Source organism: Bradysia coprophila, unplaced genomic scaffold (assembly GCF_014529535.1).
Source record: "Bradysia coprophila strain Holo2 unplaced genomic scaffold, BU_Bcop_v1 contig_232, whole genome shotgun sequence".
In the NCBI taxonomy this organism is placed as follows: Eukaryota; Metazoa; Arthropoda; class Insecta; order Diptera; family Sciaridae; genus Bradysia; species Bradysia coprophila.
This window is the reverse complement of record NW_023503493.1, coordinates 11680178-11737144: the sequence shown is the minus strand read 5'-3', so window position 1 is coordinate 11737144 and position 56967 is coordinate 11680178. Positions and strand designations below refer to the sequence as shown.

Sequence of the window (56967 nt, the reverse complement as noted above, 5' to 3'; positions counted from 1 at the left end):
ACAAAAAAGTCAAAATAACCTCCGTACGAAAATAAATATTTCTTTAAAAATTTCTTTATGCTCAGAAAAAAAAATGAAAAGAAAAATAAAACAACAGCTTTACACATAACACGATATATCCATTCAAATCACTCTCTTTTAACAGTAGCCGACCTTACAATAAATAACGATTAAAACAGTTCAAATTATGTTAAAGCCCCCTTTGAGTTCGAGAGTCGCATAACAAAATAATAAAAAAAAGATCCAGCCTATACACCTAAACCACTTTGTTTTCTATATCCATCTTTGACAAGTGATAGATCTTTGAAAAGATAACATTCGGATGTCAAATCTCAAAGTATGTTTCATTTACATTTCTCTTTTATAGAATAAATTATGAAATTTTTTCATTCTCCTTCTTTCCCTCTCATCTATAAGTTACTTTTATTATACCGAAACGCTTTGAAATTCAAGAATCGAATCAATAGCCTGAAGAAACAATTTTTGTTTATTGATTATTATGCATCGATGTTCGTTTTATACAATTTTTTTTTCTTCTGTGGACGATAGTGTTGAATAAAATGTGTGTCTTCTAATCGATTCAACCCGTCAGATGACCGTGTTGTATATATTATTATCTTCGTTCTGTCCGTAGCTTCAGTAATGCGGAAGCAAATGTTCTATCGTAAATATTTGAAAAAGTAACCGGGCCATATTTGTATGACCCAATCTACTACTTCGATCAGAGATGTAAATTTCTGTTATGTTGCATAATGTTCCTTTTGGTCATTATTTAGGGCAATATATACTGAGTCGTTATTATTAATTGTTATTTTAATCAGATACTAACTCCACCTGTCGACATCAGCCCATCAGTAGCCCAAACGCTTTCGGTCATTGAAGTAGTCCTGCTTTAACTAAGGAAAAAAAAATCCTGAACCACAGTCCGAGGTGGAGAGCCAACCGGAGGACGACACAAGGTAAATTGGAATGTATTTTCAAGATTTTTAGGGACACCTAGCAGGTGACTCTATTTCGTACACTATTCGTACGGGTCCCATCCAATGATGATTGTTTTATGTGCAATTTCTGACATGTACTTTATGTAAAAAATTCAATTTTCGGAATAGAGCTACGCTGGCAATGGGATCATGATGTAATAGATTTTTGGACGCACTAGGTACACGGGTTCGTACAAGGCGTAACGTCGTAGCGTCTGCTATGTTATACACTCGCTTTATTGAAGAAATCGCAAGCGGAATATCATATAACTAATAAAATTTTTTTTTACTTCGCCTTTTATTGTGTCTGTTTGACAAAATTTTTATTTTCATTTGAAACAATCCTGAAACTCTTTTTTAATACTCCACGGATCCGAAATAAGCTTACCAGCCTGAATTGATGAAACGCACATCCGGGCTTTAGATGAACACTCGTCTACAGACTCAAATGAATGTGAGAGGTCTACGAAGCTGGCCTGATCGAATGTGGTGCTCGATAGTTTGATCGTACCTGGTTTTGGTGTTGATACACCGCCTTCGCATTTGAAGTCATACAAAACGGGTACACTGTTCTGTTCAATTTTGTACCGTTTCATCGTCCCGATGAGCAAACACGCCCCGGGACCTTGATAATTTACCGTTGTGCCAACTGTCGATGTACTGCCGGTCGATGAAGAGTTTGACCTTGTTTGGGACCATGATCTCGATCCTCCGAAACTTTGAGACAATTCCCGTGAAATTTCTGTCTTTGCGAAAATATCTATACCGAATGAGAAGCCAACTGACACTGTTGTCGACCAGTTAAGTTCGCCTCCTTCCGAAGTTTCTACACCAGTTGTTTCTTCTTCTGTAGCTGCCTGACTAATGTGAAGGCTTTGTGTTTCCATGGAACAAGTGGATCCGGTAACAAATCCTATCACCGCATAGCCATCACTACTGGCGATAATACTTTGATCGGTCACTTTAATATTCGATACTTTGCAGTTCATTGATACCGGCATGTTTCCATATTTAATTTGGATCATGTCAACCTCGACTGCATGTCGAATTCTGATTTGCACCGGGCGCCGTTGATTTGTTGTGTAACTTGAATCATCGAATGCGTAGCCTCCATTTCCTCCATGCGCATCACGTTTGGGACCACTACCAGTTTCTTCCACTCTCCGACACCGAATTCCCAATGCATCCACTCGTTCGCCACTTCTTCCGTGTATCGAACTAATGTACGAACCAGGAGGGCATTTTTCTTCACCAGCAGAGCCGCCATTTCCACCAAAAGGTCCCAACTCAGTAACCCCAATAGCTGAAGTGCATATGAATGTGATGGAATCTAGTCGAGAGCCGGAGCGGTACTTTATTCCAGTTATTACACCTTCTGCCGGACAAAAAACGGTAGTCAAATGTCCGCCAGTTCCTCCATGTGCGGGAGCCCATTCATCCTTATAATCTGTTGTAAATAATGTGATAAAATGTAACGTGTAGCGACAACAAATTAATACTTACTTGTACATCCAGGACATAATTTTCCGGATATTTGAGTGTTTCCGTACGTTACTAGAGATGTGCGGGCCGACCTATTTTCAAAACCCGACCCAGCCCGGCCCAGACTAATTTTTAATGCCCGAGCCCGACCCGACCCGAGAATTTTGTAGTGAAACCCGGCCCGGCCCGACTCGGCCCGTATATTTTTTATTGAGCGAAAAAACCTAAAATTGGCGCGCCTAACAAGTGGAAATCGTTCGGTTAGCTATCGTTATAATAATGTAGTCTCACAAATCTATCGAACACTTGAAAGGAAGCTTACTCTCGGACTGTACTACAAATTTTCTTTAATTTTTTCTTCAAGTTTTCACATTTTTTAAAAGACGAACAAAGTCGGGCCGGCCCGAATCTTTGTTTTTGAAACCCGAACCCGCCCGAGCCCGACTAATTTTTGAAACCCGGACCCAAGCCCGGTCGGGCCGGGCTGGGCCGGGTCGGGTAGGTGAATTTCGGGCGGCCCGCACATCTCTATACGTTACCTGTATCGCATCCACTTCACCAGCTGATCGCACCTTTATAGACAAAATTCTATAGCCATCCGACAGGGCAACATCGTCAAAACTGGAACCGCCATTTCCGCCAAACACACCCATCTCTTTACCTTTGCTCTTCATATCACTTTGTGGTCGGCAGCGAATGCCAAGGCGATCAACTCGAACCGCACTTCTTCCATAAAAAGAACTTATGTACTCTCCAAGTGGGCAGTGTAGACTTCCTGTATATCCGCCGTTACCACCATAGGGGCCGAATGTGGTTTTCCCTAGTGACGAAGTGCAGATGAATTCAATTTGATCTACCCGTTCTCCCGCTCTGTAGTTGACTCCAGTGATAGCCCCTCCAAAAGGACATTCAATTACACTCTCATAGCCTCCATTTCCCCCATGTTTGGGTCCTACCTCGACATCTATCGAATTTTTTGGTTTTATAATCTGCCATTTTTGACTTTCTCTCTAAAGGCTTACTTACAATTTTCAGCAGACGTTACTGATTGAACTAGAACCAAAGCGAATGTAGCGAAGATAATCATTTTTGTCAGTGTTTTGCTACGGAAGTATGCTTATAAAGAAAAGCAGAGCAAGGTGCGGGAATCCACTATACCTGACGAATAAATGAGAAATTAAATACGATTTCAGAATTTGATCAGACATCATCATATGACAAAATTTAAAAAAACGAACCACTACGAAGCGAAAATGAAACTATTTATATATCTGGAACCACTTTATAGTTCTACATTATTCCCTTGACTGAAAGTCAGGGTCTTATGAAAGAAAATACCCTTAAATGTCCGTAACGCTAAGTTCACTTTGATATTTTGAAAATGTTCTACATTGGCAAAAAACGTTAAATACAGAAAACGTCCGTACACTTGTGGACTCGATAACTCGAGTAATTCTTTATCGATTTGCAAAATTTTGGTTTTAATCGACGGAGAATGAAAATCATGAGGTTAAGTTCGTAGATGGACAATATTGGGGTTATGAGATGGGAGTAATTCTCAAGAGAATTTTATTCCTTGTTACCGCGATAACTTCACTAATTCTTATCAGATTTTCCAATTGTTTGTGTTATTCGACGTAGATTGAAATTCTTGAGGTTGAGTTTGCAGATGGATAATGTTAAAACAACAAGATGGGAGAAATTCTACACAGACGCTTTTTCTTGTGGACTCGATAACTCGAGTAATTCTTTATCGATTTTCAAAATTTTGGTTTTAATCGACGGAGAATGAAAATTATGAGGTTAAGTTCGTAGATGGGCAATATTGAAGTAATGAGATGGGAGTAATTCTCAAGAGAATTTTATTCCTTGTTACCGCGATAACTTCCCTAATTCTTATCCGATTTTCAAAGATTTTGTCTTAATCGACGTAGATTGAAACTCTTGAGGCTGAGTTTGCAGATGGATAATGTTCGAACAACGAGATGGGAGAAATTCTACACAGACGCTTTCTCTTGTTACCGCGCGATTACTTGAGTAATTTTTACCCGATTTTCAATTTTTTTGTTTTAATTGACAGAGTTATATTGGAGTAGTGAGTTTGGAGTAATTGTAAACATAACTTGTTATACGACGACATTTTTGCAACGGATTTCCAGAAAAATTTCTTATTTGACGAGTTGTGAAATTCTGGATTTCTGGTCTAACAATTAAGAAGTACTTCCCAAAAGAGTTTTTGCTTGCTTGCTTGAGAAACCGATAGCTCGAGTAATTCTCAGAGGCTTCAAAAATCAATTTCGACCAGTAGCGTAATTCATGTGGTTAAACTCGAACATTGGAATTTAATTGGACTAGTAATCTGGGATATACGACAATTTTTGCGTGAAATCCGTATTCTTAAAAAGAATTTTTTTAGAGGTAGGCAAGAAATACGCCACCTTTTCAGCGCCTTTAGTAGACTATATAGGAGACTCATATCAGGAGTTAAACGTACTTCGCTAGACCTTCCACTCATTGCGCTTTTTAGGAGACAATATTCAATCGTTGTAAGTATTGTTTGTTTGTATTCTTCTCAGTTGTATAACATACTCAAAAATGCCTCTCCTGATCACATCGTGTTATAATTTCCTATTTTCCATGCTTAGGCTTATGAATATTTGAACGAGTGTGAACTTTGCGGCCAGAGCGAAGCGAGGGCCGTAATTCACACGAGTTTAATTTATTCAAGAGGTAGGCAAGAAATATGCCATTTTAAAAGCGTTGTGATGATGTAGCAAAGAGACTAAGAGGCTTTTTCATCTGACTATAATTTTGTGTTTTTCAAAACAACAGATTTTTTAAAAATGGTAAGACAACTGGGACTGGAATTATTGAAAGTATTGATAGTCAGTCAAGGGAAATGACCCACCCAAGTGGTGGGGCCTAGTGATACCGGTGAAAATGGTCAGTATTAATAACTTGAGTGTATATTAAAAAATCAAAATAAAACAAACCAGATAATACAACCTACAATAGTTATTTATGTAACAAGTTGCGAAAGGGTTTTTTTTTAAAGAAAACTCTAATTAGGCATTAGTTGTGTTGTGGCGGTTTATATAACGAATTATTGTAGATTTGGTTCGAAATGCTCAAAATGCGACAAAATGCTCTCTCTTACTCTTACATCTGTCAAACGGGCGCCATAATTTTTGCGAGGATTTTCTGCATTTTAAATGAAACGACTGATATAAAAGGGTATGTTTAAAGTCTTACCAACGGAAGATCCGCCAATTATTCAATGTTAACGGTGATACAAATTTAGGTTGCCTTCTATTGTCATAAATCGAATGCAGAATTTAAAAAAAAATCACTCATTCACTCAATGAAAAACGATTCGTTAAGTTTCGCTTATAGGTTGAAATTAAACAATTGATCTGCTACACTTTCTGCGTATACTAAATATCTAAATATGATTAGTCTCAAATCGAATTCACTTATTTATACCCAAGTCCCCAAGCTCTTTACCCAGTAATGGGATTACTAAATTTATCAGTAGATGAATATCTAATGGGACAATTCAATCTTTTCGTATTGAAGTACTTTACACATTAAGTCATAAACGTTCGAATCAATACACTTAGTTAACAATAATGAGGGGAATGTGTGACGGTTGTTAATTGATAAAACATCGATAGCTCTTTTCCGCATTTTTTACCATTGTATTGATGTGTTAGCGACCACATTGATATGGATCGATATGGATGTGGTATCGACACATAGTAGTTATTTTAATCCTTTACGTAATTTATCCGGGGGTAAATTAGGTAGATTAGGTGACACTACTTTCTATGTTGACAAAATTTTAATCAGTCAAAAACACTCAAAAGAGTAAAAGTGACGCAAGTCCCTCCTTTTATTGTCCACTCTTTCAGGTCCTCTATTTTCCTCATTTTAACAATTTTCGTAACCGTCCTCCGCAAGATTTTGTTGGTACATTTTTGTTTTTCTAGAATTTTTTCGGTCAAATTTTTGCTTATACAATTTTTGTGTTTGGCAGAATTATTTGACTTCTATTTAATGAAACTTGAGAAGTTACAGATTCTGAAGTTACAGATTTCACATGTTCGTTCAGTGTGACAATTTTTGAAAAGTTACTAAATGCTGCGGAACAATGAATATGATTGTCAAGACTGATTTTTCGTCCTCTATCAGAATCTGGACACGGTGGGGCTGAACGAACTTTAAATAAACATGTCGACTTCCATCTCGGTTCTTTTCATAGCTGAGATAGGGGAGGCGTGTACTATCCAACGGCACATGTTGCAGGCGCAACCGCTGAGCCGTTTCTGAGAACTAGGAATATCGTCGCCTGGCTCCGCGGAAGTTGCTGGACCAGTATTTGAAACTGGAATCGGTAGGGGGATCAGTATTTGAAACTGGAATCGGTAGGGGGACAAATTCTAAGAACAACCATGTAAAAATTATTGCTCTCGGTCTTTTGATTTCAGCTCTTTTCGCATTGTCTTAAAATGTCAAACATACATATCGTAAAATACGGAAACCAACTTGCCTACAAATTTCCTATTATACACAATTCATGGGAAAGTTGGTATACCCGTATTTTTGTGAGACATTGAGGGCTTGTAGTTCTTCCAGTGTTTAAAATTACTAAAAAAAACTAACATTTACCACAAAATTATTCATTTATTTAAGTTCACAGAGCAGACACACTTTGATTAAGGGGTTTCCATAGTAGCCGGAGTCTTTGTTTCTGTATCCGGTGGGAAATAATACTCTAAAATAGTTGTAAGTATTTCCACGTCAACTGCACATGAAGTTGCAACCGCATTCAGCATTACCACTGCAGAATCTTTCATATTGGCCAATTTGGTTTTTCTTTCGTTTTCCGTTATTTTGTCGGTCATCATAATGAATCCAATTTTGAAAATATCGTCCCATGCGCCCGCTTTATCGAATTCGATCAGGACACATTCACTACCGTTGGGTACAGCTTTTTCCACTTTATATTCGACGATATTTCTCAATGCACCTTGGCCGAACTGAATGGTAAATGGGCACTGAGATGGTTTTTCACTGCTTCCGAGATCAAATTCCAATTTTCCCTTTTCTTTTAAGTAGTGGCCCATACATTCAGCAAAGGCTTTAAGTTCATTGGTAATATCTGCTGACACATTTGAAGTAAAAATTGTGATGTAAATTGCAACACTGCACAAAACAAACGAGAGAAGTAACTTCATTCTGATTTCAATTGACTTAAGTTTTTGCCTCAACTGTTACTCGAAAACTAACTGGCAATCGATTAAAAATACAAACTTCATTCATAAAATTTGCCATGGACCTTGAAACTTCTTAATTACACAGCAGTATTTCATCAACAAACTGATAATGCAACGGAAGTAGTGTGACGCAAGAAACTTACATTTAGTACAGCTCCGCTCCTTAGTATGACAAAACCGTTTTCTCGTGCACTTTAACTAAAGTTTCTTAATTTTGTAAAGGCCAAACTCCATTGATGTACAAATGATTAGAAGAGTGTTGAAGAGTAAGTATATTCGAAGGCAGCAAATTCATTATGATTCATAAACTTTCAATGATGATGACAGACGATAGATCAAATGACTTGCTTCACACTATCCCCTTACGAGCTGGTCGTCGCTTTTACTACGAACGTGGATAAGATCATGCAAAAAATGTATGTCAAGCGGAAATTAGCTGCCACACGTTAGCGATAAGCAATAGTTGATTTTGCGGTTCTGTTGAAGACTTTTTGATTAACAGCAAATGTTATCTCAAAATTGCACTTTCAATTGATGATAACGATTGGTTTTCGCGTCAGTGTTAGTTTCAACACCAAAATAGACTCAAGTTACGTCACCCGCTTGGGTAAAATACAATAAGAATGTGTTGTAGTGCAGTAAATAACGGAATTTTCAGTACAAACGTTGACGAGGATCAACTACACCCAAAAACACATCTAATTGTACAATCGCTAAACCGAACTGGTGTGCATACGTTATTTTGCACCAGCTGGTCACATACAATTCCAAATGGGCCCAGCTGTTGCAAAATAGCGTATGCACACCAGTTTGATTTAGCGATTGTATTGAAACATGCAGAGGCAGAAGAATTAAATCTGTATGTTGTACGACTGCACAAGCGCGGGAGCAATTTCACCAAGCAATATACGTGAAGAAGCCTTTTATTACAGCAAAATTTGAGTTTAAACAAATGAAGTAAAAGACTTCACTTCAATTTGTTGAAGAAGAAACAAATTAGAACAAACCAAGTAAATAGATTCGATAACTATTCGAAATTCTATAACTTCTTGCACATAATAAGCATAATATCGAACAATTCTGCGGCTGCTTGTTCGCGCTTTGTATAACAATTGTGCAGGATATTAATGTATAAGCAGCAAAAAAAAAAAAAATTACTATCAAAGGAAGGCGTTTTCCGTATACATTGTTTTCTTAATGGCCTTGTGGTTAGTGCCAGTAAACAATTATGTATTTTAAATTGCCAGCATTTGTGTAAATTATGAAACGGAACGCGATGATCTTTTACCGAAAAATTGCAAACAACGGTATTTTATGGGTGTTTAATGTATTGCCGTTTTGACCGTGCCGCATATTATAAAAAAAAAGATTTTGTGAAATGCTCCGAAGGTATGTATTTATGGAACATTTTATTGATCTCAAGAGTTCAATAAAAACGGACTCAATTTAAATCACTGTGCGCTCAATCAAATTAGCCGTAGGGGGATCGTTTAGCTGGAATACTTTCTTTCGTATATTTTATTCACAGCAATTGTAAACACAAATGGGTTTTGGTGGATAAAGAGTGAACGATGGAATACACAATTTGAGCAATTTTTTTCTTTATTTTGTGTCACGTATATGTGGGAAGATGAAAGATTCACGAATTACATTTCATTGCGCAAAACAATTATCCTAAAGTTCTTTCTGTCCTAACTAACCAAGTGTTAAGGAATCATGTGGTATGTCTTGACGAGACGAGATGTGCCATCATGTCCTTACATTTTTATTTAATTATGAATTGGTATATGCAATACCCTCTCTAGCAACCAAACTATAAAAAATAAGGTGGTAAACATTGACAGTGTGCGCTGTCACAGAAAATTTTACACTTTTAAAAATAAATTAAATGAAGTATGAGCAGCGATGACCTTTTTTGTGTTGAAAATATTACGTCTAATGTCACCGTTTTGGTGTTCGAAAGTCAATAATTTGTGATTGTGATGTCTTTTTTTGTGTGTTGCTCCGTCAGTTTGGTGTGCAAAAATGAAAGAAAGTTTAAAATTTGTCTTTTTCGTGTGACGTCGATATTGCTTAAAAAAAAGCGCGGCACGGCAACTCCATTACAAAAAAAGTCAGTGTCAAATTTGTCAAAATAAGGTGGAGTAGAAAAAATGCGAAATTCTAACAAAAGTGATATTTGTAGTTAGAGCGAAGCGAGTGCCGAATTTCGCTCGAGTTGGAATTTCCTACTTCACAACGTTTTTCAAATGTGCGAGGGGTGATTTTGTCTTTACGAAACAAAAAACATCAATTCACCATATCATTCTTGAAAACATAAACAAAGTGATGGTTCAAGTAAGAAAAGTTCTATTTTCTCCACACGGGATAGAAATTGCTGCACTTTTCTCACTAGAAATGTCATTCGACCGATCGTGGTAACAAAACGCAAATTTCTTATAGCCTTTTGAGCTTAGAGTAATTATACCTAGAGAGGAAATTTGTACGACGAAATGTGGTCCTGAATGTAACAGTCAGAGACAGTCAGACGCGTGTGGTAATAGTAAAACTGTATAAATAAGTATAAATAGTCTTGATTGTATGTGTGGATCAGCTGAAGCAAATTCATGCGGAAATTTCACTGCCTCTGACTGTATATTCATTCGAAAACTAAATCGGTCACCTCTGAATGTGAATGGAATCGAAATTCTTTCGTAAGTAAAATGAATTGTGTTGGCGCACGTACTGAGGCCATCCGAATTAAAATGTTCATTTTTATTAATTTAAGATCTTAATTTGCGTGAACTCCCCAACACATGAACGTTCAACAACATATTCTATATACATTGTATACATCCCAACGATCATCGTTTTATTAATAAATTATCTCAATTATTGCTGTCTACAACCATTACAAATTAATAAATAATAATGTTGTGTGTGATACAAAACGAGTGAACGAAGAAAACGAGCATCAGTCAATTTTGATAATAATTTTTTTCCTTGTAAATTAATTTACTAGTAGTGTGTATAATTGCATTGCCCTCTGCCCGAGCCGTCAACATAATATAAATTCATTGAACATTAAATGTACTTATAACACACAGTTGATATATAATATCGCTACGCTGGCTGCAATGTACGCGCTACTTTTTAACCAAAGCCACAACATTTATCCGATCATCTTTTATATTTATAATACTACAAGTTGAGCATTTTTTTCCTTTACTTCATTTTGTGTAGAAAACTTACGTATTATTGTTAAACGACTACCTATTTGATACGGTTGTTACTTCCTTGGTCATATTTTACAATATAATAAGATGTTTAGTTTGATGGTTATTTTGATATTAAAGACGAAGAAGAAGCAGAAGTAAAAAAAAACGTTTGATAATCTGTTCTACTCGATTCGTTATTATTGGTATTTTAAGACGCATTCTCGCGTTTATGAGATGTAACTACATGCGCTGGCAGCATTCACGTGCGCGCAAAAAACAAAAATTTGTATGCTTAACCTCGTCGTCTTAAAAACGTTGTTGCAATAAAAATAGTTAATCAGTCGGAAGATATCGCTTAATAAGACATATAAGCAGCCGCACGTGGATCATAAACGGCCAAGAATGGTTTTGAAAGTAGTTGGGTATATAAGCAAGAGGATTTTATTAGTTTAAGAATAGACCATTTAAGTTCGAAAAAAAACTAGATGGTCTGGAGCAAGGCATTCCAATAACAGGCACAAGAACAGATTTTCTTAGGCCTCTTATTTTGTATGGAACGTCAGTAACGCAGTGGCATATATCAACATGAAAAACTGAATTTATATACAATTTTTTACTATTGCGTCGTGGAGGCCTTTTATTTCAATTCTGTTCTTGTGCCTGTTCTTGGAGTGCGTTGTCTGGAGGTATGAATTGACAGCTGACATCTGTAATCAGTTCGCTTTTGATCGCTTTAGTTCACTTTTTATTATTAGAGTCTTTTACATTTCAAATGTCTCACTATCAAATTTTTCTGAGAATTTCATTTTGTCATTGCGAATTCACAATGACATTCTTTGAAAAAAATGACATTGAGACATTTGAAATGTTAAAGCCTGTAAAAGCTAACCGATTACAACCGTCAGCTGTCAATTCATCCCTCCAGACCATCCAGTTTTTTATTTCAACTAAAAAAAAGGAAAAATTGACATTGCCTCAAAATCTGACATTGTCTCAAAATCTGACATCTGAAGACTGCATTTTGAGAATTTCAACAACTGAAGACTATATTCAACGTCTGATTTGTCTTGAACATGAAAATGCCACATTGCCTCAACATCTGAAGACTATATCCACGTTACCCCAATATCAAACAAGGCATCAGAACAGTCGGAGCGTTTGCTGCGACTTAGCCCCGTACGACCCGTAATCCTATTTCGTCCGTAACCATAATACGTCCGTAGCCATAATACGCCCGGAACCCTAATACGTCTACAACCCTCTAATGCGTCCGTTACCAAAATGCAAGTCAAGTTGGGCATGGTCAAATTTACTGAAAGTGTTCATTTTTAAAATTGCGCATAGCGCAATTACGAAAGCCCGTACGAAGTACCTCTCAAATAAAACCAACAATTTACACGATATTATTTTAGAAACCCAAAATTTTTTGCCAACTTCAATTATCTCTCAAATGAAACAAAAACTAGCAAAATCGGATGAGATTTACTCGATTTATGTGCAAAAAACACTAAGGGCCGAGTAGCGGCCTTAGTCCAAGGGCCCAAATTTGAAACTTTTTTTGCCATCATTCTATTCGGCATTCAATTATCTCTCAAATGAAACAAAATCTAGCAAAATCGGATGAGATTTACTCGATTTATGTGCAAAAAACACTTAGGGCCGAGTGGCGGCCTTAGTCCAAGGGCCCAAATTTGAAACTTTTTTCGCTACGTTATTTTCGGTATTCAATTACCTTCCATAAAAAACTAAATCTAGCAAAATCGGATGAGATTTACTCGATTTATGTGCAAAAAACACTTAGGGCCGAGTAGCGGCCTTAGTCCAAGGGCCCAAATTTGAAACTTTTTTCGCTACGTTATTTTCGGTATTCAATTACCTTCCATAAAAAACTAAATCTAGCAAAATCGGATGAGATTTACTCGATTTATGTGCAAAAAACACTTAGGGCCGAGTAGCGGCCTTAGTCCAAGGGCCCAAATTTGAAACTTTTTTTGCCATCATTCTATTCGGCATTCAATTATCTCTCAAATGAAACAAAATCTAGCAAAATCGGATGAGATTTACTCGATTTATGTGCAAAAAACACTTAGGGCCGAGTGGCGGCCTTAGTCCAAGGGCCCAAATTTGAAACTTTTTTCGCTACGTTATTTTCGGTATTCAATTACCTTCCATAAAAAACTAAATCTAGCAAAATCGGATGAGATTTACTCGATTTATGTGCAAAAAACACTTAGGGCCGAGTAACGACCTTTGAGCCCTCGTTGCATCTTACCCAAAAACAATGTTCAGCAACTTTGTTCTACTCGTCAATATCTTTCATTTGATATATCACAAGCAGCTATTGCGTGCGTATTTCGGTAGATATCGTCGAAAGACTGAAAAACACCTATAGGGCCCTAGCTCTGGAAGGGCCGACCCTACCATGCCCATTTTCGAACTTGACCTTACTTTTGTCGATACCAATCGGGGAAAAAACGAATTTTGAAAAAAGGTTGTGATTTGCTCAAACTAGAGGGGTCACAGACGGACGGACGGACGGACGGACATTTTTTTTATTGCGGATTCGTCATCTATGAACATAACCAAATGCTTTGCCCTTACTGTCTGCTTCCAATTCGACGTGTTACAAACGGCATATTAATCTTATAAGCCCCCAGTACTTCGTACGGGGCTAAAAACGGCAAAATTTTGCTGCTGTGTTTTGCTACGTTATATTAGGGGTTTCTTCGAAGTAGCGTACTGTTATGTCCAAAATTTCCATCGAATGATGGTAAAATGTTTTCATTGTAAACTTTCGAACACAAGTTCATTTGAAAGTTTTATTGCCGTCTTGGGAAGGGATCAGTGGAAACAACTGATGATGGCTAGATCACGATAGCCTCAGACCGCCACTGAGTCCCGAGGTCGAAACAGCTCTGTTTTCTTCGTTAAATTCACTCAACGTGAACCATGAGTGGGTAGGGAAGAGCAAAAGCTCTGTTTGTTGTTTTGTTTATCTCTGAATTTAGCTCCTTATTTATAGGCATTTCAGATGGGGATATTTTCAGTGATTCCAAACGTCCTGTTAAAGGACGCAACGATTGATCTGCACAGGTCCACTCCAACATTGCGATGCAAGTGATCGTGCACACATGCATAGCGTTGAAGCAGACGACATTAACTCTGAGTTAATAAGTTAAAGAGAAAAAATGTAATCAATGACTTAAATTCTACTATTGTTGTATACACTTCGATGAACTTGGTCCATTTCGTAATCTGTCAAGAAAATCCATAACGGGTAAAGGTGACGCAGGTTCGGTTAGGGCTATTCTGCGCATTAAAAACGAAATAAAACTGACAGTGAAAATTTTATTCCAACAAAATGTAGCTAAGCATTACTAAATTATGTTACTGGGTCGTGGAGGCCTCTTATTTAAAATCTGTTCTTTTGCCTGTTCTTGGAGTGCGTTGCTCTAGACCATCTATAGCCTTTTTTCGAAAGATTGCACCAGAATTTACTGGATGTTTTAAAAGTTTAGTTAACGAATTACTCAACTTGCTAGCATGATTTGTACTTCTCAGAAACGAGCTTCCGCCACGCGTTTTGCCACCACTTTCTACGTGTAATTTGCACTTCATAGCGAACTAAACTTCTAAAAACCAGCTAATATTAATAATTTTAAATAGGAATCTGAATACGCTCGGTAAATTTCACTGGAGTGTAGAATTCGTCTTTCACTAACTAGTGCTCATGTTGTTGTATATGAGTAGAAAATCGACAAAATCAAAGAAAATCATAAAAAACTATCAGTATTTTTAATTGCCTTCCAGATTTACATGATCGTTTTTATAAATAAAATATTTCTTTCAAAAAACTCAATTCTCGATATGGCGAAACAGCTGAGACAAATTTTGAAACAAAATGTGGCTGGCTTTAGCTGTACTTTAGGAATTTAAAAATTCCAAACTCTTGGTTTTGGACTTTTGCATTTCTGATATTCATCCTGCGGGCGATTAGTCTCCTAGTCTTCTATGTACTATTCGCAAGCGCTGAAAGTATTTCGTCGTTTTGACTTATTTTCATAGGCTATTCGCCCGTGCGGGGAATTAGTCACTTCGTAAAAAAAACTACGCAAAAGGCAAATTAACATTAGAAATTACGCCAGTAGTTTACCATATGGATCGTAAATAATGATTTTATGTTCACTTATTTGAATTAACTGACTGACTGACTGAAAAGATAATGCTTAATTGCATTTTCATTTTCTAAACATTCGTTAATTACTTAACCATTTTAGACGACAAAACACGCTATTGAAATTTATAAAAAAAAGAGAAGAAATAAAATTCATAAATTTAAATGCAAAAAGCCGGAGAGCTAATAAATTCGAAAAATCAGTGTTATTTAAATTCACGCGACATGCAATTAAATAATTTATTTTTCTCGCAATGTGTGTAAACCGCATATTATAATGCACACAAAGCAACTGTATAAGACTATATGATACCAATAATGTTAAGAAATATTATGGCAAAATTGCCGAGAAAGATTTATTTCGCTTTATTGTTCTACATATTATATTGGATGCGGTTTATACATTTGCGTTGAAATGATGGAGACATTTATTATAATTGTATGGGATGTATGACCAATTCGAATTCGAGCTGATGAATTTTATACTTAAGTTGAGCCTGAAAGATGGTTGCTGTCGCGATCTATAGAAAGATGTGTATTCACGTTTGAGAAACTGCTCGGAAACTAGCTTAGTTGTTTATTATCGACAATGAAGATGAAATGAAAATAAGTGATGAGCTCTAACTATGTTCTCTTTTTTACGAAAAGTGACAGATTGTCCATCAAACACTAAGTTCTGACTCTTGAATTTACTTTATTTAAGATTAGTTGGAAATTAGTATATTGTGAATCGGCAACGATACCGCAAACAGTTTTACACTGTAATAGCATTCCCATTTGTTAATTTCAAATCCATTAGAAATTGAATAGAAAACGTCTCTGGTTCTGATTTTTCTGGAATTACCGTCCGACGTTATTAACCTGTTACAGACGGCTATCATCTGCTATCGACAACTACAGCAATATTAAGCGACAAGCTCAGACTAATTAGGTTTTATATAGCAAAAAGGACGTTCAAAACAAATGAAGTAAAAGATTTCTGAAATTAAAATCTTTGATGAAACGAAGTACATTAAATACATTACATTAAAACTGTTAATATGCTTGCCGTCTGTGAAGGGCAACAGCAAATGACAAAGGAAATTCAAATCCCCGAAACGTCAAATGGCGTCTCTAGATCAGTAACCATTGTAGACGTTAACCTTTGTTTTATGATCCACTAAATATTGTACGTACACTTCGATTTAGACACCTTGTGCTCACCCATTTTAGAAAGTTCTTATGCATCGGCGATGCCGACGTTGAAAATTCTTCGTACGATCAAAATTGCACACGAAAAAAAAAAGATTTGGAAAGAATTGTTTGCTAGAAATATATTTATAGATGTGACAAATATATTTATATTTCTTGTCACAATTATATTTAATTATTTGTGACAAATTATTTCAAAATATATTCGTTACAAATATATAAATATTTGTAGCAAATATGTAAATATTTGTTACAAATATATTTAATTATTTATGACGAATTATTAAAAAAAATATTTGTGGCAAATAATTAAATATATTTCGGACAAATATTTATATATTTGTAACGAATATAGTTAATTATTTGCTACAAATGTTTATCTAATATATTCGCCACAAATATTTATATATTCGATACCAATTTTTTACATTAAATTGGTATTGAATATTTCTTTTTTTTTCGTGCAGTTGATGGGGAAGAGTTTATGTACGACAGAAGAAATGTCACTTTTACGCACTAGTGAGTAAATATTTTTTTTTTAAACAAACTACTTCGGCAGGGGTGGATTACCCTATGGGAAATTCGGTACCGTGCCCATGGCGCTGGAAAAATTTGGCGCTGAGCTCAGTCACTGAATGGACAATTACTGTCTGAAGAGAAATTGTTTATAAGTTTCAAACTGAAATTTAAAAAAAAAATGCCTCCGGCGCTCGTAATCTGTTACAAACCTATAGAGAGTTTGCGAATGAACTATACACATTGTATAATCTCGTAAAGCACAGCACGCAAGTAGTTCCCAATTTTTATTTTGACAAGCGCATGAGTCCATGAATGGTCATTCCATTTCATTTATTTCAGTTTTTAAGGTAAAATCACAAAAGCAAAACTCTGGTGTGACGAAAATAATTCAAAAGAGCTACGAAAAGTCTAAAATGAAATATTTAGAACTATAGTTCTTCAGCAGCTTTCTGGCATATTTATTCTTCAGGTCAATTCAGGTTTTTCCAAAATTAGGTTTTCAGGTCAATCAAGTCAGGTCAAAATTGAATAAAACAGGTTTCAGGTCAACTCAGGTTCGGGTGGCCTGCTTCAGGTTTCAGGTTGACCTGACCTGCTTCCGAGCCTTACCGCCATATGGTTCCGAAGATATTGTCGAAAAACTGAAATACCTCAAGAGAATACGCCGAATAATGCTAATTTCCCTAAAATTTATGTCGGATTCGAAATTCATAATTTTTCACTACCTTTCAGGGAAAAAAAAGTTCAGTAGTTTCTGAGATATCGGGGATATGCCCTTCTTTATAAATATTGCCCTCGATTGTTTGAGGAAAGCGGAATACTCGAAAATAATACCAGAGCGCAATAAGAAGTGAAAAAATGAAAAAGAAAAAGCTCGAACTAAAATTTTTAACTTTTCACTCATACCAGTACCAGTGCTATATACCACAATAATCAAAACAGCATTTTCTTTTCAGATGTATCAGAATTTTTGTAGTGATATTTTACTCGCTGAGCTCGCAATTACATTTATTCCACTTCTATCTTAACACTATCATCTATTTCAATACTCTCCGTAACGTAACGTTCGTCTTGAACAAGCAGTAATGTTCGTTTATTTATATACGAATTTCGAATAGAAAAATTGGCGCTTAGATTCCGTTCTTTCAAAAAGTCTTTCATTTTCTAAATGAAACAACGATTCACTTTCAACAAATTGTTTATAACAATCATAAAAAATTTTATTAAATAAAATATTTTCATTTTTTAATTTATAAATTTGTAATAGAAAAATAAGACTATATCCGCAAGAGTGATGACAAAACTTACATATCTTACCAAGTTACAATTTTGTCTGACAAATTCATGTGATAAAATAAAGTTTCTCTGATTTCTTAGACGCTAACATTAAAATTAATTTTTACATTAAAATGGAATGTACATAAGGCAGTTTGATTGCGTTTATTTATGTCTAGAAAAAATCTCCTCTCCACATTCGCACGTTGCATTTCAGTGTCGCGTCGTAATCAATTTTAAATCACAATGAAACTTGGATTTCGACACTAGTGATATAACGACCTACAAATCGTCAACTGAAAATGATCTTTAGAAACGTCCGAAGATTTTTGCTCAAAACGGTTACGATTGACGCTATTTTCTGGCTTCTGGTTGCGAAATTCTTAATGGGACTTAGGCACAGATTTAATTTTACCGGAAACGTATACACATTTAAACTAAAGCGTTTCCGCTAAAACGTAATTTTTAATATTGTTGTTTGTTTACATGATTGGTCAATGTAAATTTTTCGTAATTTCGGTGGTTCTGACGAATATTTTAAGTCAACCGTTGATTGCACTGTTAAAAAAACACAAAAAGCACATTTCCGCACAAAATCTGAATTAAATCACATCGAAATCACCGAAATTATTACAATTTTCACAGTCGACACTAAATTTTTGTGTTGGTGATTAGACGTTTCAAAAACAATACTCATATTAAGATTAACGACTTTGACGACGATTTTCTTCGTTAAGCCATATTTGACTAAGTTCAGAGTGGATGTGATTTGGGTGTGAAATTGAGTGGGATCGATTTTCTTTTTGTAAAATCTTTTAAATGATTCAATATTTGGAGAATGCCCGATGTTTCTTATTTCTCGTGTTTCTACTGATATGTGACAAAAAATCGCGAAAAAAATCGATCCGTCCCTCCCTTATTCTTCCGTCAAAAGAGGATTATTTCTGAAGATTATTTTCATTTGACGAAAAACAGTAGACTGACTACCAGATTGTGTATGAATCAATGCTAGTCATCACTTTTGGCTAAAAATTACCGGAACAACGCAAATTCCATGTAACACAAATTCGATACAAGTGTGGAAAAGTAAGTCAAATAATTGGTGTTTCCCCCAGTGCCTATTTTCGTAAAATTGATTCTTGAAAATTAGTTTATCAAAATTCTTGAAATTCATGGAAAAACTCGATATTCGAATGTTTCAAGAAACAAAACTCTCGAAAATTTCCGAAATGATTCAAAAGTCTCGAGTTTCTGGGAAAAGAAAATCCTGAAAATAAACCCTGGCTGCCCTAGATTTTGACACTAGCGAAAACTGTTCAAATCTCACGTTATCGACATTGCTAGCTAATATCATAATCTATTGTAGTTGTGTAGCTGTTAATAGCTAAAAGAAAATTCTGACATTCCAGGCTGATGCCCCAAAATCTAGAACAATGTTCTGATGAGAGTCTCGCCTAGAGGAAATGTAGACGAAACAAAATTTTTTGAAGAGGCTGGGTAAACTTAAGAAACAGCAGACAGTAGAGAAGCGCTCTCTGGATTATTTGAAGCAGCAAATCTCAATAGCAATCCAACGGGGTAGTTCAGTCAGTATCCAAGACAGTTTTAACGTAAAGATTTTAATGTTTTCAAGTGAAATAGTCAAAATGAAACAGTTTTACAATTACTTGAAGTTACTTGAAGTAAGCACGATGAATGGACCTTCTTTTCACAGATTTTTCAAATAGCGCCTTGGTTAACTTTCAAATTTATTTGCTAACGTTAAATGGCTCATTTTATCAAACATGTTTGAGTAATTGAATTGGATCCCACACTCGGATTATTTTTTCCCAGTATAAACACAGAGCAATTACAAGTTTTTTTTTACAGATAAATTTTACGTGTATGTGGAAGAAGAGACGAAAATTGTAAAAACTAAATTACAAAAATTACATTTATTATCTAACAACGATCAATATTAAAAGAGTTTGTACAAAACAATTAATTAAGGAATTTCTCAATTAAAATTACGTTTATTTAATTCTATATTTAATAAATAAATTGCTTTTTAATTAAATGCCATTTGTAACAGAGCTGATATGGTATAAAATATATATATTTACATTGATAGAGTACGTACACACTGGACATACATATACTGAGTTATATCTAATATGCGTGTGATGAAGATTATTTTAGTGAATTTTTTGTTTCTTTTCATTTTCACATTTAGAAAATGCATTTAGTTTAATGCCGCATAACGATACATATATGATATGAATATCTGTGGCCGCTGTCCGCTGTATTTGTATAAGCAAAAGTTTAATTTGACATGCACAATAAAATTAAATTAAAAGTAAATGATTTTGTTTGAGTGATTTGACAGGGTAAATTGCAAAATATTCATTCCATTTATTAGATTATTTCGATCAACTGGCAACAGAGTAAATAAAAAAAATTAAATTTCCAATTTAATATCTTCATACAGAATTGTGAGAGAGCTGAGACGCTTAGATAGACGTGAGTGATCTGGGACAAGTAGTTGCCTCGAGATACGTAAACAATATTCAAGTTATTTCTACTCGAGGAAGACGTATAAGAAAACTCGCGAAGCTGTTGAATCTTTTCCTTTATTTGTATAATGCATTCGCTTCGAAGAGATTGCTTCAATCAACATGTCTATGATTTTCTCCTATATAAATCGTTGTAGTAACAACGGTAGCACCAGCATCGTCATATTTTATTACCACAAAATAACACGGCTAAACGGAGCACACCTATTTCTCAGAAACTCTTCCTTCATACAATGAATGAAGTAGTCGATATCATCTTTTACGAACGACTTATGCATCTGTTATTGATAACGACGACAAAGACAAGCACCAACCTCTGAGTAATGTGGTCTTATATAACAAAATGCATGTTACAACAAATGAAGTAAAAGATTTTGCATCAATATATTGAAACTTGTCACATCAAAGGAAGTAATAGATCCGATAATATGTCGATACGTTTGCTGTTTATGAAAGGTTGACGTACCAGATACGGTGAAAGGTGATTTTCATCAGACCTTGCTTAGACGATGTGAAAAAAAAACTGTGTTTTTACCACTTGATCACTAAACATACCAGCCAGGTGAGTAAAATAAGACTTGGCAATTATTCGCGCTTCATCGAAGTTCAATAGTACATTATTGTCGTGCTGGGATATTTCTTGTTGAGACGTGTGGAAATTTGCAGTACGAGCCAAAGGCGAGGACTGTATCTCATGGGTCGAAACAATAAATTTTCCATCTATTAAAAGGTTTTTCGGAATCTTCAAAGGATTTTCTAAAATTCTTCTATGATTTGAAGAAGATTTTTTTTAACATCATAAACATAAAATATTCCATAACTCTCGTCTAGTAAGTTGCTAAGATATGGACTTGGTGTGCTCTATTAAAGGGCTCGACTTCGGCTCGAAAATAAATAAATTTTGTAAACATTCGCCCTACTTAAAGCGCCTAGACAATTATCATAAATTCTGTGGCTAGGTTTTTGCAAAATCCAGGTAAAATTACACTGTACATGACTTTAAGCCTATTATGACACAATGAGAACATGTTCCGGGAATGAAATATACTTTTTGCACTGGGATTATTATTGGTAAATCTAAGAAATCGGTTTTTGATATTTTGACCTCCAAAAAATAAATAATTTTTAAAATTCTAAACATTTCTGTACACGTAACATATAATGTCACACATGTCACGATAAATAAATATCTAAACTGGAATGCTCCGAAAATCCTGTGTGCAACAAATCACCGAATGGATTCAACGAATCCAGCCCACCGAGTGGACTCAAACATGGTTCAGACAATTGCAGCGAATCGGTATCCGATTCCAAAAATAGACCCAATTCCATCGCACCACCGGTTGCACAACTGAACGGTTTCATATTTTGCGACAGTGGACTGAGACACGGTTCGGACAAATGTAATGATTCGCCATCGGATTCCAACATCAGACCCATATCAATGGGACTATCCATAGGCGGCGTTAGGCAGGGACTGATCTCCAGCTTTTGATTGTAGTACTTGGATCGATCTTTCGTCTGGCATTTATACGTGGCCCGTTTTGGTATGTGTGCTGCTTGGTATAGCATTTCACTTAGCAAGTCTTTCGAATTTGTGCTCGCGGTAGTATTGTTGTTCGAACTGAAATAATTATTGTTATTGCTGCTACTGTTGTTGTTATTGTTGATGGAATGGCTGATATGGAAATTTTGATCACTGTTCGGTTTGGTCAGCACTTCATTTAACGTCCTTATGTATTTCATAGCAAGCCGGAGCGTCGTTATTTTCGTCAACTTTTCATTGGTCGATGTGGGTGTTCCGCTACTGATCGACAATGGAACGCATTTACGAAGATTTTCAAACGCACTGTTAATTTCACGCATTCTGGTCCGCTCTCGCGCATTAGCCGTTTTCCGACGATATTTACTGAGTGGTGCCGCCTTCGGTTTTGGCTTCTGTTTCGGTTTCCGTGGCTCATTCGGTTGACTTGGCACCACTGACGATTGGTCCGATTTCGTTTTATTTCGACTGCTCTGTCGTCGCTGCCGCTGTCGCAGCGAATATTTTTCTCCTTTCTTACTGCAACTTTCATCCGACTCGTGCATGGGCATTTCATCGAAGGTAATGGATTCCATTTCGAGTTGATTTCTATGATGCATTTTGGTGGATGCTTGAAGGGGTGAAATTGATCTGGAAATAAAGGAAAAGAACGAAAGGAGTTAATAGTCTGTAGTGGACATGGTAATCGAATTAATTTTTAGGATTATAATAGAACGATCGAGTTGTACTCTTTCGTAAACAGTGAAATCTTGTCAGTATGGTATAATAAACTGGTTAGAAATGGGGCTTTATAAATTGAAATATCTTGTGGGCGCACATAAATTACACACTCCAGTCATAAGCTTCTCTTGCGAGCTTTAAGCTCATTTTATTTGGCTTTTTCAGCTAATGATATATTGATACAGACCCGCACTGGCTACCAAAAGGTGCGTCGGGCGATCTGCTTAACGGGCGCCTAAATTTAGTACAGGCGCAAGTTCTACTCGGAATATAGAAATTTTAAGTAACAGAAAATCCAGCCCAATATCGCCAATCTGGGTCTGCATTAAACTAGGAATGGTTGTCAGCGTGCATACCAACGAGATAAATGGTTTGATTTGAGTGTCATTTTAGTTATTAAAGTGAAAGTGACTGCATTACGCACTACCGACATATAAACCATTCAGACTCTACCCACTATAAAAGTTTGGTGCGGAACATTGATATCTGATTATACACCAACAACCACCATAATAATATTGATCCAAATAATGCATTCCGTTCCTACCTAACGTGAATGAAAATACAACTTAATAGCGACTCAACGAAAATATTTTAAATTAATTTACACTGACGCTAATTACCAACATAAAGTGCCATAAAAAGAATGTTCAAAGCCCCCAAATTAACTTGTCTAAAAAAAATTAAAATAAATTGTTCTGAATGATTATCATTATATCGCGCTACTCATGTTAATGAGTGGAGACCGTATGTACGAAAGTGGTACCTTGTTAACTGAAACATTTACATTGCGTGATCGCTGACAATTATTTTTTTGCGCGATAGTATTACATTTGCGCTCGTTGAGCGGATATTTTTTTTTTCGTTCTTTTCTTTCTCGTGTCCTTCGTCTCTGATTCGTCTCTTTTTCCGTGATTATAAACATTTCGTTGCTGGGCCATGGCAATTTTCTTTTCTTTTTTCTTTTAATAAAGTTCCGAAATCTTCAGAAAATGATCATATTGAACGTGATCAAAATGTTTAATAGGCGATAAGAAATTTGTAATGCTCGGTCCGTGGGTATATTTGTATGGATACCTTTGAGGTAAAGTAAAATGATTTATATAATTTTACCCGAGCGGACAGCTCTTATTTTCGTAATGTGAATTTTATAAAACACGAAAAATTACACCGTGCAGTCAAGACGGTGATTGTTAAGGAATGACCTTGTTACAGATATGTGAGCTTTAGTTTTGTTAATGATGCAGAGAAAAAATTACGAGTAAATAACTGACGAGCGATTCATTTTTTTGATAACTGAAACCTTTCATTTGTCTTCATACAATTGTACGTGTTCTCTAAGTATTTCATGTCATTTAATTGGATAAATGAGAGCACACTCCTCAAGTTAGATACATTTTTGGTATTTTATTGAGTCGCAGCCAAATTTTCTTTAAATTTAATGAAGTAAGAATGTCTACCCTTAACTCCTGTAAGTGTTACTGTTTGATGTAATATTTAAAAAAATTTCGCCTTTTCGAAGATTGAAATTGTTCAAAATGAACTAAGAAATTCGGCGAAAAATAGATACAAAATCATTGAAAGGATTGCAATAGTTAGTCACACAAACACCGAACCTTTAATAAACGACCATCGTATCACAGTAAAATCAACCAATCTGTTCCATCTATTGTTTAAATTGTTATCTAGAGTTTGGTACTAAATCTATTACTTCATTAGTTTTAACATACATTCTATTGAATTACAGTACATTACTGTAGCTGGGACATTTTTGGTTGTGACGTGCGGGAAGGTTGTATTTTGAGCCGAAGGCGAGGAATATATCTCACATGTCGAAACAAAAGAAATCCCAGCAAGACAGTACGGTACTTTGTTGTCTTACGACCAGAAAATGACTTATTAGCGTGTCAACAAAAACCAGTTTTTCGCATTTTTATCTGTTAACTATAACGACGACAACAATAATGACAATCTGGGTCATTCCTTTAAAAATACATGTTAAGAAAATTGAAGTACAAGATTTGAAATAAACAGATTAAAATACTTTGATAGATGGAAGTCATAGATCAAAAAGACCAATTGTAAAATTAATTCTGATCCGTAACTTAAGTTAAGAAGTAACTATTGGTGACTTTAATAGATTGCTCATGGACTTCTACTGTCAGAGTGCATAGCATAGTTAAGTGACATATTATTCATGGGTTTACGCCAGCTAATATTGGTATCATTTCGTCGTTTTGAACGTTTCTGTGGATTTGTTTTCAGTTTTAAATTTTTCTTTTCAGTTTAAGAGTGTTAAATCTTACTTTAAAAAAATAATATTTCCATATTACAATTAGCTATTGTGTATGAAACAAGGCAACTTGCCTTATGATTATGTTAAATGAATAAATTAATTGAATTGAATTGATTGATTGAATTGAATTATTTCGTAAGCAAATTGGATTTTAGAAATTGCAGGACACACTGCTATTCATCTGTTATCGATAACGACGACAAAAATAATGACAAGCTCTGGTTCATATATGGTCCTTTATATAGTAAATTGCATGTTAAAAAATTGAAGTACAAGATTTGAAATCAACCGATTAAGAATACTTTGATCGATGGAAGTAATAGACCCGATAATAATACTGGTTATATGCATGGCCTTTGTAGCAGGTTAAACTATCAACGCAATTATAACAACTTGACCAGTCCACTCTTACCGAGATTCAGGAAACGCGAGTGTGTATTCTATTCCAATTTATATTTGATGAATTCAAACATTCTTTTATTCTCTGTGGTGCATTATTGCTTGCCTTTTATATTTATTTGTCATGTATTGAATAGTGAGCGCGCGTGCAGCGCATAAACATATATAATATACGGGAGAGTAAAGAAAAAAAAACGCCACAAACAATGCGCTATGCAAATAATATAATCTCGGCAGTTCGAACTACCGCCCATTAAATGTATTCATACAAGTAATTCTTGAAAGAAAAAAAGAACCGTGAAATTGTTGACTTTAATTTGAATTCAACGAAAAATACATTACACGCAGGTTATACCTTCTTTTTTCGCTGTATACAAATCTAACAATGCATTGTGTATAACATTCCCATTGAGCATTTAAACGAAAACAAATAATGTTATTGAACATTTTTGAAGCTTCTGGGTATACGTTGGTTGTATATTATACAAAAGAGACGTTTGATTTTAGATTTGATCTTAGTTTTGTTTTGTCAATGAAACGATTACAAATTGATGGTGTCGATTTGAGTTAGATTGTGAGTGAATGGGAAATGAAAAATCGAAGCCGTTTAACAAACGCAAGCTGGTTAATGAATTATCATTAAAAAAAAGTTGCAAAATAGCTATTTATGCAACTCAGCTCTATGAAACTTGGTGCAAAGTTACTAGGGACTTTTTAGGACACCATTCTTTCATATTTTCCTAAATTTTCCCAAAAATATTTTTTTTTTGAAAACTAAGGAAAATATAGGAAAACCTAAGAAAATGTTTTACCAAAATAATTCATACATAACTAGTGCCTAAGCACTTTGCACCAGATGCAATAAGTAACTCTACTTTGTTGATGTTTGAAAATAATAGAAACGAATGTTTGAATGGTTCCCATGGTTTTCTTGTAAAATTTTGAGATTGAACACCTTTAATTCCTCTTGTCATATGACTACTCGACACAAAGCACGTGTAACCTATGCATCCGAATTAGGTAAATTTTTGACCTGATTGTAATTAACGAAATAACGTCAGGAGCGTGACCTATTTCTGTCGTAAAATTTTGAGATTGAACACTTAAATTTCCTCTTGTCATATGACTACTCGAATCAAAGCACGTGTAACCTATGCATCCGAATTAGGTAAATTTTTGACCTGATTTTAGATAACGAAATAACGTCAGGACGTCCAGTTTAACTTAAAATGGGAAGACCTCATGATCCTGACATTCTAGATTTTTTTCTTTGTCATCGTGAAATCATCCTGATTTGTGAAATCTGTTGTTGACTACAACAAAAAGCTCCGGTCAATACACTCCTTTATAGCAGGACGTAAAACAGTTCAACAAAAGAAGTAAAAGATTTGATGTCAAACACTAAACGCTACGTGAAACAAAAGAAGTACCAGACTTTATCGTTACATAGTGATACGGTTGCTGTTTTTCAATGGCTAATTCAAATTCCTGAAGCAGTTTAGGGCTTAGATTCACAATTGTCACACAAACGTAAGCTCTAGATATTGATCGCATCCGTCAATTTTTTCCAAGATTTAATACAAGACCATTCACAAAATCCATACGCTTCTCGCTGAGGGGAAATTATGATCAGACGAAACTGTACATCATAGATGTTCAACAATCTTTTCAAACTTTGTTAAAGTCTGTCTTTCTTATTTACTAGTGATACTCTTAACTGAAACGATTTATTCTCAGAGACTTCATGTTAAAGCAGCTATTATGTTTAGTGAAGCTATATAGAGGGTTATTGTGTAACATAAAGCAAAGTTACATTTTCAGTATTATGCTTCTTCTTCTAACCTTTGAACGTTCTTGATTTTACTTATATTTTTCTTCGAAGTTTAGCGGATGTAACATAATTACATAATTTCATGCATATGAAATCAGCCAGCACTACAATGCTGTAACAGAAAAAAAAACGGCCGCTCCTTCAACACATAAAATATGAATCCACTTAATGAACAATAACAATAATTACATTTTGTCCCGATTAAATAGTTTATGCTACGAACGGAAAAACGATGGAAATTTGTCAAATAATTTATTATTTTGCGTTTTATATAAAACACAAAACGAAAAAAAAAGAATTAATTGGCATTATGTATTGTATACACATATGAGCGAATGTGATACCAAAATCAAAACGAAAAAAAAAGAATTCAAAACGAAACGCAATAAAATTAATTCAACATTCAATTTAATTTAAATATTTTATGGGTCTTGCCATTACAAATTTTTTACTTTATTCATTTAAACGAATTTATGATTTTTTCTGTCTCAGATTTTTCTTTTGCCCCTTTCCAAAAAAAGAAACAAAAAAATTGGATTGTTGATCATAAAAAATGTCGAAATGACCAATTCTGGGCAGACGCGAACCTAATTCCAGATGAAAAAAAAAATATATTTAGCCATTCCAATTTGTAATAAATGTAAGAAATGATCGCATCGATACCATGTAACATGTCAAAAATGTTACTCTCGCGGAATGTGCAAAGCATAAGATGTTATTCTTTACACGGTTTTCTTACTAGAGCGCTTATTATGGGGATAGCTACTTGTTCTTCGATATTTTCTTTTTCAGATTTTTTTCTTGCTTTATATGCTCTGTTATGTGAATGGTATGAACGTTACGTCGTTTTATTCTTGTTTCTCAATGTTTGAGCGTTTTAAATATTTTCCTTGTTTTTCTGTCTTTTTTTTGTGTGTTCTCAGTGTTTTCAAATGGAGTGTGGATGGGTTGGAATTTGTTACATTTTATATATCGCTTTGAAAATTTATGAATATGTACCGGTCGGTTCAACAAACATTGCTATATTTTCTGCATCATTAATTTACCTCTTTTTGTGTTGTTGTCGTTGTTGGTTTTGATGAAAATTAATTTAAAAAAAAAATTGAAATGTATTCGCTCAACACAGCAATGATGATTATGTAACAGCTTAACAGCAAAAAGTAAATCCAACAAAGTTTATTTTGACGACAATTTGTCTGTTCAGTAAATTATGTTGCAAATTATTGCAATTGAAAGAATTTCATTAGCTGAAAAGGTGAAACGGTACGGGTATTGGTAACCAGACGAGTGTAGAAGATATGAAATTCTGTAGTATGAAACTCTGGCGTGAGGGGAAAATCATTCTTTGATTAACATGCTTAATCAGCAACATGATTAATTTGAATAATATCATTGATTAACCACTGTATTTTACGATTAATTTTAGTTTAATGCTTTTTAATCACTGATTCGTCATCAAGTTAATCACTGGTTAATTATGTTAGACACGCTCTGGTGCTATTATAGCTATTCATCTGTTGTCGACGACGACAAAAAATAAGAGTTGAGCTGCGTGCAGCGTGTTCTTATGTAGCGAAATTTATGTTGAAACAAACGAAGTAGAAGATTTTGTATTAAACACAAAATGTTTAATCAATTGAAGTAACAGATTTACTGATTACACTACAATGCAATACGTTTGCAGTTTCTGCAAGACAATAACGACTTTCGTCTCAATTTTTTAAAGAAATAACTGACAAATAACAAATTCATATTTCCTAAAATTGCCCATATTTTCCAGAAATTTCTTACATATTTCAAAAAAAAATTCTAGAAAATTGCAAGAAAATATGGAAAAGTGGTTTTCCCAAAAATAGTCTCTGCATCCAACTAAAATCTTGTCAAGAAGGACAAGAAGTCAGCAGTTTACCGTTCATAAATAATTTTCATTTTAGCTCTGGGAAAATTCAGCAGTTTATGTAAATTTCGTTAAATTGTTGACTTTTCTCGGAGCAGGTCAAACGACTACAACCAAAACTACGTTTTATATTTATTTAAAGCTAACACATCCGTGGTCGTTATTGCGGTCGAACATTTTTTTTAAAAGGATTCTGATATCTTTTGAAAATTGAAATACGAGACACGCAAATGTGTCTAACTTATCAATTTCAACATATTTTCCCCATATCATCTCTGCTGATGGAGAATATCCATAAAAATTAAGTCTTACAATTTAGTGATGTAAATATGAAGAAAAGCGAATTTTTTCGATGGATGCGGGTTTGGACATTATTCGAATGGATGGATGGGTTTCAGGAAAATAATATAATGACAAGACACATCACCGATCTCTAATTTAAACAAAATTTATATTCCGTACACAGTAATCTGATGTTTTACATTGGTAATTCTTTTAATCGGACTTAAACATTAAAATTATTGTCGACTGGGTCTCAATTAATTTTTTTTTCACCACTTACGAGGTGTACAGAAAATCAAAAAAAAAAGAAAAGAAAAATTTGGTCGTCAGAGGAGACTTTTAGTATAAAATACCGTACCGCTGTTCCGATTACTTGTATTAAATGTGAAATAATGCTATGCTCGGCTGGGATATTTTTATAAATTTTATTTTCTTCTTATTTTTTTTTTAAATTCAAGTAATTTGCAGGCTAAGGTGAAGAAGAGGAATGCAATTTTGTAATTATTTATCGGGTAATGCGTAATTCATGTACATAATGTACGCGAATGAACGAACGAAATTTGTTTTTTTTTTTCTTCATAATCATTAACTTCACAAATCACCTTTGGGCAGGATATAAAACAACTCACACCGCACAATTAATGTATTACTATCAGCCATTTGTAGCCACTACCAGAGGTGACATGCATTTTACATGTTGACAGAAAATAATTCTTTCAGTCCAATGAGTGCAACATATTTTATCATAAGAAATTACGGGCATACCGTAGAGTGTGGCTAGCTATAAACTGTCACGGAGCAACCGTGTGTGCAGTGCAACATTATATAGGCCTTTTTTTCTGCCTTCATATATAATATGTCGTTCCGTTGCCAGGCGAATGGAACGAAAAGCATTTCATTTATTATAAATGCAGTAGAGATTTTCTAATAAATTATTAACCGAAGTGTCAATTTTAATTAAAAGATGAGAGAAGAACGAAATATTAATAAAATGCAGCGCTTTTTTTCACTCTCGTCGATATGTTCGTCGTTTTGGTGATGTTTAACATTAACTACGGAATTCGATTATACCGGTGGTGAAGGATTGTTGTTGCTGGTTGTTGGTTCTTTTTTTTTCGTTCTGTGTTCGAATTTATGTTAACGAAATTACTGACTTAAAGATATGGAGGTGTTAAAAATCCATGTTTCCATTAAATTAATGTTGATCATTGAATAAAATTTATCTTGTGTGGTGTTGCACAGTCAGCCAGGCTGGTAGTGTGTATCGATGTTTTTTTTAAATTTACATGTAACATTGATTAACAATAAATTAGTGATGATGGCCATTTCGTTATAATTTGGCTTAATTTTCCGGCTTATATGCCTATAGAAAGCTGTAGAATGTGATAAACAGTTCGTCGAAATTGTTGATATTAAACAGCAGGGCGCACATTTTAATTAGTTCGAAAACTTCAGTCAGATTATTGGTTTTCTGTCGTATGGATTTGGATGTTATAGGGAACGTAATAGATGATGGAGATGGCGACTACATATTTTGGAGATGGTGGTACCAATTAAAAGAACATGATTTGTGAATGGTGATGGTGAGTGACCAATTCTTGGGCATTTTTCTAATTTTAGGTATTTCTTTACTGAAGTGCTGATTTCTTTTATATTCGAAAGACCACTTCAGAGAACAAATGCACAGTTTCATCGTCATACAATCAGACTACGTTCGTTCGAAGTGTTTGATAAATTTTATAGCTTCAATCGATAGTCGTTCATTCTACTTTAAACCACTAGATTCTGCATTAAATTAACATGTTATTAACAACACGAGCAAGTTTCGTTAGTCTAGTGTTTCAAGGACCAATACATTTTAAGTGGATGATTGTAGATCTTTTCTCGTGAAAGTCAATAAAATGTGTTGAATAAATCGAATCCTTGCAAACACTTGAAGACTGTAGACTGGTCAACATTTTAAATTTCACGAGTTTGAGACGAGTTCAAATTAAAAATCCTGTCGATCAGTAAAAACTATATCAATGAGGAGAACTCTCTGTGTAGGTAGTAGGTTTTACATCAATTATTAAGTGTTAGGGATTAGCCGATGATGTGAGAATCAACAATTTATTGCAGATTTTCGAAGATATTTTTGACAGTGGTATTAACTAGGCACCAGTGAGGCAAATAATTCTCTTTTCTATTGTGTAATGCCATTTTTTAAACATGAAAATTCGAAGTAAAGTCTACAAATATTCGCCAATAGTAGCTCCACATGTAATTCAACGTTATTGTTCATATTGAAAGCTACAGAGGTTCTTTACTCCTTCAAAAAGTAGCATTTATCGAAAAAAAAAAATTATGAAAAAAATCCTAGATCATGAGCCACTATGTTAGGACTATGTGAGGTTGAATATTAAAATTAATTTAGTCGAAAGTCGATTGTGAAAACAATAAAAAAGGAAAATTCGTGAAACAAAAAAAATCGTCTCCGAGGTGGTGTTGTTGATGTTTATTACATCTTTACTTCTGTATTTTGCGACGGTGTAATTCAGCTTAAACTTCACCGTCGCAGAAACAATTTGTTTTGGACATTTTTGTTAAAATATTTTGCAAACGAATCATATTCGACTATATTTCGTGCTCGAAAGGGTTTTCCACCAGCGTTAAGCTTCACAATTTTGTAAATTTGATCACAGTGGTTTGACAGAATTTTATACGGGGAAAGTTGAAACGAAAAGTTAACATAGCAAATGTGTGCTTTCGATAAATTTGGTTTTTTTCTTAAAGAAACTGCAGCTTCACCGTGCATTTTAGCATCAAATTTAATGCTGATAATAGAAATAAATACCCTCCTGATATACGATCACTGGCGACAAAATTACAAGTTGGGCTCTAGTTTGTGTTCACTTCATATAGAAAACCAATGTTATGTTAAAACCAATGAAGTAGAAGATTTTGTTTTGTTGTGAATATTTATGTATAGATCAGATCAAAAGGAGTAACAGACTCCTCGATAAAGGTAGCAACGAGAAAACTATTTTTTATTTAAATTGCACCTAACATTTATTTATCTAATTCTAACCGGATTTCGACTGGCACGCAATCATCAGGGACTTTTTCTACCGATAAATATATTTGTGATTTGATAATATTTGCGTCTATCAAATGGTTGGTTCAAAGCGATCATCAACTTATTCAAATTCTGATTTTTTCTCGCTTATTTTTAACGATCAAATATTACAGATAAATAGTCACCATATTAAATGCACGTATACCACGCATACTGCAAACAACAGTCACTGTTGAGCATGAATCTATAATTTTAAGTGCTCACTGGTATTTTTAACGTTGCAGATTATTGGCAATGGTCTTTGGAAGCAACAAGTCGGAAGTAAATGCCTAATGATCGCTTTTCAATTTTCATAATTTGAAATTATTTCAAAGTTGAATCAATTTCTTAACTCCTTCGGTTTAACTCTGGACGGATTGGGATCATTAGAAAAGTTATCGAATCTATTACTTCAGTTTGTCTTAGATATTTTCAGCAGATTGAAATGAATTCTTTTACTTCAATTGTTTGAACGTGCAATATCAGTAAAAGGTTTAAATTATCGACTTCCAAATGCTAATCTAATCGCATTGTCGTGATCCTACAATTTAAATTAAGAAAGTACTGCAAGATAGAGATACTATTTACTTGCAGTACCGAAAGTCTCTCAAAATTTTACATTGATTTCTGAAACGACCTTATAAGTGATATACGGATAGAGTAGATGATTTTTATGTTTTGTAACCTTTGATTTTTGAAAAGATCGTTTTTTTACGGGCTGCATCATTGTGAGCAGCCTTTTTTTTCGCATATTTAAATAAAGAGAACTACTAAGTGATTCATAGATTTTTTAGAAATTGTGGCGCATAATCAGAATTGTGACTGTAGAACCAGACAAATTTGGAACAAAAGTCCCACTGATTTTTATTTCGTAAATTTTGTTAGAAATAAGGATGACACTCTAGATCCATATTAGCAAACAAATAATTAACTTACCATTGGTTATACAATTTCAATCAATCCGTCAAGCGAGTATAACATTTCTTGTATGGAAGTGTGACCAATACCGCATGTATCCTCAACACTATCTTGGATATAACGGTTAGAATGATGTCTTTTTATACAAAATCCACATTCTATTTTGTTTCAATAAAATTTAATTTTGACGGTAAACTGATAAATGAACGTAATCCGCACTTAAGTTCAGAATAAATTTTAAACTTTTGAATTCTGTCTATTGTTCGTTGTGAAACCGCCGAACAAAAAATTAATTGGTGTAGGAGGCAAATACTTCTCACTTTTACAAAAACGCCAAAACGAACAACAATATTTTCCGAACACACTCTCAATGTTTACGACATTAAAGAATTTCTATAATTGGTCATAGGAAGGAAACATAAACAATTTCACAATTTTTTTGTAATTTATTGAAAATAAATTTATTTCCAATCCAACCACTCATCCGACTGAAACAACACCTCCGCTTTTATCGAGAGAAAAAAAAATGTACAAAATTATAACACACCGCGACTATACACAACAGGTAAAGTATGTAGCGGCTATGAGCGTCTATTCGGCTCAAGATGTTGATGTAGACTGATCAAAAAGTTACGATGCACTGAGTGGTTACATGTCAAGTTGAGACGGTGAAACTGAAAGACTCGGAGGAGTTCTTCTTTGCGAAGAAGAGAATAAAATCGTTTGAAAAATGTTTCGTTAACTTTATTCAGCTTAACTGAACGATTACTCATTATGGGAGAGCAAAATGGTTTTTCGGATGTTGAATGTTTCATAAATGCGAAAACAACAAATAAAGTGCATAATGAAAGAGAGTGGTGGCATATACATGTTGCGTTGGAGGAGGTTTGATGCTGCAAAACTGAATCAAACATAAAGTCATGTAGTGGTGAGTAAGATTTCCGTTTTTTTTATGAATGTTGTGTATTTGTTCATAACAATTTGCGGCGATGACTAACCGCAAACGATTCGCGGTGTGCACGACACACTAGCACATTGAATCTGATAAGGAAATTTGATTTAGATGGTGAATTATGGAAGATTATTCTGCATCGGTCGGTGATGGGATTTATTTATTTTTTGGTTGAATATCATGTGAAAACTCAATTGAAGCTTTTTTTACACGATTCAATGTAGCTTAATGTGCTCTGTAAATACAAAGTAGCGTAGTGTGTTCTATAAACATAGCATTGACGATATATTGACAGTGTTTAAACTAGAACGACTCAGAGTCGGCTGCAATGTTCGAAATCAACGGTGAATTGCCATTCCCTTCGTAGAAATCATGTAATACTTCGAAGAGTACGATCAGGAATTCATTGTAAGAGGCCAGAACGTTATAATAAATCGATTCACTTAAAGATCCTCCATAATCCTCCTTAAGATACAACAGGTGAATCTTATACTGGTCTGTAACGTTAAATTCGGAGGACATACTCGGAATTGCATGTTTATATATGAGGCACTAGAGTGGTCATGGAAATTAGAGTCATGTGAATTGTTAAATGCAGAAACGGGACGTGTCACATTAGCGAATTAAAAGAAGAATAAAATTTCATTGATTTTGCTCGTTTCAAATAAGCTGACTATGTCAAAAGCAGTTCGGAACGGAGCTATATAAGTGAAATTTCATTTTTCTTATAATTCGCTAATGTGACACGTACCGTTTCTGCATTTAACAATTAATAGTCATGGTCTGAAGAGAGAGAGGCCATCAGGAAAAGTAAAAAATGTTTGTATCGAAAAATTCTTGTGGGATCAATGAAGTTCTTCTAAGACAACACTTTCAACGGTTTGGTGAGTATCCATTGTCGTATCTCCATTGATTTACGAGTATTGTGCCAGCTCTAAGTATTGATGTCGTAATAACGTTGTTGCCTCTTTAGTTAGATATTTTTATCGATCTTTGACTGACTGTTTATTTGAGACGTTTTAAAGTCATATATCTTACGACTTAATTATCTTCAAACGGTTCCGAATCCCAAGGAAAACTGACCAATTATCATAGTTGATGAAATCTATAACATGTACAGTTAGTGGATAAAATAATTTTCAAATGTAGAATGCGATGTCTATAGAAACCATCAAATCAAGTGAATTTATATTTTCAATAGAATTTCGTAGGATTTAATAAACTCACTGCAAGGTTATCCATAACAACAAAAATATGAATTAAATTGAGCGTTGGCTTTTGATTCATATTATATACTCAACCCACATATTATTCAAGAACTCAGTTTTTTTTCCTCTTCGTCGTGTACATACAAATGCATAATAATACACACAGGTAAATTGAATAACTAAACCAAAAACACCCACTCGATCCATACCACTAATGTAATAAAAAAATTCGTGACGTCACAAACACAGTCGTCGTGTGTTTAATAAACACAAATATAATTAAAAGAAGTTTTTTTCTGCTTCAGCTGCTCGGTAAATAATACATTGTGTCATGTGTCATAGCTGCGGTCGACTCGATGGTCGTAGGCAGATTGAGTATCGATATCTTTAAGTCATACACATATCGAAAGGTAACACATCGGCAGATTGCATTGGCATGTCTGAAAAGACATTTCACAAAAGTGAAAACGTTTCGATAAATTAACTTTTATATTTGGGCAACCAATTTTTTTCTTCTTTTCTTCTTTGTAAAACAGATTATTGTGAGTGATCGGGGCACGTGTCTAAAACGATTTTTTTTTAAAACTTCTCGACAACTTTTAAAGATTTTATACTCTAGCGTTACCTGGTGTTATGCACACACTTTTTCTGAGTAAAAGGTGTGATTGATTGATTAAGCATTAAATTATGAGTTGAGGATTAACAGTTTGTACATGCTGTTGATCTGAGTGTAGGTGGAACGAAAAAATGTGTTTGTTTCTTTCGGAACAGAAAGATTTCGTTATGTTCTGCTTTGGAGATAACTGAGTAATGTTAAAAATTGTATGTTACACTCATAGAAGTAGCGAACGTGGTAGACGGTGGACAAAAGTTCTTTGGAAAATATCTGACTGACCTTAAAGGGAAAGCTCTTCGTTCTCACACCTCGCAAACATTGAGATGAATCTTTTACTTCTTTTGATGCTGTTAAGAGACGAACAATAAATTATCATGCTTCGAGACATATACGAGTTTGTTCTCTTTATTTAAATATGCGGAAAAAAAGGCTGCTCACAATGATGCAGCCTGTAAAAAAACGATCTTTTCAAAAATCAAAGGTTACAAAACATAAAAATCATCTACTCTATCCGGTCCCAAAGTCCCCAAAATACACGCAGCGTTGCCTCTTTGTATACGAGTGTTTAAGCATGATTAATGGTTGGGACTATTTTTGGGAAAGCTTTTTCATTTTTTCAAATTTTATTTGTGGAAAAATTTGGGGAAAAATCGTAAAATTTAGGAGAACATGGACAAACTTGAGAAACGTTCTTCCAAAAATAATCCTTTGTGAGGTATTTTAATGCAGTAGGCAAACTTTACAATATCACCGAATGTAATTGTAAAGTGTTTTGAACACTAAATTAGCTGTCGATGAGATTTACCTATATATTAGACTCCTATAACTCTTCTACTCTCGTAGCAGACCGATTTTTTCTCTCGGTGTAGCACCAAAAAATATTTTAAATTTTTTGGGAGATTAAAGACTGTCACCTTCGGTTCTAAAGTCGAAGTACCAGTCGGATAGAAATGTTGCAATGAATCTTCCTTTAATGCCCATATCCAAACACTTTCAACATGTTTACTTGTTTACTGTAAAACAGATGCACAGCCGAGTCATATCACATTGTAAGAGTGAATGTAAATGGTTGTTTGCTTAAATGGCTTACCATTCGCTTAAATTACTTGACTTTATGCTCTAGCATTCGTACGGCCCAATAAATAAGCACATAAATGCCAATAGATATTGCCATATACGCTCTTCAAGCTACATTAGATGTTAAATACTCTCAATTCACTTCGAATGGTACAAATTATAATGTTCATTCGAGTGGTGGCTGGCAGTGAATCTAAGTTTAATTTCGCTACTTTTTTTGTCCGTTAAAATTCACTTGCAACTTGCTTAGATACGTGCTCAAGTTGATGGTGAATATTATGCATGGTTAATGATAGGATTTGATTATTTCAGTCAACGATTTTTCATTGACACACAAGCGAATTTGCTTTAGTAAAGCGATAAAATTGGTTGAATTATGGAAAATGACAGGGAAACGTTTAAATGTTGAATGTGAATTTTGCAAATATGAAAATACCAGTTTGTGATTGCACCGGACATTTATGTCCTATTTTATATGTAACGAAATGGACATTTTAAATTTATCAATGAAATAAAAAAGGAAATCAGTCTCAAGAGTCTTGATTTAAGCTTATTTCAAATTTGAACAGTCAATTTTATTTGTTTTAAGATGTTGTAAAGATATGCATTAATAGCAAATAAACTCAAGTATTAAAAAGGCTAGGAAAGTGTATGCTTTTCAGTCAGTGTAGTCATAGTAGATTATGTACCTCTGTCCACAATGTTTATCTTGACGATTTGAAAGTTATGTACCGAGCTGAAGGCGGCAAAATAAACATTTTGGACAGAGGTGCTTGCACCATTTTATCTGCCGAGAACAGAAATATCGAGATAAACAGTTCAGCTCAAAATATACATTTAACATCATTTCAACAAATGCCAGAATTGAAATTACATAGTACGACCATTGGATGTATCAATTTATTAAATGAAAATGTAATCTCGTTTTCATTAGTAAAATTAACCCCAAGGCTTCCAGAAATTGGCAATGGCTTGTTGTCTTTGAGCTTGTACGGCCTGGGCTGCTTGCACAACATTGGTTACCACATTTTGAACTGCTTGTGCCTTTTGCTGTTGGACAGCCGCTACATTATTGACAACATTTTGAACTGCTTGTGCTCTTTGCTGCTGAACTTGTTGGGCGGCCTGGACAACGTTGGATACAGCTTGTTGTTTAGCAGCAGCAACTTGTTGAATACCTTGGGCAACATTCGATGCGACTTGTGCTTGATTGGATGCAGCCTGGGATGCGGCATTGGCAATATTGTTAGCTATATTAGTAGCAACTTCTTGTCTAGCTGCTGCGGCTTGTTGAACTCCTTGGGCAACATTCGATGCGACATTTTGAAAACCTTGAGCTACATTAGAAGCAACTTGTTGTTTAGCTGCGGCGACTTGTTGAACACCTTCGACAAAGTTTGATGCGAGTTGTGCTTGATTGGAAGCAGCCTGCGATGCCGCATTGGCAATATTGCTAGCTATATTAGCAGTAACTTCTTGTCTGGCTGCTGCAGCTTGTTGAATTCCTTGGGCAACATTGGATGCGGCTTCTTGAAAACCTTGAGCTATACCAGAAGCAATTTCTTGTTTAGCTGCGGCGACTTGTTGAACACCTTCGACAAAGTTTGATGCGAGTTGTGCTTGATTGGAAGCAGCCTGCGATGCCGCATTGGCAATATTGCTAGCTATATTAGCAGTAATTTCTTGTCTGGCTGCTGCGGCTTGTTGAATTCCTTGGGCAACATTGGATGCGGCTTCTTGAAAACCTTGAGCTATATCAGAAGCAATTTCTTGTTTAGCTGCAGCAACTTGTTGAACACCTTCGACAAAGTTTGATGCGAGCTGTGCCTGATTGGAAGCAGCCAGGGAGGCGGCACTGGCAATATTGTTAGCTATGTTAGAAGCAACTTCTTGTCTAGCTGCTGCAGCTTGTTGAATTCCTTGGGCAACATTCGATGCGACATCTTGAAAACCTTGAGCTATACCAGAAGCAACTTCTTGTCTGGCTGCTACAGCTTGTTGAACTCCTTGGGCAACATTCGATGCGACTTCTTGAAAACCTTGAGCTATACCAGAAGCAATTTCTTGTTTGGCTGCGGCAACTTGTTGAAGGCCTTCGACAAAGTTTGATGCGAGTTGTGCTTGATTGGAAGCAGCTTGGGTTGCTGCATTGGCAATATTGGTAGCTATATTAGAAGCAACTTCTTGTCTAGCTGCTGCAGCTTGTTGAATTCCTTGGGCAACATTCGATGCGACTTCTTGAAAACCTTGAGCTATACCAGAAGCAACTTCTTGTCTGGCTGCTGCAGCTTGTTGAACTCCTTGGGCAACATTCGATGCGACTTCTTGAAAACCTTGAGCTATACCAGAAGCAATTTCTTGTTTAGCTGCGGCAACTTGTTGAAGACCTTCGACAAAGTTTGATGCTAGTTGTGCTTGATTGGAAGCAGCTTGGGTTGCTGCATTGGCAATATTGGTAGCTATATTAGAAGCAACTTCTTGTCTGGCTGCTGCAGCTTGTTGAACTCCTTGGGCAACATTCGATGCGACTTCTTGAAAACCTTGAGCTATACCAGAAGCAATTTCTTGTTTGGCTGCGGCAACTTGTTGAAGGCCTTCGACAAAGTTTGATGCAAGTTGTGCTTGATTGGAAGCAGCCTGCGATGCCGCATTGGCAATATTGCTAGCTATATTAGCAGTAAGTTCTTGTCTGGCTGCTGCAGCTTGTTGAATTCCTTGGGCAACATTGGATGCGGCTTCTTGAAAACCTTGAGCTATACCAGAAGCAATTTCTTGTTTAGCTGCAGCAACTTGTTGAACACCTTCGACAAAGTTTGATGCGAGCTGTGCCTGATTGGAAGCAGCCAGGGAGGCGGCACTGGCAATATTGTTAGCTATGTTAGAAGCAACTTCTTGTCTAGCTGCTGCAGCTTGTTGAATTCCTTGGGCAACATTCGATGCGACATCTTGAAAACCTTGAGCTATACCAGAAGCAACTTCTTGTCTGGCTGCTGCAGCTTGTTGAACTCCTTGGGCAACATTCGATGCGGCTTCTTGAAAACCTTGAGCTATACCAGAAGCAATTTCTTGTTTAGCTGCGGCAACTTGTTGAAGACCTTCGACAAAGTTTGATGCGAGTTGTGCTTGATTGGAAGCGGCTTGGGTTGCGGCATTGGCAATATTGGTAGCTATATTAGAAGCAACTTCTTGTCTGGCTGCTGCAGCTTGTTGAATTCCTTGGGCAACATTCGATGCGACTTCTTGAAAACCTTGAGCTATACCAGAAGCAACTTCTTGTCTGGCTGCTGCAGCTTGTTGAACTCCTTGGGCAACATTCGATGCGACTTCTTGAAAACCTTGAGCTATACCAGAAGCAATTTCTTGTTTAGCTGCGGCAACTTGTTGAGCACCTTCGACAAAGTTTGATGCGAGTTGTGCTTGATTGGAAGCGGCTTGGGTTGCGGCATTGGCAATATTGGTAGCTATATTAGAAGCAACTTCTTGTCTAGCTGCTGCAGCTTGTTGAATTCCTTGGGCAACATTCGATGCGACTTCTTGAATGCCTTGGACAACATTCGATGCGAGTTGCTGAACACCCTCGACCAAGTTTGATGCGACTTCTGCTTGACTGGCTGCAGCCTGGGATACAACATTGGCAATATTACTAGCAACCTGAGAAGCAGCTTCTAATTTAGCTTCTTTAACTTCAGTGTTGAACGTTGGAAGCGGTGTACTGTCAACCTACAAATATTTACAGCATTTTTATGAATTACTTGATTCTGAGCCTTCTTGGAAATTACTTACTTTCACCACAGCCAGTAATAATGCAAAAAACAGGAAATTCATTTTTTTGAAGTTACTGCAAGCGTCTCTTCTTGTACATTAGTTGGAATAACTTCGCTATAAGAGCTTTTATAGATGAAGTCGTCTTCTATGTATTGTTGTTGTTATTCGCCCTGATGTATATTTGCACTTGTTTCAATATTGTATACTTTGTCTTTAGCATAATTTCGGAATAATTAATTACTGATCCAAAGCGAATTCTGTATGAAAACATCCAGGGATGTAATTTTAGCCACGAACACTGTGCTGATAGAAAAAACAAAAATCAGCGTCTTTAAGAGAAGCGGAAAAGCAGATCAAAAATCCTTTGTTCCACACTCCTTAACGTTAATTCTTTAATTATTTAATATAAAGTTTTTAAGGCGCCTGTCCTTCAAAGATTGAAAATTCTCGTCTTAGAACTGAAGGTACAAGCTAGTGGTTGATGTCAGGTGAGCAATCCGCAAGTATGTGTACACCAGTCTTAAATCTATTCTGTGGAGCTGGAGAATCAAGCACGGAGAATCATATCAGTGCCAAACTCTCATCAGTCAATGAAAACCAAATTTAATAGCTTTGAACTAGTCCGACACTGCAAGCAACGTCGATATGGTTATTCAAATCATAGTAGACAATGCGCAAGTAACTTCCACTTGATGTTTATTAATTCAATGATCGCTTTAAACATTCTCATGCCAAAGATAGACGTCAGTTATTCAAATTAACGGATTATTTCCAAAATTATTATTCTTTCGGAATTACATTTCATTAATAATAGTAAGGTTCGACGGCAGTGCTTACAGTTATTTTTTTAAATTTTCTAAACTTGTAGCCAGTAGTTCCTATTGTGATATGATCATAGTTGCATTTGAATAATCTATTGTCTTAGGAACCTTGTACAAGTGCATTCCTTTTACATAACCAGCCTTCTTATTGAAATAATATATTTATTGATTACTCACCTTTGTTTCATATGTGGACATTAGATTCTCCATAGTACTTATCCGTACCCCAATGAAAGCCTTGTCTTCTGTTTAGATTAGATGCTTCTCCCTGGTTACATCAAACACTTTAAAAGCCAGAATTAAGTTATACATCGAAATAGAGAAATTGGGGCCTTCAGTGACATTTATCATTCAGCCTAAGCATCCAGAAATGCTAGAGGAAACAATTTCAAACATTTTCTCTGATGGAGTGTTCAACGTCACGTCATTCGACGTGGGCATACTACCTGATACAGCCCACACAGCCCGATCTTATCTCTGTATCAGTTATGGCGGAAATTCACGTTTATTTACTTCTTTCTGCCTGCATGAATTGTAGACCAAGCTTTAAAAAGATAATAATAACTGCAGAAGCAGTAGATGCCTGCAAAAAATGTATAATTACATGGATCAAGTGACTAAACATATGGTTGATCAAAGTTTTTCCTAATAATAACTTTAAAGGTCAAATTAAATATTCGTCAGAAACAGTTAACAATATGTATAATATACAATGCGGTATAATTACATACGCGATGTGTGCTTGATATATATGTTTTTTCGAATATTAGTTACGTTAGTACCAGTCGTGCCGTTGAATTCTCTAGAATCAGATTTCATATCTGTCAACTTATAGATAAACAAATATTTCTTACCTAAGTTTTCCAAGTTAAAGGAATACAAGGAATTGCAATACAGTAATCATTTATTCGCTTATCCATCCGGAAAGTAATCACTACATGTGTGTCCCCTCACGCAATGTTGTCATTTATTGAGTTTATTTCTTTCTACCTGTTCTTAAGTTGAACTCTCCGGATAGGACTGAAATAATAGTTCGTACTCGTTGTTTCCCTCTGAAACTCAAATGACAATAGCTTTAAAACTACGTGTTCGTGGGTCTTCGCGAGCAAAATATACTACGTAATGATTTGAAGACCTTTACTTTAACTTGTAAAGCTACATCCTTTACCCTCGGCTCGAGCTACAAACGTCACAAGTCGTGAAAAAAAACCAACAAATCAGTACGTAATTTAATATCGCAGACAGTGATTTACAGTTTTGGGAAAATCTCTGAAACATTTGTCGGCTAGAATCTAAAACTCTATAAATTTGTCTTCGAACCAAACTTGCTATTTCCCATATTTTCCGAGATCTGCGTCACATAGCTCAATAGCTTAAAACGCTCATAGTACCAAAATTAGTGACTTCAAAATTTCCCCAAAATAAGTGACTTTTATAAAAAATTTCACCAATTTCCTCGACCTCGGTGTCATTATCGACGACAAGCTGTCATTTAACGAACACATCGATGTAATCACGAGGAAATCGTACAAGCTTCTAGGTTTTATCTTTCGTTGTGAAACGTGGAAAATACTTTTCAGTCAAGTATTATGACGCTTTATAACGCTCTCGTCCGAAACAGATTGGAGTATTGTTCATCAGTATGGAATCCATTCTATCACAACTCAATCAACCAAATAGAGCGAGTCCAGAGGAAATTTTCGAGAATGTTTTTCTTCAAATTCAACATCGAGAAACAATCGTATGACAAAAGGCTCAAAGTTCGTAAGCTGCACTCGTTAGAGTCCAGGCGATTGGAGAACGACGAACTGACTCTCTTCAAACTCTCTTCAGATCTACCCGGCAAAAGAAGCTGTTTTAACTTCCAAACTTTTAGACCAATATACAACGTAATTCTCCTTTATACCGCCTGCAAGAACACCACGACACTTATTTTTCGCAGTTTTTGATGGACGATCGGTTTTCGGTTTTCAAGAGTCTTATCAAGGATCGTTTTGATTTTTAAACGTTGTTATTGATCATTCCTGATTGTACTTTTACATCGTATAAATTTGCTATGTTTTTTGGTTTATGATTTTCTTAATGCTTCATTGTAATTCGCCGATTGACATATTATTGGGCTCAAATAAAAGCTCATCAATTTTAAAACGTATGAAAAACTGTTTCATCATACAAATTTCCAAACTTTGAAATTTAATATTTTGGTAAAATCTTAACCGATTTTGACGTTCTCGTTGAATTCGTATGAATGCTTAGATTACGAATAAAATAATTTAGGAGTAGTAGGAGCAAAAGGAGGAAAGTCAAAAATTGCGTGTACTCAGTCTTACGGAAATTTTTTCTAATTTTTTTACTGACGTGGTGCCATGATTTTGTTACAATAACTGTGAAGGGTATTTTAGGTACAATAAATGGTATCGTTTATCACTGCTGATCCATGCTTGTAATCATTTTGTATTAAAAATTTGCTCCATATGAGCACAAAGTCATTGCGAAAGCAATTTGTCATTGGAAGCATTCTCATCATAATGATATATTCAACAAATGCAATGCAACCAAAGAAATATTAATGCACAAACAAAAATATCGAACATTGAGCATCTCCATACACAAAATGCACTCATTCATTTCGCAAATAAATCAAACTCCAGTTAAAAAGAATAAACGGAGAGAAGAGGTTTTTTGCCTTTAAATATATACCCCAGAGGAAAATGTATCACTTCCGTCTTCCAATGTCATGCAATGTCGAAACATATTTCTGTGTTCCCATCATAACCAGAAAGCAATCACTTTGCCAATGTTGTGTGTCTTCTATAAAAGATATAAAACTTTCTTGGTCCGTCGATAAGCATGAAAACGCCGATATATAATAATGCGAACTGGATGAACATTTTCTAATGCAATCGATTAACGAAAAATAAATCAAAAAGTGTGCGGTATGTGGATCATTTCACATAAATCATTCGAATAATTTTTTGAAATATTATTAATAGCTTTTTATGGGCTGTTGTTGTTGCTATTATTATAGCGAAAAGGTAATTTCGTATCGATAACTCGATAGCGAAATAATAAATTACAAATTCAGTTGAGTATGGTCATTTTCTGGATTTCACATGTCATAATTTAATATGCAAACCTTGTTATGATAGCATTTTGCTGCTTAATGTTAAATGAGAGTAGTTACTCAAGAATGCAATGGATCGGACTGTTATCCACTTAAAAAAATAATCGACAAGAACGGTTCATATTTTATATAAATCGAAGAAGCAAATGCAAAATTGCCAGTTTCCCGATAATACTTCCATTAAATAGGTAGGTTCAATTAGCTATGATTCTTTAATCTTTTTGAGAAATGGTGTGAAGCTCAAGACAAGCGTCAACCTGTAATACTAGGTATTTGTTCCCTATTTACTACTTTCCCTAGAGGTGAACAAAACTTTTTCATATGTGCGAGGAGTGCTTCACAGTTTTTATCCACGAAACAAAGACATCAATTTGTTACACGATTTTCAAAACAAAAAGGTGACAGTTCGGGGGAGAAAATATCTATTTTCTCCTTTGTCAAACAAGAGGGAAGATAGTACATATTTTCTCACCCGAATTGAGGTCTCGCAATTTTGGTTTGAACCGACATAAATCAGATATGATCTCTGGCTTATGTGGCACGATTTATCAAAATGGATGATATAACTAAGGAAGTACAAGATTTCATTAAGCACAACACTTGGATATTTGTACTTTATTGGGTAAAAACCAGCTTTGTAGTACATAAACCACATGCCAGCACACATGTGTTATCAGGTTTGCATCTTTATAATTCGCTAGATATGTACATGCACAAATGTATGACTTACTTCTAGAGGTTTTTCATTTTTTCGTCGCCATGGTCTGATGAGAAGGTGGTGTTTTTGACATGATGGTGGTTTATCCTGATGAGTTGTACTGATAAATAAAACTGATAAATCTGATACTTCATTTGTTTAACGTAAAAGGTTTGTGTTAGATACCAGATCTTGTGCGTCTTTCGGCTTACTACGCATTAATATGTGATGGTACATTGAGTTCAACGATAATCTTGTTGTTATTGCTGATAACAGGTTAGACCAGCCGTATGTTCTTTAGAGCTGACGATCCTACGTTAAAGTTAGACTAAGTAAAAGATTTAATGCGATAATCTATATCAATCACACCTTCGTCACTTATGAACTGTTTGTAATCACCAAATATGCTCGGCACATAGACTCTATATTATGTAGTTCATTTATATTCACATTTTTCACACTTGTTCCATTATTAATAGTTTCATTCTTCTCCCCATCATCACTGTCAATTTTTCATTAAATTTTCGTTTCTTTTTCTTTCCATTCAAGATGCCCCTTTGTTAAAACGGAGCTATTACAACAGGGCCTATTAAATGTTAAAAGAATAATCATAAAAATCAATGATCCACAACCTTTTCGTTAAACAATGCTCAACCATTTAGCTTAGCCCACATGAAACAACCTAATTCCGAAATTCGATCATCAATCTAGTCGATATGGCATCCGATACACATTAACCAAACCAATAAACCAAATCGCAGACATAATCTTCTGAATGGAAAATTAATACAAATGTAATTTTAAACATTTGAAATGAGAAAAAAAAAAGAAAAATTGTCGGTACTCGGTTACGGGGTATACATCATGTATGGATAATATTTGATAAATATTTTATTTCTTTTTTCTGTTTCAAGATCGAGCGCACTTCAAGCATTACATTTCATTAAAAAAATAATAAAAAATTTCATTTAAATAAATGAAAAATAACAAAGAAACGAAGTCCTTTACATTTGTGGAGAGAGACCGCATACAGACACCTATTTATCACATATAATCATAACTTTTTTTTTCTCGTTTAAATGATTTCTTTTTTGGGGATTTATTGAAGTTATTGGTGGACGTTTTACAAATTTGAGCTGTGGCTGATAGGCTGGTTAATGGAGTGTAGACAGAATTATTGATGATTTTTTCCATTGACTTCAATTTATATCAACGTGCCGGTGATTAGTCAAATGATTGATCGTTAAATTTAATTAATTTATGTATGGACTTTGTGATGAAATTTATATGGCCGTTCGATTATGGGCGAGAATAATTGATTTTTGAGGATAAGTGAAGCTGATGAATGATAGAACTCTGCATTTCTATTTACAAATCGAGAAGAGAATTGTAGGCTAGCAGTGTTTTACTTCAAGACTGAGGACCCATACTTCCGCATAGTAGAGGTTCTTGATTTTATATACCAGTTTCCACTATTGATGTAATAATATTTCTTACTTGTAGGTATAAAAAAAGGTTACGGCACCCATGAAGTCAGAAACGGGTAAGTGAATTTTTTCCGTTTAAAATATTTTTATGTCCTCCCTTATATCGTACCCAATCAATCCAGGATCTAGTTTTACTTTTACCTTCTTAACTATCGGCTAGCGATCGATAGTAAATCTACTACTTCAATTGTCTTAATCCAAATAATCACCAAATAATCCTTCAAAAAAAAAGTGGTTCACCCCTCGTGTTATGTTAAGTTTTTTTAGCCCCGTACGAAGTACGAAGGGGCTTATAGGATTACGATGCCGTGTGTAATTGATGGAATTCGAAGCAGACGGTAAGGGCAAAGTGTTTGCCTATGTTCATAGATGACGAATCCGCAATAAAAATTTGGGCCGTCTGTCCGTCTGTCCGTCACGTCGATATCTTGAGTAAATCAAATCCGATTTCAAAAAAAAAAAAATCCCTGAAAGATAGTCAAAATAGTGAGGCTAAGTTCGAAGATGGGCATATTCGGGTCGGCCCTTCGTGAGTTAGGGCCACCTAAGTGATTTAAGGTCTTTTGGTGATATTTATGGCAAAATAAACGATGGAAATGTAAATGACACGGCAAATGATAGGTATTGTCAATACCAATCCAGGAAAAAAAAGTTTTTTAAAATCGGTTGAGTGGACCGTGAGTTAGGGCCTTAGAAGTGAAAAGCTACTAGGGCCCTATGTGTATTTTACATAGAGCTCGAGTAAATTTCATTCGTTTTTCGTAATTTTTGTGTCATTTGGAAGGTAATCGAACGCCGAATAGAAAGTTGTTGAAAAAAAATTAAATTTGGGTCCTTGGGCTAAGGCCACTACTAGGGCCCTATGTGTATTTTACATTGAACTCGAGTAAATTTCATTCGTTTTTCGTAATTTTTGTGTCATTTGGAAGGTAATCAAAGGCCGAATAGAATGTTGTTGAAAAAAAAATTAAATTTGGGTCCTTGGACTAAGGGCGCTACTAGGGCCCTATGTGTATTTTACATATAACTCGAGCAAATTTCATTCGTTTTTCGTAATTTTTGTGTCATTTGGAAGGTAATCAAAGGCCGAATAGAATGTTGTTGAAAAAAAATTAAATTTGGGTCCTCGGACTAAGGCCGCTACTAGGGCCCTATGTGTATTTTACATATAACTCGAGAAAATTTCATACGTTTTTCGTATTTTGTGTTTCATTTGGAAGGTAATCAAAGGCCGAATAGAATGTAGTTGAAAAAAAAAATTAATTTGGATCCTCGGACTGAGGCCGATACTAGGCCTATGTGTATTTATACTCAATAAATTAAAATTTTAGGGCTATTTGAAATTTTTGTTTTATTTGAAAGGAACGTCGTACGGGGCTTCGTAATTGCGCTATGCGCAATTTCTAAGATGTACACATTACATAATAATTTTACTTTAACTACTTTAACCGGCGCATAGGCTTACGGTCAAAGTAGGGTGACAGACGCACTAGGGTCACGTACGCAATAGATATACGGGTTTGTACGGGTTTGCAAACGCTCCGACTGTTCTGATGGCTCGTTTTTTGTTAACATATATTTTGCTGCAGAAGAGAACCTTTATCAGATCCCCGAGTGGAATTTAAATCAATAATCGAGTAAAGGTAAAGTTGTCTTGTCGTCACTGGCTCGTATTGGGTACTTTTACCATTCGGTGTAAATTTTAAAAATAACGGAAGCCATGGCAGACCGGACTATCTTTTCTAGATTCCTCCGAGTAACTTAAGACCTCTCTCATTACTGTCATTCAAAACTGTAGGTGAGGTTCGTTGGCTCATTCGACACACCAAAGAAATACGTAAAATAGACATTATTAACGATGGAAAAGCATGTCGTTGTCCCCATTCTTTATTGTTTACTGGTTGTATTACTATCCTATCCGCTTCGTTATTTATTATCGTTAAAAAAAAAACACAAAAACTTAAAAGCCTTTGTGGAATATGACTCCCTTTAATGAGCTGTGTGTATATTGCGAACAAATCTTTGTTAAATTAATAAATTCGTAATACCATACAGTGGAACGTATGAAGTATTCATCGGTCATGAATGTGAAACCATTAATTAAAACATAATGGTTGAAATTACACACCGAAAATAACATTATGTGGAAGAAGAAAAAAAAAAGCGGAGAAAAAATTCATGAAAAAAGGTATCCAGTACACTCGCGGTGTATATTTATTTGGCAATGTTGATGTTTGTTAATTATTTTTTCATCAACAGTTTTAATTATAAGGTGTTGTGTGTAGATTTATAAATGGTTTTGTTACCACTATCGTAATGAACAATCAGATAACGTTTCGGACCAAAACTTTATTACAATTTTATTCTGTCGATCATACCGAACCAAAAATCAAATTTAATTTTTTTTTTGAAAACTTTTTTTTTTCAATCAATATTATCGAGGGAGGAGTTGCATTGATTTCTTTTGTAATTGCTGCTACTTGAACGACCACAGAAAATGTTGATTTTGGTCGAAAGAAAGTTGATGAGTTCATTTGATGTTGATGTTTAACTGATACACAGGACCACATAGAGGCCTATAAACGATTAATGCTAATGTTTCCTTCTTATCAAATTCAATGATAAATGATTTCTGATGAGATCTATCTCTTATAATGTTGAACTTTTAGCCTTGAGTTTTGGTACATTCGTCGACTTTGAAATAAGTGACGTATTTCGTTTTAGTGCATGCGTCTAGATTGTTCACCCGTATAAACCACCATTTTAGCACATTTGTTTGTATAAGTGGATCAGCTGGAACAGGTGAAACAAAACGTATCCCTTATTTGAAAGTCGCCGACTGTACAAATTTTATACTTCGTTCGTTAAAACTCGTTTTGTCAAAAGCCTGTAAAGCTAAACTGACACAAGTCCCTACACATACTGCTTAAGCGACTGATATAATTTTAGGTGACGTATTCTGCGCTTGAACGCAAAAATTTTAACGAAAGAACATGTTTATCAGAAGAAATTGATTTTCCTCTGAGGTGGCAATCACGTTCCCATATAATCAACAAATAATCCCATTCTTTTCCATCCCATATAATCCTTGTCGAAAAATCAGTGATTTACCACTCGTTTTCCTTCTGGCCTCGGGCATGCGTTCCTATTAGATATCCCTTAAATACCATCGAAAAGCGATTGGCCAGATGATATTCCCGGCTGTAGCTGTTATAATGAGCATAAACCCAGTTCCTTTGGTAAGTTTGTAACATCTCTTCGTTTTTAGTTTTTGTTGGTGCAATTAAAATTCGTGACTTGCAGCATCAGTTACTTACACGATCATCACCGAAGGGTGGAATATGTAAATTTCGTTGAAGAAGGATTTTAAGAAAATCATATAGGGATTTTTAATGATTTTATCATTATTTTCTATGATTTTATTTGCATTCTCTTTACCGTTTTCTCTAAATTTTCATCGATTTTCGTAGATTGGGAGGTGCGGGAAATTATTAAAAAAGCTTGCCTTTCGTTTATTTTTCTAGTATTTTCGTAAAATTATTGTAATTTATGTATGTCACTTACACGATTAAGAGTTGCAGAGTGACATGAATTTTTATTGATCTTTCTATTTCATTAAATTTTCTAGAGGTGTCCTGAAATCATTTAAACAAACGCTACGAAGAGCACGTCACCATACTGCTATGGACTTTAAGATGTTTTCGTCCTATCAACCATAATTATTGATTAATTCCAAAACAATTCCCCGTAGAATTTGTAATTTTATCAAAGTTCTTCAGTTCGATAGTTCTTGACAAGATATTTCTAGTGAGCACTCATGATACCAAATGTGAGCTATATCAAATAAAACTGTCAGATTTTTTTCCACGTTTGTTTTCAGTTTCAGAGATTTTGACGTTACCTTTCCATAGTGCCAACAGGAACTTCATGAAATTGAAATCCTAGATTAAATGTTGCTTAATTTTGTGTATTTTCTACCAGCTTTAATGATTTTCCAGACTTTTTACTTTTGTTGTTTTCCGATCTACTTAAGTTTTAATATTGTATTTCGCGCGACGTTGTTAAAGGAATGATGAATAAAGGCCTTCATTAAAATATACGGTTTGATTGGACTTGGAATTGGACCAGGCCTTTTCAAAGACTACTTGATTTGACTACTTTTCGATGAAATTTGAGGAAAATTTGGTAAAATTTAGTGGTTTTATCGCTTTTTAGATTTTTTTTCTAAATTATTTACAACTTCTTTCAATTTCATTCTATGTCCCACATCTCGTAGAGATCTTTCAAATTCCTATTTAAAGAAATTGGACCACTTTTAGATGAAAAGTGAGGAAATTTATATCAATTTTAGCGTTTTCAGCGCTTTATGGCAGATATTTCTTTCTCCTTAAATCTAATTTTCTAAAATTCTATCTTATTTTCTAGACCTCGTCAAGACCTTTCCAACGAACCCTCTTTTGTTAAAGTCGGACAACATTTAGATGAAATTTTCGATCAATTTTACCAATTTTTGTAGCGCTTCCTGTAGCGTTGTAGCGCAACAAAACTGGTCAATTTTTATCCTATTTCCTAAAACTAGTTGAGACCTTTCTAACGAGCTATCGCACGTCTAAATCAATTAAAATTTCGATACTTTTTGAAGGAAGTGATAACGTCGATTTTAGGAAATATCATAGGGAATTTCATAGGATATTTCCTATGAAATTTTCCTTCCCAACTTCCTACACCTAACTTTGTTTCCTCATATCTCCGGATAGAGTGTTCCAAATTCCATCAAATTTTATCCTTTCTAGTACTCGATAAGAACTAGGAAATAGGACAAAATTTTGGTAGGACATTGGACATTGATAGGTTTCGTGATTGTTTCGCAAATTTCCTCCAAACTATCCATTTTCATAAGGATTTGTCTGGAAAATGGATAGTTTGGAGGAAATTTATACTCACAAATGACATAAATTACAAAAATTTTACGAAAATACTAGAAAAGTAAACGAAAAGCTAGCTTCTTTTTAATAATTTCCCGCACCTCACTGTGGATTTTTCGATGAAGGAATTTGTTGATTATCAAAACATTTTCTTTGGATTTTTTCCGGTTGACAGAGGATTTTCTTGTATATCCGCATTTCGATCATCACAATAAATTTTTGGAAAAGATTGGAAACAGGGACTTTTTTTGGTAAAGTATTTTCCAATATTTTCTTCGATTTTCTTTTCATTTCATTTAATTGCAAAAATAAATTTCTTTAACAAATGAACCGCGTAGCTTCAGTATGTAAAGAAGTCCAAGGAGCTACATTTCACATAGTTTCCTATATTTTCCCTTAATTTAAAAACAAAACATTTTTTTCTGAAAATTCGGAAAAAAATTTAGTAAAATATGTAAAATATGTCCAATAAAATAGTCCCTACATTTGAACCGCCAAATAAGTTTCGTTCAACAAGCAACTGAGGCGACAAACTCGTCGATAAAAAGGAGCAATTATTGTGCTACCTTCATTCGAACAGAAATAATTTATTGCGCATAATAAATGCCCCCATTTAAATATGTGAGTATATGAAACGAAATAGATTCATTTTAATTCTATTGATATTCAGTTGAAACAAGTGTAATTGCACCATTGTAATTGTAGCACATTATTTCCAAACAAATCAAGTTAGAAATTGTTATGCCAACAAATAAATTAAGTGAATTGTGGCCGCTTGGAAAATAATGAACACAACAATGTACGCGAGCAAAGCATATTATAAAAAGACACATTCATACAAACTGAATGAACATTGTCTTGCTTTTATTAGACCTTTTTTTCTTCGTTTTGTTGATATAAAATGCTATTTTATTCCACCACTTAGCTATGCAACCGGTACACACAACTTATTACAATTGCTATTTTGTGAGAAACATAATAAAAAGACAAGACATTATAGGACACACCCGCCGGAAAACGACACCCACATTCAAAAATCTGTTTTTATTATTCTTCATGTAAAATGAGCGTACGAAATTGTTTATTAAATATTTTAATAATGGTAACTTAATAACCATAAACATCCGAGGAATGATATATGCGCGAAAATATTGTCAGTTTTATGTGGCATTACAATTCCGTTCGAAGATGGTACAAAATCAGAAGTAATAAGTTGGTCTGAAAAAGGTAGACTCCATCTGATAGCATTGGTAAGACATGTTGCTAAATTGTGTCTTGAGTCGGGTACAGAATCCAGCCGAGTCTCAGAACATATTTTTACGTTCGACACAGCGTTTGTGTCATTTTCCTTACGAGTCGCTAAAGTTTATCCAGTGTAAATTCATCACCGTTCGTCTCTCCTTTACGCTTGATAAACGTGCAAAATTCTGCATAATTTCCAAGATCATCCTGCTGGTATTCGATTGTTGTCTAAGTTATGATCGATTTTTGCGTACAACAACAACAGTCAGCCAGCGACAACAAAATATTTATTTGTCAAATGCATATATTCGCTGCGTTGAACAGATTCTGTACTCTACTCGTTTATGTCCCATAAAAAGGTGCGGTAACATATATGTGCTTGTCTGTTCGATTTTCGTGTTCAGCTCATTTCTCTTATTGTTATGGTAACAAGGGTGTTAAAATGAAATTAATTGAATACGATTTGTAACGCGTATTTTGTTGCTAAATTTATTCACTTTAAAGTGAGTGAAAAAGGCGAATTGACACGAACATGATACTCCATGTCTTGTAGGCTTTAACTATTTGTATGAAAGTGTCACTTTCGTCGCAATATATGAAATATTTTGGTGTCTAATAGAATTGCATCTTTCATCCATAATAAGTTTACCTGAAACTCGAAAGAGACCTAATTCATATTTTTCCATTGTCATACATACTGTCAAATTTGACAGGAAAACAAAAGAAACATTTCAATGGGGATTGAAGTTTTGACCAATTCGACGCAGAACGTTATTCTAAGCAAAAAATTCTTCTACGGTATGCCTCTAAAATGCACGGATTTTTTTATAAAATAATTTTGTTTACAAAGTACGACCCTAAATCGACCCAAATTTGTCAGCCGCCTAAATGTGTCGGAGGCCGTTTCCATTCTCGATGAAAATAAGTATGTGTAAGCTGTTCTGCAGCAAGAACTACTAGTACATTTTAGAGACATACCGTTGAACCATTTTTTGTTTAGAATAATGTTTTACGTTGATTAAAAATAACTTATAAAAACTTCAATCCCCCATTAGGTTCACTCATGTCTCTCTGTGTACCTACAGTTACTATACTGATTTCTATAGCGACAGAGAAGACTTACCCTTATTCAAAATTCCACCTAATCAACGCACTTGAAGCATGAGTGGTTCTCTAAATCTAAATAGGGGACTGAAACTTAACAGTGTGTCACACATTTGTAAAACACTGTAAAAAACCATTTCATACAAAATAGTGCTCTGTTTGGCAGCTGTCGACTATATGAACCTGTTCAGTTCCTGTTGTTCTTTTGCATGAAACCAAAGAAAATTTAGGTGAAATTCTCTCTTAATCTGTTACCCGAGTGAGGCAATGCAATTTTTGAAGGTTTATGTTTTAAGGTTATACTTTATGAATGATCCCTATACGCCTATTGTCTTCTGTTCTCTGAATTTTAACAAAAGAAGTTTTAGATAATTTTGGCAATGATGCGAATTGTGTGAAAAAACATATAAGAAAAAATAATATTCCCAAGCGGTAGTGAAAAGTTTATTTCATTAAATTTTACAAAAATTGTCAATATTTCATTGCAATACCATTTTTCGATCTACGTTAAAATACAAGCATATTGAAACACGGAATTACCTGCTTCGTTTGTAAATGGAATCACCTTTTTTGGCCCTTTACTGACACTTCCTACTTTGTAAAACCTCGCGCTGGGGTAACTCGGGCGTTGCCAAAGTGCTATAATATCTGTGTACGGATTGTAATCGGGAAATGCATTCTGCATCTTTTCCAACAAAGCATCGGATATCCTGTCTAAATTAGGCAAAACCTTGTTGTTGCGAGCTTTAAGTATAAAATTTTTTTCCGTCTCCATCCTCTCTTCAGATGTGAAGTGATCCTTCGGTCCCCATCCTATAAATGTACCATTTCTTTGTTCTGCTTTCATTGTCACTGTACTAAATTGGCATTCCATATCTGACCGAACCTGATAAAGTTGAAGTGTTCTGTCTCCACCAGCAGCAACTGAACATTCCACATTGTCTGTTGTGGTCTTACCTTTTGTGAACGCACACGAGTATTCGCCGCCCGTTGAAGCCTCTCCACCAACATCGAATATATTTCCAACTGAAAATTTAGTGGAGACTTTGACTCCCCAGTTATAACCTTCGGTTGCAGTATATGATTCAACTGTTGACACGGTATGGGCTAATGTGCACGCGACACCATCTTGACAATATACACTAGATAAAAGGCTGGGACTGTAGGTGTGGAATGTGCACGAATTAGGCACATACACTTCATAATCGCATTTGTCGCAACTGTCCAAAAAACCTCTTATAGGCACACCAAAGAACTTGGAATCTTTGTATGTCTTCTTCAAATTATCATGTTGTTTCATAGTAATTTCAGTAATATTTCCTACAACTGGAGCGTTATAAATGGATGACTTTGAATCAGCACCTGGGTCCACTTGCGCTGCTTTGTCATCCATTTGACATCTTTCAGGTGGCAGCCATGCACGAACAACATGGAGACAGATGAATAGACAGAATAGGCTGAGTGCAATTTTTCTTTGATTGAGCATTATCCGACCTGTTTCTGAAACAAGTTTTGATATTTTTATAAAGTCGAATTTAATTTGTTTGATTTTTGATTTCATGTATTGAATAAAAATTCTGTTCCGATCGCAAGAATTCCGTGTCAAACGATTTTGATGATCATATGTACGGAGACAGATAGAGAGAAAAACTTCACTTTTACTGTCTTATGGTGGACGTATCTGTGGGGTATCGGGCTATAACATCCACTCGTCAAAATAAAAGATTGGAAGCAAGGTCGTAATGCACTATTAAGTCTTACCGTTAAATCTTTGCCAACGTTTCAGAATTTATGCTGTAGTGTGACTTACACTTATTTTGAATCTATAATCGTTTTAACGTTCACCGCCTCTGTATAGCAATTAAACTAATGATTTGGATTTCTCAACTATATATAGTACTACTGATTTCAATTATTGCACTGCCGGTCGTTATGTTGAATTTAGTCTGTATGTACCGTATGTACCACACACGAATAATAGTAAACAAAAAAATACTAACGAGTAGGCAACTACTAAGGACATAGGAGAGCAAAATAAATTTGTCTTGAATTTTGTGTTTCCGTTCATATCGCTACGATCGCTCGTTTGATAACTTCACATCTAGTAACAACCACTTTTCAGGAACTTATTTTTGCATAAATACCTGTTACATAACTATAGGTATCTATAGATACAAAAAGACGAAGAGTAGAGTTTCGTGATTTTGTTGATCCGAAGCGAGGCCGAAACGTCTACTTTTTATCTTTTTGTTCCTAGTTATGTAATATAGCCATTTGCGATGATAATCTAGGCTTGCCTAGATTTTCCCTTAAATGCCAGTAA

The 56967-nt window shown here is 35.0% G+C and overlaps 4 protein-coding genes and 1 long non-coding RNA gene across 11 annotated transcripts; 1 reads left to right on the top strand and 4 right to left on the bottom strand.

Moving 5' to 3' along the window:
• Positions 1-1276: 1276 nt before the first annotated feature.
• On the bottom strand, positions 1277-3115 carry LOC119077213. The gene is made up of 3 exons (XM_037184394.1): positions 3002-3115; positions 2484-2727; positions 1277-2427 (listed from the first exon to the last, which is right to left on the bottom strand). The coding sequence occupies exons 1-3, from the start codon at positions 3113-3115 to the stop codon at positions 1310-1312; spliced, it is 1476 nt and encodes a 491-aa protein (XP_037040289.1). The 3' UTR covers positions 1277-1309.
• A 5984-nt stretch (positions 3116-9099) lies between these two features.
• On the top strand, positions 9100-19479 carry LOC119076645. The gene is made up of 3 exons (XR_005087675.1): positions 9100-9111; positions 10077-10084; positions 19356-19479. It is a non-coding gene; the product is annotated as an uncharacterized LOC119076645 (long non-coding RNA).
• A 1481-nt stretch (positions 19480-20960) lies between these two features.
• On the bottom strand, positions 20961-34247 carry LOC119076640 (helix-loop-helix protein delilah). Of its 2 annotated transcripts, XR_005087672.1 has the most exons (3): positions 33645-34247; positions 21185-22819; positions 20961-21143 (listed from the first exon to the last, which is right to left on the bottom strand). XR_005087672.1 is itself a non-coding variant. In XM_037183510.1 (2 exons), the coding sequence occupies exon 2, from the start codon at positions 22786-22788 to the stop codon at positions 21820-21822; it is 969 nt and encodes a 322-aa protein (XP_037039405.1). In that variant the 5' UTR covers positions 22789-22819; positions 33645-34247; the 3' UTR covers positions 20961-21819. The 2 variants fall into 2 exon arrangements, 1 of the variants encoding a protein (XP_037039405.1); XM_037183510.1 differs by having other exon boundaries at positions 20961-22819.
• A 4116-nt stretch (positions 34248-38363) lies between these two features.
• LOC119076638 lies at positions 38364-41404 on the bottom strand. Of its 6 annotated transcripts, none has more exons than XM_037183506.1 (4): positions 41263-41403; positions 40488-41199; positions 38887-39398; positions 38364-38799 (listed from the first exon to the last, which is right to left on the bottom strand). In XM_037183506.1, the coding sequence occupies exons 1-4, from the start codon at positions 41302-41304 to the stop codon at positions 38419-38421; spliced, it is 1647 nt and encodes a 548-aa protein (XP_037039401.1). In that variant the 5' UTR covers positions 41305-41403; the 3' UTR covers positions 38364-38418. The 6 variants fall into 6 exon arrangements, with proteins under 6 accessions (XP_037039401.1, XP_037039400.1, XP_037039399.1 ...); XM_037183505.1 differs by having other exon boundaries at positions 38364-39398; positions 40488-40727; positions 40815-41199; positions 41263-41402; XM_037183504.1 differs by having other exon boundaries at positions 38364-39398; positions 40488-41021; positions 41055-41199; positions 41263-41402.
• A 13668-nt stretch (positions 41405-55072) lies between these two features.
• LOC119076639 lies at positions 55073-56494 on the bottom strand. Its single transcript, XM_037183509.1, has 2 exons — positions 56406-56494; positions 55073-56144 (listed from the first exon to the last, which is right to left on the bottom strand). Exon 2 carries the CDS (start codon positions 56128-56130, stop codon positions 55147-55149), a length of 984 nt encoding a protein of 327 aa, XP_037039404.1. The 5' UTR covers positions 56131-56144; positions 56406-56494; the 3' UTR covers positions 55073-55146.
• Positions 56495-56967: the final 473 nt, after the last annotated feature.

Bases quoted from the DNA above. Each gene is read 5' to 3' on its own strand.
- LOC119076640 (XM_037183510.1), bottom strand. From the start codon at position 22,788: ATGCATCATAGAAATCAACTCGAAATGGAATCCATTACCTTCGATGAA.
- LOC119076639 (XM_037183509.1), bottom strand. From the start codon at position 56,130: ATGCTCAATCAAAGAAAAATTGCACTCAGCCTATTCTGTCTATTCATC.
- LOC119076638 (XM_037183502.1), bottom strand. From the start codon at position 41,304: ATGAATTTCCTGTTTTTTGCATTATTACTGGCTGTGGTGAAA. The intron at 41,200-41,262 runs GTAAGTAATTTC...AAATATTTGTAG, and splicing joins TATTACTGGCTGTGGTGAAA to GTTGACAGTACACCGCTTCC. The intron at 39,399-40,487 runs GAGTTCAACAAG...ATGTTGCCCAAG, and splicing joins CGCATCGAATGTTGCCCAAG to GAATTCAACAAGCTGCAGCA.
- LOC119077213 (XM_037184394.1), bottom strand. From the start codon at position 3,115: ATGGGTGTGTTTGGCGGAAATGGCGGTTCCAGTTTTGACGATGTTGCC. The intron at 2,728-3,001 runs GTAACGTATAGA...TTATAACGATAG, and splicing joins GTGAAGTGGATGCGATACAG to CTAACCGAACGATTTCCACT. The intron at 2,428-2,483 runs GTAAGTATTAAT...TATTTACAACAG, and splicing joins ATTATGTCCTGGATGTACAA to ATTATAAGGATGAATGGGCT.